This window comes from Balaenoptera musculus, chromosome 7 (assembly GCF_009873245.2).
Source record: "Balaenoptera musculus isolate JJ_BM4_2016_0621 chromosome 7, mBalMus1.pri.v3, whole genome shotgun sequence".
NCBI lineage: Eukaryota > Metazoa > Chordata > Mammalia > Artiodactyla > Balaenopteridae > Balaenoptera > Balaenoptera musculus.
The window spans coordinates 98762182-98823129 of NC_045791.1; the positions used below are offsets into that span (position 1 = coordinate 98762182).

The window sequence follows — 60948 nt, forward strand, 5'->3', positions numbered from 1 at the left end:
AATTAAGCCCATGCACCACAACTACTGAGCCTGCGCTCTAGAGCCGGCGAGCCACAGCTACTGAAGCCTTTGTGCCTAGGGCCCGTGCTCCACAACAAGAGAAGCCACCGCAGTGAGAAGACCGCACACCACAAAGAAGAGTAGCCACTGCTCGCCACAACTAGAGAAAGCCCGCGTGCAGCAATGAAGACCCAACGCAGCCAAAAATAAATAAAATAAATAAATTTATTAAAAAAAAAGAAAGAAAGAAAAGAAAAGTAACAATGATATTACAGATTTCTTTACAATAGATTGCAGGGACTATCTAGCAGTTAGCACATATTCATTTCAATTTTCTATACCTTCTACATTTATAGGATTGTTCCATAAAAAAAGATTACTTTGAAATAAAGCTCTGAATCATCAAAGAAAGATTTACTTTGAATCATTATGCTATATTAAAACTAAAGCAGAGGCGTGGGCTCATACTTTTATCCGCATGTACTTGAGAAAGATTTTAGTAACAAATTAAAGTTGAGTAAACAGGATACTACATGCTCTGGGTATTCTAGTTAACAAAAGTTTAAAAAAAAACACTGTATTTTGGAACCAGGGAATCACCGCTTCCAGGACCATATTGATGAGAGTTTTGAATCCAACATATTTTCTTCTGCAAAAACTCCTCAAATCAGAGAAAAGAAAAATAAGGTCAGTCCTGCTGGAGGGAGGATTCATTACTCTTAGCCATGCTTTCTGAATCACCTTTATGAGGAAAAAAAAAAAACAACCCACAGTTAGAGGTGGGCAGGGGATACAAGACAGCAAAGAAGAGAGAAAGGCCAGTTTGCTGAGAGTATAAAGTGCAGATAAAACCAGTTCCCTCAAAATGAATAGCGAGCAGGTGCCAGACACAGCCCAGTTCAACATGTTACCTTCATCAACTGCGCTCCATGTAGAAACAGCCTCAGCTGAATGTTGAACATCACCCAGAGAGATCTGTGCTCTGCCTAGCACTCAGGTAGTATTTCCAAACCTGTTTAGATTTCTTGACTGAGTTTCTTCTATCCAACTCTGGCTTTTGTCATAAAGCCATAGTGGAAAAAGTCTCAGCTTTGTGATTAGGCAGCTCGGGAATGACTTTGGAACATTCACTTCACCTCCTTAAGCTCGATTTCCATACTAGGGTGTGAGAATCACATTAAAAAGAATAATCTTGCTCAGAACAAGGCACATGTTGGGCATTCATCATTTATGTTCATTACCTTTTCTAAGTTCTAAATAGGGAATCTCTGGTATTGAAAGCCAATGTATAATCTCCCCTTCAACTTTTTCACAGGGGAATTGCCTTACATTGTGTTCCTTAGGACCAGACATTAAGATGGAGAAATGTATGCAGAAGGTTTATTGAGAAGTGTTCTCAGAAGATAGACCTGTAATAACATGGGGAAGGCAGGTTTGGGCAGAGGGGGAAGCATGTCTGTAACCCGATTGCACCTCAGCCTATGGGGAGTACATGTGTCATACGGTAAGTTTGACCCATTTGGGAACAGCTTCTCAAAGATCGTGGGTGGTCTTGTTTCTTGGGGAACTTAAAAGAGTTAGGCAATTTATATTGCCAGGTGACTATAATAGACAATACTATATTGTACACATGAAAGTTGCTATGTGATTAAATCTTTAATATTCTCACCATAACAGCAACAACAACAATAAAATGGTAATTATGTAAGGTAAAGGATGTATTAACTAATCTTACTGTGGTAAACCTTCCTCTACATATACATGTATCAAATCATCACATTGTACAACTTAAACTTTTACAATGTTCTGTGTAAGTTACATCTCAATAAACATGGACGGGGAAATTATAGCTCTTGAGGCTACGATTCACTTTGAGATCATAACTGAAACTCTCATTCCCTCCTCCACCTCTCACTCTAGATTGCCCTCATCCTCAGCCAACACCTTTGTCAAGTGGCTCATGGTGGGGGGGAGGGGCAGGCGTGGGGGTGGGTGACCCAAACCTTCATATGTAAAGAATGAAGCAGCACAGTTTTCACTACAGGATTTCTGCTTTGCTTCCCGATGGAAACAACATTATTTTAATACTTTCCTGCCCTTCTCTGTCACCTGCCCACTTTCCCTTGCCCACTGTGAGGAGTAAATAATAGAACTGGAGTCTGGGGAGAACCTGACATTCACTGGACCATGGTAACCAGTGGGTTATCTGTGACTGCTGCATTGAACATCACTCAGTGCTGGGCCATCTCTTATCTCTTTGACTCTCCCACCATCTTGGACTTGTCCACAGTCCGAGAAAGGTAAGTGTTAGCATGTCTAGTCTTATATCCATTTCAATTATGATCAGCTTTGTTGCGCTATGGTAAAAGACAGCACCAAAATTTCAGTGGCTCAATGAAAGTTCATTGCTCGCTCACCCAAGTCTGCTGTGGGTCTGGGACACTCTCCAAGGGCACTGTTTTCCAAGCGGTGGCTCTGAATCCCAGGCTGCTTCAGTCTTGTGGCATCTCCACCCTGCACAAACTTCAGGGTTTATCACAACAGGGGCAGACAGCGCTAGAGAGCTGCCAGGCATCAAGGTGGTCAGTGAAGACAATGAGTCAAACTGAAAGTATCAAGCCTTTATTCACTTGCTGTGATACTATAAGCAAGAGGACTAACAGGAAAGGGGGAAAGGGCGTCAGCTTCCATGCCTATGATGGTCCTTTTTTCCCCAGCGCACAGCACCAGTCTAAGGACAAATGACATGCGTCACAGATTGGAGGGAAGGAGAAGATCCCAGAACAAAAGTCTCCTGCTATTTTTTGGACCCAGGGGCTGGGAGGAGGAAGAGAAGGAAGGGCTAGAAGAGGAAAAGTATTGAGTCAGAGTGGCTAAGATGTCCTGAAGCCCCGACTCTTTTTGGAGGCCTCCAAATGGAGGTGCCTAGGCTTGGAATGCAGATCTGCATAAAGAGCAGACCAGCTGGGGGTTGAGAACCTTAGTTCCTTCAGACAGTGCCGTGAACCAAGTCTGATGTGAGGAGGGCAGCTTCCCCGTATCCACCAGGCCTGCTGGGTAAAGCCTTTGCAGTTGTCTATATTTGTCCACCCTGCCCAAGGAAGTGCATTGTGACTAAGGAATAGCAGTTCAGATTTCTGAAAAGAAACTGAAACGACTTAATAGCAAACTATCATCTGTGTCCACTCATTGTGTCCCCATTATGCCTCCTGCTCAGGAAGAACAGAAGTGTCGACACAGAACTCATCCAAACAGCCTCCAGATGTATAATCTTTTTACAAATTTTCTGGAGAAATAATCCATCTTCCAGTCTAATTAGACATGAAGCAAGAAATCATGAAACACAGATACAGAGGGTATTGAGTTGATGAGAAGGCCACTTTGCTTAAAAAAATATCTTCATAAATCAATCGAATGGAAATGATCTTACACTTGTTACACTACATTGGGATCAACAGCATCTTCTGAGGTTCTTATTTTCTCTCTCTACCCTTCTCTAAATTCTTTTGCTTTTAATTCTTCATTTTCCCCCCTTTTTACAGCAGAAAATAGCCATATTTCTAAGGTTTAGGGGAGAAACAAAACATTTCCCATGTCAGAAGAAAGTGCTGCAGGTGGGGAAAAAAATGTTTACTGCAGTAACTCAGTTGTGTTGTTCAGCAACTTACGTTCCTTTTGCAGAAAATCTTAGCTTTCCATGACACAAAATATTAGGGGTGTAACTATGTTAAAAAAAGAACTACATGTAGAAAATCCCTAGAGGCTATTTTAGCAACATATTAACCAGCTTTGTCTTTGGATGATGAGATTTCAAGTGATTTTCTATGCTAATTGTGCCAGGTTCCTTAGAATGATTTACACTTTATTCTGTTGGGACCCATCTGGTAAGATGTCTGAGAAATGAGTTTCTCTTCAAGCTTTCCCTTTGACCTTGAATTCTCTCTACCTCTCTTTTTTTCTTTCAGCTTTATTGAGGTATAATGGACAAATAAAATTGTAATATATTTAAAGTGCACAATATAATGATTTGATATACATATAACTTGTGAAAGGATTCCCACTTTTGAGCTAATTAACACATCTGTCACTACACATATATACTCTTTTTTATTTAATTTATTTAAAGTAATAAAAAGCAGTTTACCCATTTCTCCCACCTCTGGCAACCACCAATCTATTCTCTGTATCTATAAACTTAGTTTCATTTTTTGTTAGATTCCACATATTAAAGAGATCATGCGGTATTTGTCTTACTCTGTCTGACTTAATTCACTTAGCATAGTGCCCCCGAGATCTGGCCATGTGCTGCACACAAATGGCAAGATTTCATTCTTTTTTGTGGCTGGGTAATATTCCATTATTATCCATTACTATTTCTTTATCTATTTGTCCATTGATGGACACTTAGGTTGTTTCCATATCTTAGCTATTTTAAATAATGCAGCAATGAACATGCACATGCAGATATCTTATCAAGTTAGTGTCTTCATTTTCTTCAGACAAATACCCAGAAGTGGAATTGCTGGATCATACGGTACTTCTGTTTTTTATTTTTTGAGGACTCTCAATACTGTCTTTCATACTGGCTGAACCCATTTACATTCCCACCTAGAGTGCACAGGTGTTCCCTTTTCTTCATGTCCTTGCCAACACTTGTCATTCTCAGAGGGAATTGCTCCATACATAGCTGTACATTTGGTACATCCACAGGAGGAAGAAAATTCAGGAGCCTCCTATGTCACATCTTGGTCTGAGGTCAACCAAATTCTCTCTTAATAGCTGAGGAGTCCTCATTTTTCAAACCAAAATAAATGTGTTTATTATAGTCGGGCCAGAATTTCAGTTATTGATGGAAAGAAGAGTTTCTCCAACTATTTAGCCCTCCTTGTTACTAAAATTGCAACTACAATATTTTTGTTATGAACTGAATGTGTCCCCCAAAAACTGCATATGTTAAAGCACTAACTTCCATGTGACTCTCTTTGGAGTTAGGGTCTTTAGGAGGTAATCCATTTTAAATGAGGTCATAAATGCAGGGCCCTAATTTGATAGGACTAATACCCTTATCAGAAGAAACCCAAGAGAACTGCCCCCCCTTTCTTCGCCTCACAGACACACTAAAGAAAGACCATGCGAGAGCACATCAAGAAGGTGGCCATCTGCAAGCCGCGAATAGAGCTCTAGAGCCAGATCAGGCTATATCTTGATCTCGGACTTCTCAGACTCCAGAATTGTGAGAAAATTAATTTCTGATATTTGAGCCACCCAGTCTATGGTATTTTGTTATTGCAGCCTGAGCAGACTAAAACAATTTGTTTTTACTTTTTTTTTTTTTTTTTGTCTTTTTAAATTTTTCTTCAAGGAGTATGCATTTCTTCTGTGGAGGTTATTAGTTCTGTTCATTGAATACTTCTGGCTGTCTGCTTTCTGAGCCATAGAGCATTGCACTCTTTTATCTCCTTTGACATTAAGCACAGCCATGAGAGTTTATCTGACCAACAAAAAGAGCCTGACCATGATATACTTCTTCATTCTCTTCCCCTAGCTGGGGTGATCCTGGAACCTGGAAGCACATGATGTTGACACAGTGTTTCTATCATCCAGGGTCTTTGAGTGACTATGATTAGCAGAGACTTTCTATACAATGGTCATTGATTGAGAAATAAATCTATGATTTCTGGTTATTTGTTTCTGCTGCATAGCATAGCCTATCCTGACTGATATAGCTTCTAAATGACAAAAAAAAAAATTAAACCTCTTATAATGTAAATAATATCTACTTTTGCATGGAATTAGACTTTACTTAGAATAAATTAAGCCATGTCAGTTGTCATCTACCTTGTGGGGTCAATGAACACTAACCTATCTCCCCAGCCCAAATACTTGATATATTGCTCTGTTGTCAATTATTAGTAATTTTATTCTTTTGAAGCCAGATATTTCTATCTCTTTATATCCCCTTGCTAAATGAGCATACCCATAAGAATGATAACTCATTAAGAAAATTTTTATCAGGAGTAGCTTAACATGAATACAATCTGGGATTATTTATTGTAGATAACTAAATTCTTCAAGGACAGGAGACAGGTGAGGACATTAGGTAAGTTGCACAGTGGACAGTTTTGGACAGTAAGGGCATGAATCTTCTGGAAATAAAAAGTGAAAGGTGATTTAAAAAGACAGCTAGAATGTCTTCACAATATTACTCAGAGAAGACTCCAAGACACTCCAAGAGTGTAGGGAGTGCTTTTATCTGTGGGAAATTATTTTCTTATAAATCAGAAAAGGCTGGAGGAAGAAATGGAGTGTGAAATGCACCAATTAAAAGAAGAAAGCTGGACAGTAGTGGGAAAATGGAAGTGCTTCTATATGTCACAAGGTATAGTTACAGGGCCCTCGTCAGAAACACAACTTCCCTCTGAATTCAGCATTCCTTGCTATACATACAGTATGAATAAAATATCGGGCACTATTTCCAGAAGAATAATCTGTTATAAAAATGGTAGCAGTCTAACACACTATTGTAAGGCAATTATACTTCAATAAAGATGTTTAAAAAAAAAAAAAAAAAAAAAAAAAAGGGAAAAAAAAAAAAAAAAAAAAAAAAAAAAAAAAAAAAAAATGGTAGCAGTGAAAGAACTGGGGACAGCAGGAGCAGTCAGGCAATTATACTATGAATGCCGTAACACATATTTTTCCATTAAAAGTAAATGCCCCACACAAATGCACTGCTTCACGGTAACTATTCTGTTTTGTAGCTTCTGTGAATCAAGCTTGGGCTATTAAGTGTGTAAGAGTGAACAATAGTGTGTCTTGCTAATTACCATCTTGTCCAATTGGCTTGGAGTCTGAGTGGAAAAATACAGTTTGTAGCTCCCTATTAAAAGCTCATCTCCCCACAAATGTTTTCTAAAATATACCATTTTCTTCTTTATTTCTAAAACATATGAAAGGTGACAAGATACTCTTGCTTCTCCCACTTCTGCTGACAGGATTCTATACTAATTCTTTTGTAGGGATACTCACAGTTACTAAAATAAAGAACCAAATGGATCTTCAAATATGACAATGTTAGGAAAATCCCAAAGTATTTGAATAAGTTCAGTTCTTCTCCTCTCTCCAGTTTCTCCATCTTTCTCACTCCACGACTCCTAAGGCATTATTTCTTTGACTTCTTTGTGACTTCCAGGCTAAGAGCCCTTACATTCTCTCAGCCCTCTCCTCTCATCATTTCCTTCCCTCTCCATCTTAGACTGCAGGGTCCATCACCTCAAGCAGGATCTAGCCAATATCCTCAATTTCTTTTGTGCCACTACCTTTCCAGTGTGCTCATCTAGTGTATCAGATTCAAATAGCAAAACTCCTATTCAGAACGACATAAGCAATAAGGTAATTATCTCACATAACAAGAAGGCCACTAGTTCAATTATGTTAACAAGGACCCAGTTCTATCTTTGAACCCTGCATCCTTATATGTCACCTTGCCTTCAGGCCACTTCACCAAGCAGCACCTGCAGGCAAGACAGCATTCCAAGGTAGAAAAGTGACCATCTCTTCCTTCTCTCTCTTTTTAGAAGTAAGAAAACATTTTCTTATCTGTGGAATCCACCTCATTGCTTAGAATTCATCACATGCTCATGCCTTTGCCCAAATCAGTCATTGATAAGGACCACCATGGTTGGTTGAGACTAATCAGGACCAGCCTCCCTTGAAGAATATGTCTAAAGTGAGGAGAGTGGTCACCTAAACAAAAACAGGGCTCTGTTAGGAAAGAGGAAGGGAGAATAGTGAGTATGATATAAGCAGTTAATCATGTTTGAATTTTAGTGCAGTCTCACCATTCGCCTCTCCTACAGCCTGACCACTAGGCTCTGCTGACAGAATCATGCAGCACATATGAGGAATGCTCATTCATGGCATTTTGACAGGTTGGGCACTAATACCTCCTGACAGTTCATTCAGTCATGTCTTCCCAGAGGGGACAGTCTAATCTTCCATGTCATTCCATACCCTAACACTCACACCTCCCTCTCACTCTCTGAAAATTACAGGGAAAATTGGTACCATCAGACAAGAGCTCCATGAATTTTCTAAACCGATTCTGCAAACGTACTTACATCTGCCCCGAGCTGTTCTTCCTTCAAGTGATGATGGAAAAGTTGTTCCTGATCCTAAATACCGTAAACCCTTTTACCTCTATTACCAATCCTGTCCTTTCTCTCTTTATCCTTCTGCCAGTACGCCCCCTCTCTACCCTATTTTCAATCTCTCCTTCACTCCCAACTTAATCCTAATAATATGTGATTCCATCAGCATGCTCACCTCTAGCCATTTTTTTAAAAAGAAAAATTCCCCCTTTACCCTGCATCCCTACCGGCTTCCATGCTATCTGTGTTCTCTCCGTCACAGGCAAACTTCCTGAAAGAGTAGTCTCCACTTCCTGTCTCTTCTTCCTTGTCTCCAATCACACCCCAAACCATTAAACCTGGCGTCTACTCTCATCATGCCTCTAAAGCAGCCTCACCGTGCTTACTAACAACCCCCTCATCACTTAACCCAAGTCACTCTGCAGGCCATTTCCCACTTGACCTCTTGGCAGCATTGGCCACACTATTGTTCACTCCACTGTCGCTTCCTTTCTGCTTCACAGGTGGTTCCTACATCCTCTGTCCATCCCTGTGGTACTGGGGGATCTCAGGCTTCTTGCAGAGCTCTCTTGTTATATTATAGATAAACTTCCTGGGAGATACTACTTATTCTAATGCTCTCAGTGATCATCTGGGTGGTATGTAGCTGAGTGTATTATGGAATAGACTATTTGGGCTTAATTCTAGATTTTACCACTAACCATTATTTATGTAACTTAGGCAAGTTACTTAACCTCTGTAAGCCTCAATTTCCATATTTGTTTGAAAGGGATAATAGTATTTACCTTGTAGAGCTGTTATGAAAAAAGAGATAATGAATATAAAGCACTTAACAATGCCTGTATGTAGTAAGCCCTCCAATGGTAATTTTTATTATTAATTTAATTATGCTGATGACTTTCAAACTGCTTGTTTGATCCAAATGTCTTCTAAAATTCAGGACCATTTATTCAATCGCATATTCAGTAACTTGACGGTGTCTCATGGGCCACTCTAACTCAAGATATCAGAAACTAAAACGATCGTAATTTTCTTTAATAGATTTTTATTGGACTATAATTGCTTCACAACACTGTGTTAGTTTCTGTTGTACACCAAAGTGAATCAGCCATATGCATACACATGTCCCCATATCCCCTCCCTCTTGAGCCTCCCTCCCATCCTCCCTATCCCATCCCTCTAGGTCACTGCAAAGCACCGAGTTGATCTCCCTGTGCTATGCTTCTGCTTCCCACTATCTAACTAGTTTACATTTGGTAGTGTATATATGTCGATGCTACTCTCATTTCACCGCAGCTTCCCCCTTCCACCCCGTCTCCTCAAGTCCATTTTCTATGTCTGTCTCTTTATTCCTGCCCTGCAACTAGGTTCATCAGTACCATTTTTTTTTTTTTTTTAGATTCCATATATATGCATTAGCATACGGTATTTGTTTTTCTCTTTCTGACTTACTTCACTCTGTATGACAACTCTAGGTCCATCCACCTCACTACAAATAACTCAATTTCATTTCTTTTTATGGCTGAGTAATATTCCATTGCATACATGTGCCACATCTTCTTTATCCATTCATCTGTCGATCGACACTTAGGTTGGTTCCATGTCCAGGCTACTGCAAATAGTGCTGTAATGAACATTGTGGTACATGACTCTTTTTGAATTATGGTTTTCTCATGGTATATGCCCAGTAGTGGAATTGCAATCATAAGTTTTTTTATTTTAAAAAATAAAAAATATATGAATAAAATAAAAATAATTTTTAAAAAACCTAAAATAAAATCATGTGGTTTAAAATAATCATCTTCCTTCCCATTGCCAAATATGTACCTCTTCACGTTCCTTGAGATTGTCAACCTCATCCTTGGGATTGTCCAAGTCAGAGGTGTGAGATGCATCCCTGAGTCCTCCTACTCTTTGACCTATTCCAAATCCTCTGCAATCCACCTCCTGAGTCCCTCTCCACCTTTCCCATCATCACTGCCACCACCCTGGCTCAAACCATTATCTCTCACTTGGGTGACTGCTGCAGAGCCTTGTAAAAATCCATTCCTCACTTTGAAGTCAGAATGTTCATCTTATAACATCACTCTGATGTGAGTGTCTCACATCGCCTTCCTCCTTAGCCTTTCCCTGTTCTGCCCTCACCTTCCAGTCTTCATGAGTTTTTTTTTGTTTCTCAAGTATACTGTGTTTGTTATGGCCTCCTCAACTCACATGACACTCTTTGTCTTCCTCAGCCCCTATCTTATGCCTACTCTTACTTCACATCTCCACTTAAGTCTCATTTCCTCTGGATGTCCTCCCTCACCACTACCCCCTGACTATACACACCCTGAGTCAGATGGTCCTGCCATTTGCCACAAAATTACCAAGTATTCTTCCTTTTCAAGGCATGGATCATTTAACTTCCTTACTAGGAAACATCAGTGAGAGCAAAGTCCTTGTTCACCATAACATCCCCACCATCTACCACTGGGTTGGGCAATTCAGAGAACTTGTTCAATGAGTGAGTGTATTTTCCTTCACCTTTTCTTTAATTTTCATCCTGCCTCATTTTCATTCCTCAAACCCAGAATACTCAGTTCTTTTATGTTATTCCTACCCACATACATCCTAGAAATGTTTCTTTCATCAAATTCTCTATCCTTTTAGTTCCCAAACCAGTCTAACACTAGAATCATCACAGAGCTGCTCACAAATAATCTTTCCTGGTCCTGCTCATAGACCTACCCAATCAGAACCTTCAGGATGTTAGAGTTTTAAAATATCCCAGGTGATTTCGATGACTGCCCGGTACTGAGAACCCCTTCTGTATATAATTTCAATAAGGCCTGGCTTACAGATGAATGTTTCTGGACATAGAATTGCTCAGTCAGACTAACTAATCCAAAGTGAGATACTAATGAATTAGTGTGATACCTTTCCCAGGGGATCTAAAACAACTTAGTGCTTTATTCTAATTAAAGCCACTGTTTCCAAAAGCCACTCAAAATCTAAATTTAATGGAGATGTTTTGGGGCAGGTTGGTGGGTATTATTACACTCAACAATATTTATCTGAACAACTCCGGTGTCTTCATTTCTGGGCCAGTCAGTCAGAAATAGAAATATACAAGATGTGGAGTTTACATTGTAGGGGGAGGACAGTGACATGTACATGGGCAGGCATACTATATGGTGAAAAGACCAGAAGAAGTATGAAACTGCCGTGGAACATAGAAGTGCTATTTGGGCTGAGCCTTGAAAGGTAGGTAGTACTTAATATGTGGATTTGGGATAAAGAGTATTCAAGGCAATAATAAGGACATGAACAAAGGTCAGGGCAGTAGAAGAGCATGTTCAGGAAATAGGGAACTTCTAGATCCAATTGGAACATGGAGGAAGGAGTGGGAGTGAGGTGGAATAGAGTCTATGACAAATGGGAAATGAGACGAGATAGTTAGATTGGAGTTAGATTAGGGTGGGCCTTGAAAGCTGAACCAAGGACTTAATTCTGTAAATGCAATGGGGAAACATTAAAATTTGGTGTTTTGAGAGGTAGGGGTAAATATGGGGCTATTGTAATCAGATATTTTTTTACTCAGCAAAACATGTTGAGTGCCAGCTATGCACAGCATTATTCTAGCTGTTGGACCAGTGGTGATGAACAAGACAAAATGCCTGTTACATTACAGAGTATATCAGGAACTCTAGCTTGGAGGAGGTAAACACTAGGATTACTGAGCAGATCATTGCAATGGTTTACCTGCTAGACAGTCAAGATCTGAACTAAGGATGAGAAAACAGATAAGAAAATGAAATAATGGATTGGTGTTTTAAAAATTCTTAGAGAAGTTTGCAATCAGTCAAAACCAGACTGTTCAGTGTTTCCCTAAAGAGGACATTGGAAATGATTACTATAGACCTTAACTGTTGATGCTCTGAGCCAGAGACTATTATTCCAGTGGTAACAGATATAATTACCGAAGTTATGAGTCAAACATAACTTTTGTTTTCTCTGAACAAAGACAAAAATTAATAACACTTCAGCTTTCTTTTTGGAAGTTATGGAACTTATCCCTCTTTTAGGCTGCTCTAACGGATGTGCACTAAGACACCTAAGAATAAAAATGCTCACTATAGCCTAGTTTTTTACACTAGGTAGGTGATTTTTTTTTTTTTTTGCAATTAACAATGAAAGAATGTCTTTCATTACCATATACTCTAATCCTTAGAGTGAAAGTTCACACATGCTCACACACAAAATATGGAGTATGGGTCATTTTTAAAGATCTAACTTTAGGTAGAGATGCTGATTACTTCAAACTGAATCATCTCAGTAGATCTGATCACAACTCTGCTACTAGTGTCTATTTAATCTCAGTAGAAAATTCGTAATGAAGCTGAATAACTTGACCTGAGCATACTTTAAATTTCCACTTTATTATTTATTTATTTTTTTTTTTTTTTTTTTTACTGGCCGCGCCGTGTGGCTTGAGGGATCTTAGTTCCCCAACCAGGGATCAAACCCACGCCCCCTGCAGTGGACATGAGGAGCTCTACCCACAGGACCACCAGGGAATTCCCTTAAATTTCCACTTTAAAATATTTAAGCCAACTCATCAAAAAGACAAGAGACAACAAATGCTGGCAAATATGTGGAGAAAAGGGAATCCTTGTGCACCATTGGTGGGATTGTAAATTGGTGCAGTCACTATGGAAAATAGTATGGAGGATCCTCAAAAAATTAAAAACAGAACTATCGTATGATCCAGCAATTCCACTTCCAGGAACATAGCCAGAGGAAACAAAAACACTATGTTGAAGAGATATCCACACCTCCATGTTCATAGCAGCATTATTTACAATAGCCAACACATGGAAATAAACTAAGAGTCCATGGATGAATAAATAGGTAAAGAAGTTGTGGTATTTATACAATGGAATATTATTCAACCATTAAAAAAGGACGCCCTGCCATTTGCCACTTGGGACAACATGGTTGGATCTTGAGGACATTATGCTAAATGAAACAAGTCAGACAGAGAAAGACAAATACTGTATGATCTTAGTTACACATGAACTCTAAAAAACAAATAAGCAAACTCATAGAAAAAGAGAGCAGATTTGTGCTTACTGGAAGCAGGGGTGGGGTGGGGAAATTAAATGAAGGTGGTCAAAAGGTACAAACTTCCAATTATAGCATAAATAATTGCTAGGGGTGTAATGTACAATGTGATAACTATAGTTAACATCATTGGATGGTATATTTGAAAGTTGTTAAGAGGCTCAATCCTAAGAGTTCTCATCACAAGGAAAAAAATCTTTTTTCTGTTTTTTGGCACCTAAATGAGATGATGGATGTTCACTAAACATATTGTGATCATCATTTCATAATAAATGTTAGTCAAATCATTATACTGTACATCTTAAGCTTATACAGTGCTGTATGTCAATTATATCTCAATAAAACCAGAAAACTTAGATTGAGAAAAATAAAATAAAACGTTTGGGCCAAAATGTAAAAGGCATAAGTGTATACAATTTGCTATATATGAATGATAAAGGTGAGAGCTGTCTCAGAAACCCTATGTATGCTGATTTAATAACCAAATATATCAATATTCTGTAATAACTTAAAAGGGAAAAGAATTTGAAAAAGAATAGATACATGTATATGTATAACTGAATCACTTTGCTATACACCTGAAACACAACATTGTTAATCAACTATATTCCAATATAAAATAAAAATTTAAATATAAACAAATAACCAAATACAAATCCATCATATAATCAACCCTTGCTGAGTGGTTAGTAGGTACACAGCCCTGGGCTAGACTCTCATTCAGCAATGTCTCTGCAATGGGCAGAGAAACCAATGACTCCATGAAGTCTCCACTTCAGCTCAGCATTCATCTGTTGAGTGTCTCCTCTGCTCAAGTGTAAAAGCACACCTTCCTTTCCAACCATTTTAATAACAAAATCCATTCTGGCATTGATTAAAAGTTCCAGTCACTCTCTAGAAGAAGATTAGCATGACTCAACATTATTCCAAACATTTATCTAATTAACCTTTTTCCCAAGCAAGCTAGTTGAGAATATGGGGCACATTTGTTTGAACACAGGATTATCCAACATGTTCCAACAGCTCTTTGCAAAGCACTATAGCTTAATAAGATGATCTTACAAGACAAATTTCCTAATAGTTTCAGAACAGTGTGAGCAAATCTCAGAGAACAATCTGTATTTTTCAGATAGATATGGCCATTTTAAGCTGAATGAACATCTGAGTTAGGTACCACAATGCTATGAGATTAGAAATGAATTACAAGGAAAAAAACGTAAAAAACACAAACACATGGAGGCTAAACAACACATTACTAAATAACCAGGAGATCACTGAAGAAATCAAAGAGGAAATCAAAAAATACCTAGAGACAAATGACAATGAAAACACGATGATCAAAAACCTATGGGATGCAGCAAAAGCGGTTCTATGAGGGAAGTTTATAGCTATATAAGCCTACCTCAAGAAACAAGAAAAATCTCAAATAAACAATCTAACCTTACACCTAAAGGAACTAGACAAAGAAGAACAAACAAAACCCAAAGTTAGCAGAAGGAAAGAAATCATAAAGATCAGAGCAGAAATAAATGAAATAGAAACAAAGAAAACAATAGCAAAGATGAATAAAACTAAAAGCTGGTACTTTAAGAAGATAAACAAAATTGATAAACCATTAGCCAGACTCATCAAGAAAAGAGGAGAAGACTCAAATCAATAAAATTAGAAATGAAAAAGGAGAAGTTAAAACAGACACCACAGAAATACAAACCCATCTTAAGAGACTACTACAAGCAACTCTATGCCAGTAAAATGGACAACCTGGAAGAAATGGACAAATTCTTAGAAAGGTATAACCTTCCAAGACTGAACCAGGAAGAAATAGAAAATATGAACAGACCAATCACAAGTAATGAAATTGAAACTGATGAAAAATCTTCCAACAAACAAAAGTCCAGACCAGATGGCTTCACAGGTGAATTCTATCAAACATTTAGAGATGAGATAACACCCATCCTTCTCAAACTCTTCCAAAAAATTGCAGAGGAAGGAAGACTCCCAAACTCATTCTATGAGGCCACTATCACCCTGATACCAAAACCAGACAAAGATACTACAAAAAAAGAAATTACAGACCAATATCACTGATGAATATAGATGCAAAAATCCTCAACAAAATACTAGCAAACAGAATCCAACAACACATTAAAAGGATCATACACCATGATCAAGTGGGATTTATCCCAGGGACACAAAGATTCTTCAATATATGCAAATCAATCAATGTGATACACCATATTAACAAATTGAAAAAGAAAAACCATATGATCATCTCAATAGACGCAGAAAAAGCTTTTGACAAAATTCAACACCCATTTATGATAAAAACTCTCCAGAAAGTGGGCGGAGAGGGAACCTGCCTCAATATAATAAAGGCCATATACGACAAACCCACAGCAAACATCATTCACAATGGTGAAAAACTGAAAGCATTTACACTACAATCAGGAAAAGGCAAGGATGTCCACTCTCAACACTCTTATTCAACATAGTTTTGGAAGTCCTAGACACAGCAATTAGAGAAGAAAAAGAAATAAAAGGAATACAAATTGCAAAAGAAGAAGTAAAACTGTCACTATTTGGCAATGACATGATACTATATATAGAAAATCCTAAAGATGCCACCAGAAAACTACTAGAACTAATCAGTGCATTTCGTAAGGTTGCAGGATGCAAAATTAATGCACAGAAATCCCTGGCATTCCTATACACCAACAATGAAAAATCAGAAAGAGAAATTAAGGAAACATTCCGATTTACCATTGCAACAAAACGAATAAAATACCCAGGAATAAACCTGCCTAAGGAGGTGAAAGACTTGTACTCAGAAAACTATAAAACACTGATGAAAGCAATCAAAGATGACATAAAGAGATGGAGAAATATACCACGTTCTTGGATTGGAAGAATCAATATTGTGAAAATGTCTATACTACCTACAGCAACCTACAGATTCAATGCAATCCCTATCAAACTACCAATGGCATTCTTCACAGAATTAGAACAGAAAATCTTACAATTCATATGGAAACACAAAAGACCCCAAAGAGTCAAAGCAATCTTGAGAAAGAAAAACAGAGTTGGAAGAATCAGGCTCCCTGACTTCAAAGTATGGCACAAAGCTACAGTAACCAAGACAGTATAGTACTGGCACAAAAACAGAAATATAGATCAGTGATACAGGATAGAATGCCCAGAGATAAACTCACGCACATATGGGCATGTAATTTATGACAAAGGAGGCAAGGATATACAATGGAGAAAAGACAGCCTGTTCAATAAGTGGTGCTGGGAAAACTGGACAGCTACGTGTAAAAGAATGAAATTAGAACACTCCCTAACACCATACACAAAAATAAACTCAAAATGGATTAGAGACCTAAATGTAAGACCAGACACTATAAAACTCTTAGAGGAAAACAGAGGCAGAACACTCTATGATATACATCACAGCAAGATCCTTTTTGACCCACCTCTTAGAGAAATGGAAATAAAAACAAAAATAAACAAATAGGACCTAACGAAACTTAAAAGCCTTTGCACAGCAAAGGAAACCATAAACAAGACAAAAAGACAACCTTCAGAATGGGAGAAAATATTTGCAAATGAAGCAACTGACAAAGAATTAATCTCCAATATTTACAAGCAGCTCATGCAGCTCAATATCAAAAAACAAAAAACCCAATCCAAAAATGGGCAGAAGACTTAAATAGACATTTCTCCAAAGAAGACATATAGATTGCCAACAAACACATGAAAGGATGCTCAACATCACTAATCATTAGAGAAATGCAAATCAAAACTACAATGAGGTATCGCCTCACACAAGTCAGAATGGCCATCATCAAAAAATCTACAAACAATAAATGTTGGAGAAGGTGTGGAGAAAAGGGAACCCTCTTGCACTGTTGGTGAGAATGTAAATTGATACAGCCACTATGGAGAACAGTATGAAGGTTCCCTAAAAAAATTAAAAATAGAACTACCATATGACCCAGCAATCCCACTACTGGGCATATACCCTGAGAAAACCATAATTCAAAAGGAGTCATGTACCACAATGTTCATTGCAGCTCTATTTACAATAGGCAGGACATGGAAGCAACCTAAGTGTCCATCGACAGATGAATGGATAAAGAAGATGTGGCACATATATACAATGGAATATTACTCAGCCATAAAAAGAAATGAAACTGAGTTATTTGTAGTGAGGTGGATGGACCTAGAGTCTGTCATACAGAGTGAAGTAAGTCAGAAAGAGAAAAATAAATAATGTATGCTAACACATATATATGGAATCAAAAAAAAAAAGAATGTTTCTGAAGAACCTAGGGGCAGGACAGGATTAAAGACACAGACATAGAGAATGGACTTGAGGACACGGAGAGGGGGAAGCGTAAGCTGGGACAAAGTGAGAGAGTGGCATGGACTTATATGTAGTACCAAATGTAAAATAGATAGCTAGTGGGAAGCAGCCACATAGCACAGGGAGATCAGTTTGGTGCTTTGTGACCATCTAGAAGGGTGGGATAGGGAGGGTGGGAGGGAGACAGAAGAGGGAGGAGATATGGGGATATATGTATATGTGTAGCTGATTCACTTTGTTATAAAGCAGAAACTAACACACCATTGTAAAGCATTTATACTCCAATAAAGATGTTAAAAAAAAGAATGAAATTAGGACACTACCTAACATCATACACAAAAATAAACTCCAAATGGATTGCAGACTTAAATGTAAGACCAGACACTATAAAACTTTGAGGAAAACATAGGAAAAGCACTCTTTGACATAAACCACAGCAAGATCTTTTTTGACCCACCTCCTAGAGTAACGGAAATAAAAACAAAAATAAACAAATGGGACTTAATTAAACTTAAAGTCTTTTGCACAGCAAAGGAAACCATAAACAAGACAAAAAGACAGCCCTCAGAATCAGAGAAAATATTTGCAAATGAAACAACAGACAATGGACTAATCTCCAAAATATACAAACAGCTCATGTAGCTCAATATCAAAAAAAGAATCCAGTTAAAATATGGGCGGTAGACCTAAATAGACATTTCACCAAGGAAGACATACAGATGGCCAAGAGACACATGAAAAGATGCTCAACATCACTAATTATTAGAGAAATGCAAATCAAAACTACAGTGAGGTATCACCTCACGCCAGTTAGAATGGCCATTATCAAAAAAGCTAGAAACAATAAATGCTGGAAAGGGTGTGGTGAAAAGGGAACCCTGCTACGCTATTGGTGGGAATGTTAATTTATACAAGCACTATGGAAAACAGTATGGCATTTCCTTAAAAAGCTAAAAATAGAACTACCATATGACCCAGCAATACCACTACTGGGCATATACCCTGAGAAAACCATAATTCAAAAAGAGTCATGTACCACAATGTTCAGTGCAGCTCTATTTACAATAGCCAGGACATGGAGCCTGCCTAAATGTCCATCGACTGATGAATGCATAAAGAAGATGTGACACATATATACAATGGAATATTACTCAGCCATAAAAAGAAACAAAATTGAGTTATTTGTAGTGAGGTGGATGGACATAGAGTCTGTCATACAGAGTGAAGTAAGTCAGAAAGAGAAAAAAAACACCGTGTGCTAATGCATATATATGGAATCTAAAAAAAAAAAAAAATGGTACTGATGAACCTAGTTGCAGGGCAGCAATAAAGAGGTAGACATAGAGAATGGACTTGATGACATGGAGTGGGAGGGCAAAGCTGGGGAGAAGTGAGAGTAGCATCGACATATATACACTACCGAATGTAAAATAGTTGGCTGGTGGGAAGCAGCAGCATAGCACAGGGAGATCGGCTCGGTGCTTTGCGATGACCTAGAGGGGTAGGATAGGGAGGATGGGAGGGAGACTCAAGAGGGAGGGGATATGGGGACATGTGTAGGCATATGGCTGATTTGCTTTGTTGTGCAACAGAAACTAACATGGCATTGTAAAGCAATTATACTCCAATAAAGAACTATTTTTTAAAAATGACCCAGATTATAGATTAAAATACAGATTCCTGGAGTCCACCAGGGAATCTACATATTTTAAAAGTGCCCCAGCTTTTAAAAATTAATGGAAAGTCAATTTGGAAACACTGACTTAGGAAGTAAAAATGTCACAAATCAACTTTTGGTAAACTAATCTGTAACTATTTAATGACTTTTCAGCAAAAAATAATCGAAGTATGTAATCTTTACTTTTAAGCAATCTTGCCACAGTGCTGAAATGGTCATATTTGAAATAGGAAAGATTTAAATAATCCATGAGATATTTTTGTCTTTGAATCACCAGTTCAACATTTTTTTCAGTCGCTTGTCCTACCTGAGTTGTTTTGAGTTATACACACACCACTTCCATCTCAATTTCAAATGACATAAAATTGAGAGACAGAAGTAAACTGGACTGTAGACTCCATAATGATATATAAGGGTTAACGCTCTTCATTACGAACTAATTAGGCTAATTGCCTTCTCAGAAATCTAGATTTGAATATACTATAAACAGTGACAGTTTATTCCCACATGACTAATGCTACGGTTGGAGTTTAATCAGCAGTTCCATTATGCTCTCAAATTCAACCTTCAAGTTCAGGCAATCTTTCTGGGCAAAAGCATTAGCAAAGTTGCAGATTGTAATCATGTCCTGCCCAAGAGTTTCTCAACTTTCAGTGACAACATGACCTAGTGCCAATAGTACTGGGAGAATTGAAGACCTAGGTCAGTGATTTCCACTGTGCCCTTCTTTTTCTCCAGAATGGGAATCACCCAGGACCACCAGGGACAGCTTTGAAATCTGCATTTCCACAAACTACACAAGGTAATTCTGATGTGAGAACACTGCTCAAGATTCTATTTTCAACTTTGTCACTAAATGTATTGGCCAGCATAGATAAAGTACATAATCTCTCATGTCTTGATTTGCCAGTCTATATATCAGCATAATGACATTTGAACCTTTCTGCTAGGAATACTGGAGAGATAACATTAGTGAATTACATTTAGAAATTGAAACTGAGGATTATGTTTAAAAGAGTAGCATAACCGGTTTAGCATTAGAAGAATCTGGATCCAAAACTCAGTCTACTGCTTACTCACTGAACTTGCATCTAAATTTCATATCTGCAAAAAGGAGATAATAATGCCAACCTCATAGAATTATATGAGATTAAAGAAGATATTATATGCAAAGTGCTAGTCTTATGATTGTCACATTGTGGATACTAAAAAAAAAGTAGATGTTACTAAGGAGGAGAAGAGCTACAAATCTTGTGGGTTTTTATCAAGTAAGAGTGAGAAATAAAATTATGTTGTCATAGCCACTAATATTTTGGGAATGTTTGTTACCCACTGCATATAACTAGCCCCTCCTGATTGATACAAAAGTCAATTGATGGTAGAGTGTTTTGCTTTTAAACAAAGGAACTACTAGGTAGGTACAGCTTTCTTTATGAACTTTGGTCACTCTGGATATAAAACTCTTTAAGCAATGAACCATCTGCAAGGAAGTTACACGCTGATCCTCTGCTTATAAATATCACTTGCAGAGGCAAACATGAAGAGCCCCTGGCAGAAATACATCTCTTGCCAGATGTTAAGTTTCATATTTAACCAGACGCCCTGTTGTTTTTATTTTCCAGCTGCAATTCGTTTCTCACACTCATGAGGATGAGATCTTGAGACACCACAGAAACAAGCCTCTCTCAGTGGAGAGTTTGCCTCTACCCCGGGATCCCAGACTCTCTAGAAAGCATTCTATTTGCCCAGATCCATCAATGCTTCTATTGTGTGAGACACCAGCAGCCCAGTCTCCACTTGTTTACCGCCCTGGCAGCTCTCAACCATTCCTCCTTGAGGCGGGGAGGACCCCTTGAGTCTTGTCAACGTTTGTCATGGATGAGGAGTTTGCATGGGAAGACGCTGCCTGACGTGTGTCAGGAGAGAAAAGTAATGATAAGAAACCACCAGGAGTGTAGCATAAAGCCTATTATTGTTACAGATGAACACCAGTTAGGAAAACAGAGCAGAGGGGTTGAAAGAACACAGAATTTGGAGTCAAAAAACAGGGGTTTGAAACCCAGCTCCTCCAGTCCTACCAGTAATATACCTAACATTTGTTGAGCACTCTCTAAGCACATTACATGCATCATCTCACTTAACCTTCACAATTACACATGAGATGGATTCTACTGTATCATTACCCTGGTTTTCTAGACTGGGGAACTGAGGAAAAATGAGGTGTACTGCAGACAAAAGTGTTGCTTTCAGTTCATCAAACAATTCCTTTTTTTAAACTCCTATAATTGTCAATTCTTCTGTACATCTGCCAACTATATTCAGGGAGACAGGATTCTGAAATGTCTGTGTAATTAATCTCTGGTACAATCAAGGGACAGTGGGTCGGTTAGGAAATATCTCCTGCCAAGCAGAGCAGTGACATTTACTAAAGGTGAGATGTAAGACAGCAGTGTGTGAGTATTAGATAGAATTCGGCAGAACTGGACAGAAATAAGGCTACATCATTTACAGGCTAAAGTGAGTTGGTCAGTTTCTTCACACTGGGTTGAATGAGCATTTCCTCAGATATTTTCCTCCAAAAATGTTCCATGTAAATTAAAAATAATTTAAATAGCTCTAGACATCTTACCCTACCCATTTGAAACCTTCAACAGCTCAGTACCCAAAGGAAAATGTCCATAACCCTAAACAAGGAACCCACAGGTCTTCACAATCTTCCCCAAACATACCCTTCAGCCACCCTTTATCTTCCCCCCAAGCACATACACTGACCCTAGGTCACAGGACCTCCTACCTCTGTTACCAGAACATGCCTTTCCCTCCATGTCTTTGTTCATGCTGTTCCCTCCACCAATTATACCTTTTCCCTAACCATTGTCTGTCAAAACAATATCCATGTGTATTAGGGTGCTAGGACTGCTGTAACAAAGTGTCACAAACTGGGTGGCTGAAAGACCAGAAATTTATTGTCTCACGATTCTGGAAGCTAGAAGTCTAAGATCAAAGTGTTGGCAGGGTTTGTTCCTCCTGATGACTGTGAGGGAGAATCTGGTCCATGCCTCTCCCCAGCTTCTGGTGGTGTTCTGGTCATTTCTGGCACACCTTGCCTTGTAGATGAATCATCCCGATCCCTGCCTTCATGTTCCCATTACATTCTCCGGGTGTGTCAGTGTCCAAATCTCCCCTTTTTATCAGGACACCAATCAAAGTGGTTTCGAGACCCACCCCACTCTAGTTTGACTTCATCTTAACTAATTACATCTGCAACCACCCTATTTCCAAATAAGTTTACATTTTGAGGGTACCCAAGGCTAAGGGCTTTAACATAGGAATTTGGGGGAATACAATTCAACCCATAACACAATGGCTCAATTCTTACATCAAAAACTACCACTTCATTTAAAAATGCTCCCCCCTCAAAAAAGAAAAAAATCCCCAAATTCCAAGGCAAGTTGTAAGTTCCTCTCATCTGAATTTACAAGGTTGATTCACATTGAATGACTTTCAAATGTCTTATGGTACATCATACACTTCTGTGTTTCATAGTTGTTCACCATGTATGTTTTTCTCCTGAAGGTAAGATTGATGTCTTGTTGATCTTCATATTCTCTTCATGAATAATACCTCAGCCGTGTTTGCAGTATAGAATTTTAATCTCCTCTTCATTCTCGTGTAGTCACTTTTTCATTCCTGTTTTTCTACCAAGAAGCCACACCCCAGAAGGTGTTTATTCCCTGGCAACATACATCACCACAGAGCTGAGCTGGTGACATACATGAAGTAGCCACATTCCTTAACATTTTAGCTGATGTTTTAGAAGCTTTATCATAGCAGCACAGACATTTCTCACAAATAAATCCACTTGGCCCAGAACACCAGGCTAGTGTCTTACACAGGTAATTATACACGTGTTTAAATTCTCGCTCTACTAGCAGAATGCCACTAGACTTACCATAAAGAATTGACGTATTTAACCTGCTAAACCTGCAGCTGAAGACAAGAGCCTCTTCAGATTCCAAGGAGCCTGTGTTGTGTGGCTTTTTCTAATTGACACTAGTAGCATCTCAGACAACTAGGGGGTTTATAGGTAAGGATTGCAGAGGATTCCAGAGACTACTACTTCTAATGTTATTTCCTTTCCCTGAAAAAAATACACATTTAATCACAGCATCTACATAAATATTAATAAGTTTATGTTCATGCACATGATGTAATACCTTAAAAGCAGCATTTAAATGCCTGCACCTAAAGCTAGTATTTAAAAGACAAGAAAGACTGATCTATTTGAGATTCCTTACCTTTTACTCTTTATTTCTTGCATATCTGTTGTTATTTAGCTTATCTAAGGTTGCCAGCCTGTTTTACTCTCTCCGCTTTACCCATTCCTTTCACAGATTTCCAAGAGCCAGCATGGAGAGGATGGGATGTCTTCCTGCTACCCCATCTGTCCCTGGCTTCACTCTTTGTACAAGAAGCTTGTTAATCAGGAGAATCTTAAATATAAGTCAGTGATTCTTATCCCTGACTGCATATTAGAATCACCTTGGGAGATGTAAGTGATTCTGATCTCTCAACCCCAAATTTTCTGATTTAATTAGTTGTGAAAAGGGTCCATGCACAAGCATTGCTTTGATATTTTTGAAGAGCTTCCCAGTGATTCTAACATTCAGCCAGTTTAAGAACCGCTGAATTAACTTTAGCCTGTATCTCAAAACCATTGTTTCTGAATGTGTGATCCACAGACTTCCTGCATCAGAGTCGTCTGGGAATATTATTAAAAAGGTAAATTTCCAGGTCTTACCCCAAACCTACTGAATCAGAATCCGTGAGACTGAGACCCAGAAATCTGCTTTCAACAAGTTTTAAATGATTCGGAAAACTCGAAAGTGACTGTTCTAAAACAGTAGTTTCCCAATTTCTTTTGCTGGGGCTTATTTTTGGTCAATTTTTGTCACTCAAAGGCAAGACCTAGGACATGCCATGATACCCACTGTTGGCTGGCGACCCAGTAGCCAATCTAGCCTGTTTCTCCCATTGCCTTCCAATGTAGATGCCAGAAAAGCTGAATATTCACTTTTCTAGGATCTCTCTCAGCTACTAGAAATATGATGTCACTATGACCCAGTTTGGCAAATAACTCACAAGGGGAGACCTGCTAGTGTGACTGGGAAACTCTGCTTCTTTATAAGAAGGACTTGTGCAAGCTACATACTTCCTGGCTTCACCTCTTCCCTGTTCTTTCTGCACCTTTGAAACTGGATGTGATGCCATCTTGTGACCACGGAGCAAGGAGCAAGAGAAAAGACAAAAGACCAGCACACTATGGCTGAAGAAGTAGTAAACCAATGGAACGACGCTGGATGGTTGATATCATTAAGAAGTCTACAAATGATTTTCAGCATTCCTAACTGATAAAGGACTTTCTCCATTAATCCATTCCACAGAAGAATCACATTCAAAGAAGCATGATGCATTAGAAGTCTCAATTTTTATTCCTTTTCAAGCATTTAATATTGTCCAAGAATTAGTCTACAAAGCCTAATATATAAACTCTTGTACCCCAGTCTCCACCTCTACTTCCACCCTGTCTAATCTTGGAGGTCTTTCATTCTACTGCCCCTGACCTCAAAAACAGAACTATCTTACCCAAGTCATCTTGCTTCACCTTGAGGTCCCTTGAGTCTTTCATTCCTCCTCACAATGCTCTGTCCTCTCTCGGAGGACAGAGTACATTCACCGGTTATTTCCTTACTCGCCTAAGAGAATGGGAGGAGCAAGAAGAATTCAAGAAGGGTACAGAGAGTGGAGAAGCTGTGGACACTTCATTTTAATGATTTTTAACCCCTCACACAAAGAAACCTAAAATGTAAAAACGGCACAGGCTTAGAAGTTTTATGACTGAAGACACACACCACTCAGAATGGCAATCATCAAAAACTCTACAAACAATAAAGACCCAGCTCCACTCAATGACTAGCAAGCTACAGTGCTGGACACCCTATGCCAAACAACTACCAAGACAGGAACGCAACCCCACCCATTAGCAGACAGGCTGCCTAAAATCATAATAAGGTCACAGACACCCCAAAACACACCACCAGATGTGGTCCTGTCCACCAGAAAGACAAGATCCAGCCTCAACCACCAGAACACAGGCACCAGTCCCCTCCACCAGGAAGCCTACACAACCCACTGAACCAACCTTACCGACCAGGAGCATACACCAAAAACAACACGAAACACAAACCTGCAGCCTGCAAAACGCACACCCAAATGCAGTAAGTTAAGCAAAATGAGAAGACAAATACACAGCAGATGAAGGAGCAAGGTAAAAACGCACCAGACCAAACAAATGAAGAGGAAATAGGCAGTCTACCTGAAAAAGAATTCAGAATAATGATAGTGAAGATGATCCAAAATCTTGGAAATAGAATAGAGAAAATACAAGAAACGTTTAACAAGGACCTAGAAGAACTAAAGAACAAACAAATAAAGATGAACAACACAATAAATGAAATTAAAAATTCTCTAGAAGGAATCAATAGCAGAATCACTGAGGCAGAAGAATAGATAAGTGACCTGGAAGATAAAATAGTGGAAATAACTATCACAGAGCACAATAAAGAAAAAAGAATGAAAAGAATTGAGGACAATCTCAGAAACCTCTGGGGCAACATTAAACACACCAAATTTTGAATCATAGGGGTCCCAGAAGAAGAAGAGAAAAAAAAAAAACGGACTGAGAAGATATTTGAAGAGATTATAGTTGAAAACTTATGTAATATGGGTAAGGAAATAGTCAATCAAGTCCATGAAGCACAGAAAGTCCCATAGAGGATAAATCCAAGGAGAAACACACCAAGACACATATTAATCAAACTATCAAAAATTAAATATGAAGAAAAAAATATTAAAAGCAGCAAGGTAAAAACAACAAATAACATACAGGGAATCCCCATAAAGTTAACAGCTGATCTTTAAGCAGAAATTCTGCAAGACAGAAGAGAGTGGCAGGACATATTTAAAGTGAAAAAAGGGAAAAAACTAAAACTAAGATTACTCTACCCAACAAGGATCTCATTCAGATTCGACCGAGAAATTAAAAGCTTTACAGACAAGCAAAAGCTAAGAGAATTCAGCACCACCAAACCAGCTTTACAACAAATGCTAAAGGACCTTCTCTAGGCAGGAAACACAAGAGAAGGAAAAGAATTACAATAACAAACCCAAAACAATTCAGAAAATGGTAATAGGAGCATACATATTGATAATTACCTTAAATGTGAATGGATTCAATGCTCCAACCAAAAGACATAGACTGGCTGAATGGATACAAAAAACAAGACCTGTATATATGCTGTCTACAAGAGGCCCACTTCAGACCTAGGGACACATACAGACTGAAAGTGAGGGGATGGAAGAAGATATTCCATGCAAATGGAAGTCAAAGGAAGAAGCTGTAGTAGCAATCTCATATCAGACAAATAGACTTTAAAATAAAGACTATTATAAGAGACAAAGAAGGACACTTCATAATGAGCAAGGGCTCAATCTGAGAAGAAGATATAACACTTGTCAATATTTATGCACCCAACAATAGGAGCACCTCAATATATAAGGCAAATGCTAACAGCCATAAAAGGGGAAACTGACAGTAACACAATCATAGTAGGGACTTTAACACCCCACTTTCACCAATGGGCAGATCATCCAAAATGAAAATAAATAAGAAAAAACAACCTTTGAATGATACATTAAACAAGATGGACTTAATTGATACTTATAGGACATTCCATCCAAAAACAACAGAATACTCTTTCTTCTCAAGTGCTCATGGAACATTCTCCAGGATAGATCATATCTTGGGTCACAAATCAAGCCTTGGTAAATTTAAGAAAATTGAAATCATATCGAGTATCTTTTCCGACTACAGCGCTATGAGACTAGATATCAATTACAGGAAAAAACCTGTAAAAAATACAAAAAAAATGGAGGCTAAAAAATACATTACTAAATAACCAAGAGATCACTGAAGAAATCAAAGAGGAAATTAAAAAATTCCTAGAAACAAATAACAATGAAAACACGACAACCCAAAAGCTATGGGATGCAGCAAAAGCAGTTCTAAGAGGGAAGTTTATAGCAATACAATCCTACCTCAAGAAACAAGAAACATCTCAAGTAAACAACCTAACTTTACACCTAAAGCAATTAGAGAAAGAAGAACAAAAAACCCCAAAGTTGGCAGAAGGAAAGAAATCATAAAGATAGGATCAGAAATGAATGAAAAATAAATGAAGGAAACGATAGCAAAAAACAGGAAAACAAAAGCTGGTTCTTTGAGAAGTTAAACAAAATTGATAAACCATTAGCCAGACTCATCAAGAAAAAAAGAGAGAAGACTCAAATCAATAGAATTAGAAATGAAAAAGAAGAAGTAGTAACAACTGACACTGCAGAAATACAAAGGATCATGAGAGATACAAACAAGAAACTATATGCCAATAAAATGCACAACCTGGAAGAAATGGACAAATTTTTAGAAAAGCACAACCTTCCGAGACTGAACCAGGAAGAAATAGAAAATATAAACAGACCAATCACAAGCACTAAAATTGAAACTGTGATTAAAACTCTTCCAACAAACAAAAATTCAGGACCAGATGGCTTCAAAGGAGAATTCTATCAAACATTTAGAGAAGAGCTAACACCTATACTTCTCAAACTCTTCCAAAATACAGCTGATGGAGGAACACTCCAAAACACATTCTACGAGGCTACCATCACCCTGATACCAAGACCAGACAAAGATGTCACAAAAAAAGAAAACTACAGACCAATATCACTGATGAACATAGATACAAATATCCTCAACAAAACACTAGCAAACAGAATCCAACAGTCCATTCAAAGGATCATACACCATGAAGAAGTGGGGTTTATCCCAGGAATGCAAGGATTCTTCAATATACACAAAAGAATCAATGTGATAAATCATTAAAAAACTGAAAGACAAAAACCATATGATCATCTCAATAGATGTAGAAAAAGCTTTTGACAAAATTCAACACCCATTTATAATAAAAACCTTCCAGAAAGTAGGCATAGATGGAACTTACCTCAACATAGTAAAGGTCATATATGACAAACCCACAGCCAACATTGTTCTCAATGGTGAAAAACTGAAACCATTTTCACTAAGATCAGGAACAAGACAAGGTTGCCCACTCTCACCACTATTATTCAACATAGTGTTGGGAGTTGTAGTCACAGCAAACAGAGAAGAAAAGGAAATAAAAGGAATCCAAATCGGAAAAGAAGAAGTAAAGCTGTCACTGTTTGCAGATGACATGATACTATACATAGAGAATCCTAAAGATGCTACCAGAAAACTACTAGAGCTAATCAATGAATTTGGTAAAGTAGCAGGATACAAAATTAATGTACAGAAATCTCTTGCATTCTTATACACTAATGATGAAAAATCTGAAAGAGATATTAAGGAAACACTCTCATTTACCATTGCAACAAAAATAACAAAATACCTAGGAATATACCTACCTAAGGAGACAAAAGACCAGTATGCAGAAAACTATAAGACACTGATGAAAGAAATTAAAGATGATACAAACAGATGGAGAGATATACCATGTTCTTGGATTGGAAGAATCAACATTGTGAAAATGACTATACTACCCAAAGCAATCTACAGATTCAATGCAATCCCTATCAAACTACCACTGGCATTTTTCACAGAACAAGAACAAAAAATTTCACAATTTGTATGGAAACACAAAAGACCCTGAATAGCCAAAGCAATCCTGAGAAAGAAAAACGGAGCTGGAGGAATCAGGCTCCCTGACTTCAGACTATACTACAAAGCTACAGTGATCAAGACAGTATGGTACTGGCACAAAAAAGAAATATAGATCAATGGAACAGGATAGAGAGCCCAGAGATAAACCCACGCACATATGGTCACCTTATTTTTTGGTAAAGGAAGCAAGAATATACAGTGGAGAAAAGACAGCCTCTTCAATAAGTGGTGCTGGGAAAATTAGACAGCTACATGTCAAAGAATGAAATTAGAATACTCCCTAACACCATACACAAAAATAAACTCAAAATGGATTAAAGACCTAAATGTAAGGCCAGACAGTATAAAAGTCTTAGAGGAAAACGTAGGCAGAACCTTCTATGACATAAATCACAGCAAGATCCTTTTTGACCCACTTACTAGAGAAATGGAAATAAAAACAAAAATAAACAAATGGGACCCAATGAAACTTAAAATATTTTGCACAGCAAAGGAAACCATAAACAAGATGAAAAGACAACCCTCAGAATGGGAGAAAATATTTGCAAACAAAGCAACTGACAAAGGATTAATCTCCAAAATTTACAAGCAGCTCATGCAGCTTAACATCAAAAAAACAAACAACCCAATCCAAAAATAGGCAGAAGACCTAAATAGATATTTCTCCAAAGAAGATAGACTGATTTCCAAGAAACACATGAAAGGATGCTCAACATCACTAATCATTAGAGAAATGCAAATCAAAACTACAATGAGGTATCGCCTCACACAAGTCAGAATGGCCATCATCAAAAAATCTACAAACAATAAATGCTGGAGAGGGTGTGGAGAAAAGGGAACCCTCTTGCACTGTTGGTGGGAATGTAAATTGATACAGCCACTATGGAGAACAGTATGGAGGTTCCTTAAAAACTAAAACAGAACTACCATACAACCCAGCAATTCCACTACTGGGCATATACCCTGAGGAAAACCATAATTCAAAAGGACTCACGAACCACAATGTTCATTGCAGCTCTATATATAATAGCCAGGACATGGAAGCAACCTAAGTGTCCATCAACAGATGAATGGATAAAGTAGATGTGGCACATATATACAATGGAATATTACTCAGCCATGAAGAGAAATGAAATTGAGTTATTTGTAGTGAGGTGAGGGACCTAGAGACTGTCATACAGAGTGAAGTAAGTCGAAAGAGAAAACAAATACCGTATATGCTAACACATATATATGGAATGTAAAAAAAAAAATTGGTTCTGAAGAACCTAGGGGTAGGACAGGAATAAAGACACGACGTAGAGAATGGACTTGAGGACATGGGAGGGAGAAGGGTAAACTGGGACGAAAGTGAGAGAATGGCATGGACATGTATACACTACCAAATGTAAAATAGATAGCTAGTGGGAAGCAGCCACATAGCACAGGGAGATCAGCTCGGTGCTTTGTGACCACCTAGAGGGGTGGGATAGGGAGGGTGGAGGCAGACGCAAGAGGGAGGAGACATGGGGATATATGTATATGTATAGCTGATTCACTGGTTATACAGCAGAAAGAAACTAACACACCATTTTAAAGCAATTATACTCCAATAAAGATGTTAAAATAAATAAGTAAATATTTTTAAAAAGGTACTAAATGCAGAGTATAATTTCCATAGCTAAAAAATGTCATTAGTACCAGTTATTAGTTCATCTATTTTAGTAAAATGATTCTCCTTAGAAATGATTTTTCCTTCGTTAAACATGCTGAACCCAAATAAAATTGAGGGCTTGTAATTACCAGGAGAAAGGAAAGTTCAACTGCATTGATACTGTTCCATAGGCTGTCCTTTTCATTTCTTCCTGTGATCATTATGAACTTTAGTGATGATCTCACACTCATGTTTTTCATTAAGGAACAGGTAATGCATTTAGCTTTCTTTTTATGACTCAGTCTAGAGAACACTATGATCTGGCCCCTGGGGTTTTGAAATAAACAAACTACTTTCTCATCAATATTGAGATAACCTCAGAGAAGCTGAGAGATAGGTTTTACTCAGCGTAGGAAAAACCAGTACATTTTACAAATACATATATATATATATATATATATATATATATATATATATATATATATATATAAATATATACATACATATACAGCATGGTGATAGAAGTTGTCTGCCTAGGTGTGTGACACAACACCCACCTGGGCTTGCAGGTCAGGAGGGTAATTCTCTCTGACACAGCAGCTTCCAGGGTCAACTCTGAGAGGGAGGCTAAGGCCTGATTTATCACCTGCATTGGGAGTACTGATTCCCACTGCTCTCCCGATTCAGGCAGTAAATCACCTATACGTTTTGTACCCACATTATCATCTGAGGCACAATTTGATTCTAACTACAGGGGGTCCGGAATCTGTCTCCTTCATTGGTGGGGCAACATATGTATAGCCCCCCATCCCCATAACCATCTATATACCCTCCCTTTATTTCACAGTCTTGCTTTTCCTAAAATATTCTCAACATAGCCTTCCCTGTTGAGTTAACACATTACTCTTTTTTTAAATAGCTTTATTGAGGTACAATTGATATACAAAAAACTGTATATATTTAATGTATACAACTTGATGAGTTTAGACATATGCATATACCTGTGAGACCATCACTACGATTAACATAATAAACATATCCCTCACCTTCAAAAGACTCCTGCCCCTGTGTGGTTTTTTTCTTTGTTGTTATTGTGTGTGTGTGTGGTAAATACACTTAACATGAGATCTACTCTCTTAACAAAAGTTTTAAGTGCACAATACAGTGTTGTTAACTTTAAGCAACATATTATTATAAAAATATTGTTGAAAAGGAGCTACATTTGCAGAGTGTGCTCAAGGAGAAAGACTTTATCCTGCTCTTCCCCTAGCAGTGCTTCTTCTTGTCATTAACAGATTTTAAATGGTCACTAAATCATGTCATCACTGTCCTAAAGAAAGAGAAACTATAGGATGTATTCTTTAAAATGACTTTGTATCGACTCTTGGAACAAACTGAGATCTAAGCTATATGGACCCAAAGTCTTATCCTTTCCCAGAGGTTATTTCTTACCTCTAAATGACATTCATTCAGATGAAGAAGGCAGGGTTTTTTGTTCATTACAAACAAGTACAAATACTGTTAGAAAATATGTCCCAATCTATTCTTAGCACCTTTTGAAGTCTCTCAATTTCATAAAATCTAGCACACATTGTTTCTACTCTTTCCTTGTCATTCAACCAAATTTTCTCTAAGGTCTCCTTCTCTCCAACACAGGAAATGGAGATTGACTCAGTCTGCACACACATACCAAACTAATATCTTTATCATCCTGACTACAATACAAGAACGAATTCAAGTCATCTACGTCTCAGACTCCTGCCTCTGTGTTTTGAATCCAGCCACCTTGTCCTCTTAGGAATGGCTTTATTATCCCATCTCAACAACTAGCCCTTCTCGCTGGTAGAGGGGCATTAAGATGTGACAGGGGAGGAAATTATTGTTTTGGTGCAGAAGCTAAATCCAGGAAAGAGAGGGATAATTGTCAGGTAACTTGAGGTAGGTAACAATTGAAAGGGAATGGATTTTTGACTCAGTTGTAAAACTTGACCTCAATTATGGGAAAATTTCACATCAGTTCCAAGCACAAAGTTAGTTTACTTGGATTGTGTTAGAGGCAGAAAAGGGGATGTGAAAGTTAGAGAAAGTTTAAAGGAGGACAAGTATGTAAGAAAGGAAAATGAGGAGAAAGAGCCTGAACCATTCAGTTAATGTTTAATGATAACTCATGGTGCTGCCCATGAGTCACTTAATATATTGTTGAAAGAAAATGAAGATGCATTTAGATACCTCCCTACCTAGTTAAAAAGAACATAAGGTACTTTGGAGTTCATCATGAGACATCTTGCGTGGATATGATGAACAAAGATGAGTTATGACTCAGTGACTAACTGGAGGAAATGAGTCATAAGATGGAGTATGTAGCTGTTTGAGCTTCTGCACCAAAATCAGCCAATATGACATTCAGTTTGTAAACTTACTGAACACTATGACTATTGTTAATATATTCATTTATCAACATAACATGCATTTCTTGATCCTGTAACTTGAGATCCAACTTTATAATGAAGTTTTCTCTCAAGAGCCAAGAGATTTTTATTTTCTTTTGTTTTTTTTTCCAAGTAAACATCTGCATTGATCATGGAATTTATTCAAATTACAGGAAACTCATAAATACAATGAAATAATCTATGCTCTCTTCCTGTGGGGCATAAAAATTCATATGTATTAAAAAGAAGCCAATCATGGCAGCTATGTCACAGCTGCATCATAAAATATACAACCTCAGGGTCCAGAAAATGATTCATAATTTATCCAATGAAATACAAAATACCAAATTTTTCATGTTAAAGGAAAAGATGGTCTTAAATTTCTGTTGCATTTGGTTCTCTTATATTCATCCAAACACTTGGATTCATATTCATAATGAATAAACATCTCTTTTTAAAGCAAAGTGAGACCCTGAAGATAGAACATATTTTCTTTTTTCCAGCTTTATTGAAGTATAATTGACAAATAGGATTGTACATAAAGTGTACAACTTGAGGAATTGATAAATATGTATTATGTATCGATAGCCATAATCAAGTTAACACAAACACCCCCACACAAATCTATGCTGTGTGTGTGTGTGTGTGTGTGTGTGTGTATGGTGAGAATGTTTAAGATCTACTCTCTTAGCAAATTTCAAGTATACAGTACAATATTATTAACAATAGTAACCATGCTGTACATTAGATCTCCAGAACTTATTCATAACTGGAAGTCTGCACCCTTTGACCAACATCTCCCCACTTCCCCTCCCTCACCTCTGACAACCACTGTTCTACTCTGCTTTATGAGCTTGACCTTTTTTTAAGATTCCATATATGAATGTGATCATATAGTATTTGTCTTTCTCTGTCTGGTTTATTTCACTTATAATGTCCTCCAGGTTTATACGTGTTGTCACAAATGGCAGATTTGTGTTTTTTCTGGCTAAATAATATTTCATTGTATATATTATACCACATTTTCTTTATCCATTCATCTGTCAAGACAATGAGGTTATTTCCACATCTTGGTTATGTATAATGCTGCAACAAACACAGAAGTGCGTGTTTTCTTCAGATATAAACTCAGAAGTGAGTTTGCTGGATCTTATGGTTGTTATATTTTTTATCTTTTGAGGAACCTCTGTACTGTTTTCCATTATTGTTGCACCAGTTTACATTCCCACCAACAGTACACAAGGGTTCCCTTTTCTCCACGTCCTCAACAACACTTGCTTATTTCTTGGTTTTTTGATAACAGCCATCCTAACGTGTGAGGTGATATCTCACTGTGGTTTTGATTTGTATTTCCCTAACGATTAGTGATGTTGAGCACATTGTTATGTATGTGTTGGCCATTTTTATGTCTTCTTTTGAGAAATGTCTATTCAGGTTATTTGCCAATTTGGATTACTTGGGGTTTTTGTTTGTTTGTTTGTTTTGCTATTGAGTTTGAGCACCTTATACATTTTAGATATTAACCCCTTAACAGATGTATGGTTTGCAAATATTCTCTCCTATTCTATAAGTTGTCTTTAAATTTTGTTGGTTGTTTCCTTTGCTGTGCAGAAGCTTTTAAGTTTGATATAGTCTCACTTTATTTTTGCTTTTGCTGCCTATGTCAAGGATATTTATCCCTATGTTTTCTTCTGGGATTTTTATGGTTTCAGTCTTACATTTAAGTCTTTAATTCATTATGAGTTAATTTTTGTGAGTGGTATAAGATAGGGGCCAAGTTTCATTCTTCAGCATATGGCTGTCCAGTTTTCCTAACACCAGTTATTGCAGAGACTGTCCTTTTCCCATTGTGTGTTCTTGGAGCTCTTGTCAAAGATTAGTTGACCATGTATGGGATTTTATTTCCGGGCTCTCTATTCTGTTCCATTGACCTATATGTCTGTTTTTAACCCTGGTACCATACTGTTTTAATTACTATAGCTTTGTAATATAGTTTGAAATCAGGAAGTGTGATGCCTCCAGCTTTGTTCCTCTTTCTCAAGATTGCTTTGGCTATCCAGGGTCTTTGTGGTTCCATATGAGTTTTAGAACTATTTTTTCTATTTCTATGAAAAATGCCATTGGGATTTTGATAGGGATTTCATGAAATCTCTAGATTGCTTTGTGTAGTATGGATATTTTAACAATATTAATTCTTCCAACCATGAATGCAGGAAATCTTTCCACTTATTTTTGTCTTTTCCAATTTCTTTTATCCATGTTATACTTTCCAGTGTAAGGTTTTTCACTTCCTTTGTTAAATTTATTCCTAAGTATTTCATTCTTTTTGATGATATTAATGAGGTTGTTTTCTTAATTTCTCTTTCAGATAACTCATTGTTAGTATATAGAAACACAACTGGTTTTATATATTTACTTTGTATCCTGCAACTTTACTGAATTTGTTTATTAGTCCTAACAGTTTTTTGGTGGAATCTTTGGGGTTTTCTATATATAAGATCATGTCATCTGCAAACAGAGACAATTTCACTTCTTCCTTTCCTATTTGGATGCTTCTTATTTCTTTGTCTTGCCTAATTGCTCTAGCTAGGACTTACAGCACTGTGTGAGTAAATGTGGTGAGAGTGGGCATCTTTGTCTTGTTCCTGATCTTAGAGGAAATGTTTTCAACTTTTCACTGTTGAGTGAGTTTTTCATATGTGGACTTTATTATGTTGAGGTACATTCCTTCTATACCTAATTTGTTGAATTTCTATCATGAAAGGATGTTGAATTTTGTTAAATGCTTTTTCTGCATCTATTGAAATGATCATATGATTTTTGCCTTTTATACTGTTAATGTGGTATATTATCAAATTTATTGATCTGCTTATATAGAATCCATCCCTGTATCCAAGCACAAATCCCAGTTGATTATGTGTTTAATCCTTTCAACATGCTATTGAATCTGTTTTCTATATTTTGTTAAAGTGTTTTGAATTTATGTTCATCAAAGATATTGCCTGTAATTTTCTTTGCCTGTGATGTCCTTATCTGGCTTTGGTATGATGTTAATGCAGCCTCATAAAATGAGTTAGGAAGTTTTCCTTTCCCTTCAATTTGGGAAGTTCAAGAAGGATTTGGTGTTACTTCTTCTTTAAATTTTTAGTAAAATTCACCCAGGAAGCCATCTGATCCTGGGCTTTTCTTTGTTTGGAGACCTTTAATTACCGATTCGATCTTACTAGTAATTGGTCTTTTCAGATTTTCTATTTCTTCATGGTTCACTCTTGGTAGGTTGTATGTTTCTAGGAATTTTTCCATTTCTTCTAGGTTATCCAATTTGTTGGTGTGTAATTGTTCATAGCAGTCTCTTATGATCCTTTGTATTTCTGTGATATCAGTTGTAATATCTCCTCTTTCACTTCTAATTTTATTTATTTGAGTCATCTCTCCTTTTTTCTTAGTTTAGCTACAGGTTTGTCAACTTTGTTTATTTTTTTAAAAAACAGCACTTAGTTTTGCTGATCTTTCCTGCTGTTTTTCTAGTCTGTATTTCATTCTCTGCTCTGATCTTTATTATTTCCTTCTGTCTGCTAATTTTGGGCTTAGTGTATTCTTCTTTTTCTAGTTCCTCAAGATGTAAATGTAGGTTGTTTATCTGAGATCTTTATTTTCTCTTAATGTAAGCATTTTTCACTATAAACTTCCCTCTTATAACTTCTTTTGCTGTGTTTCATAAGTTTTGGTATGTTGTGTTTCCATTTTTCTTTTTTTAAGATACTTTTTGATTTTCCCTTTGATTTCTTCTTTGAATCTTTGCTCAGAAGGGTGCTATTTAACTCCACATATCTGTGAATTTTCCAGTTTTCCTCCTGATTTCTAGTTTTATGCAATTGTGATCAGAAAACATACTTGATATTTCCATCTTCTTAAATTCGTTAAGTCTTGTTTTGTGACCTAAAATATGGTCTATCCTGGAGAACGTTCTCTGTGTGTTCAAGAAGAATGTATATTAATGTTACTGTTGAATGGAATGTTCTGTAATGTCTGCTAGGTCCATTTGGTCTAAGTGTAGTTCAAGACCAGTGTTTCCATACTGAGTTTCTGTCTAGATGATCTATCCATTGTTGACAGTAAGGTATTTAAGTCCCTTGCTATTATTGCATCACTGTCTATTTTTATCTTCAGATTTGTTAGCATTTGCTTAATATATTTGGGTACTCTGATGTTTAGTGCATATGTATTTACAATTTCTGTATCCTGTTGTGGAATTGATGCCTCTGTCATTATGTAATAACCTGTTTTGTCTTTTGTTACAACTTTTTATTTAAAGGCTATTTTTCCAATATAAGTATAGTTACCCCTACTCTCTTTTAGTTTCCATTTATGTGGAATATATTTTTCCATCCCTTCACTTTCACCCAATGTCTGTTCTTAAAGTGAAGTGAGTCTTGTAGGCAACATATAGTTGGGTCCTTTTTAAATCCATTCAGCCATTCTCTGTGTTTTGACTGGATAAATAATTTTATTTACATTTAAAGTAATTATTGATACATAAGGACTTACTATAGTCATCTTGTTATTATCCTTGTCTTGTTATTTGTCTTCTTGGCTTCAATATGCAACATCATATCTTGAATATATATAATTTATTTAAAATATTTGATCAATCTTCATTACCTAAAGGTGTTGGCAGGATGTACGAATTACTTTTGATAGGTAGAAAATCAAATAGCTGCTCAAGATTTTTATTTTCCTTTCCTGATCTCCATGGCTTGACATCTCCTGAGAAATGTAACCTCATCTGGTGTAGGAAAAAAAAAATGATAATGACCCAAAGATTCACTAATTTAAATCAGGAATTGGCAAATTGGCATTTTCTATAAGCGATCAGATAGTAAATATCTTAAGTTTAGTGGGTTTTACAGCCTCTGTCACAGCCTCTGTCACAACTTTCTCTGCTGTTGTAACACATAAGCAGCCATAGACTGTATTTAAAAGAATGGACCTTGCTGTGTTCCAATAAAACTTTATCTACAAAAACATGTGGTAAGTCAAATATGGCCCATAGACATAGTTTTTCTGACCCCTTATCTAAATTATCACAGGTGATTTTACATGTCCTACTCTTCATTAATCAGGTAGTAATGAGAAAATGAAAAATATAAAACAGTAAAATTTAGTCATGAAAATAATCCATAGGACTTTAGTTCTCAGAGAATAACATGACAAACATCTTTTCCTCCGTATTTAACTGATAGTAATGTCTTGAACTAGTAGATGGGTTCAAAGTATACTTTGGCAAGAGAAGCAACAGCAAATAAGACTCACTAATGTGAAAGAGGAATCAGTGATGACTCCAAACTTTTCAGCATAAGTAAATGGTGATGCCATTTATTAAAATAAGAAAGACTAGGTAGGAATATACTAGTGGCTGGGGTTAGAATTAAAATTCTAGATTGGAATGTTGATTTTGAAATGTCTATGAAACATCAAAGTAGAACTGCCAGGTAGGCTGTTGAATGTACTCAGAGAAGAGGTTTTTGACTAAAATAAATTTGGGAGTCATCAACTCATTGATGGCATTTAAAGACATAGAAATGGATGAAATGAGGCAGAGGATGTAAAAAGAGAAAGCAAGACAAGGAAAGATCTTGATGTACTTTCTGAATCATCCAAGAAAGAACTAATCACGTTCAGCATAGTTAACCAGTGCTAAGAGGATTTTATTGTACTCTCAATCTTGGTGAATCTATAATATGTGAGTGGCAATAAACCCACTTTTTTATTCCCCAAATCATTTTTTTCAAATTTATTGAATCACATAACCTTTTTCCAAGAACTGTCTTGGTGTACATGTTCATCTAAACAAAATTTGGGAAATGCTTATAATTGTGATTAGTGTAATATATTTAATATAGCTTTTTTTTTTTTTTTTTAGTCACGTGGTGCAGTATGCAGGAGCTTAGTTCCCCAACCAGGGATTGAACCCATGCCCCCTGCAGTGTAAGTGCAGAGCCCTAACCACTGGACCACCAGGAAATTTCCATAGTATAACATTTTTTAATAAATTCATTTTCTTATACATATCACCTATTTTTTTCTAGTCAAAGGGATAATACTAGCCTTCCCAGCATGAAGAAAAGCTGCTGATTTCAAATAATCTCTGCAATTCAGACTTGCACTGCATTTTTATTTCTATCTATATAGCATACTCAATGCACTCCCTCTTTTGGTGTTACCTGCCCAGAGATATAGGTAAATTCCTTGCAGTTTAATAATGTGAAGAGGACAAAAAAGAGTGGATACTTTCTGTCATCTGCTCAAACATTCTACCCTTCACATGTACAAGACCACTCCCTATTTTTAGGAAGGGATTAGGAAAAGGAAAAGTGAATAATAGGTGAGAGAAGAACAAAAATGCTCAAGACAATGAATTTTTTGCAAACAGCCATTCCATTTTCTGGAGAATGGGGAAAGAGGTGGTGTAGTTCTACTTTCAGTATGGTTGAGTGGCTCCTATCAGACCAACCCTCCAGGAAATAACAACTACAAACTCTGGACAAGGTATAAAACAATTAACTGAAGGTACTGAAGGGTGAACAGAAGCAGGCAGAAAATGGAGTGGAGTCAATACTTGTAAAAAGAGAATGGCACTGGTTAAAATTTAGTTTATAACTTTCTGATGGATGGGAGTCTTAAGGATAAAAGGACTGAATTGAAATTTGAGCTGCCACCTATTGCAGGAGAGACAAAAATTTTCAATTTCAGTTCAGCCAAGTTACCAGCCTGATTCTTTTTTAAAAAAATCAATATTCTTCAAAGGAACATAATAGAATCAAGAGTTTCTATAACACATTCTTCACAATGACCAGGATACAATACAAAATTTCTCAACATATAAATAAATAGAAAAACATGGTCTATTCTCAAGAGAAAAGACAATATAATATAGACCAGTCCTGAGATGACTCTGATGTTGACATTAGCAGACTAGGATTTTAAAGCAGCTACTATAATTATGCACAAGGATGTAAAGGAAAATACTCTCATAGTGTGTGAAAATTAGGACATCTCAGCAGAAAAATAAAAACTATAAAGGGATCAAATATAATTTCTTCACCTAGAACGTGTTATATCTGAAATTAAAGTGTTACCAGATGGGCTTAGCATCAGAGTGGAGATGATAGAGGAAAGATCAGCCAACTTGAAACTAGATCAGTGGATGTGATCCCATCTAAAGACGAGTAGAGGAACTTCCCTGGTGGTCCAGTGGTAAGAAATCTGCCTTCCAATGCAGGGGACACGGGTTCAATCCCTGGTCGGGGAACTAAGATCCCACATGCTGTGGGGCAACTACTGAGCTCACACACCTCAATGAGAGAGCCTGCTTTCCACAAACTACAGAGCCCACTCACACTGTAGCCTGCGTGCCACAACAAAGAGACCGTGTGCCACAGCTAAGACCCGACGCAGCCAAAAAATTAATTAAATAAGTAAATAAATAAATAAATATTTTTTTAAAAATAAAGACAAGTAGAAAAGAAGATTGAAAATATGAAAGGAACAGAGCCTCAGGACTTGTGGGACAATATCAAAAGGCCTACTATATGTGTAATTGGAGTCCCAGAATGAGTGAAGAGAAAGTATGGGGTAGAAAAAAATTTTGAAAAAATTTTCAATTTCAATAGTTGAATTGTTTTCAAATTTGGTCAAAGTAATAAATTTACAGTGAACACCAAGCAGAATTAATGCAAAAAGAACTATTCCTAGACCCATCATAGTCAATCTGGTGAAAACCAAAGAGAAAATCTTAACAGTAGACAAAAAAAAATAACACATTGTACACAAAGGAAAAAGAATCACTGACTTCTCATCAGAAACAATGATTTTTAAAGTGCTGAAATGATTTTTTTAAATAGTGAATGCAAAATTTTATCTCCAGCAAAATTATCCCTCAAAAATCAAGATCAAATAAGGACATTTTCAAATAAGAGAAAACTAAGATTTCATGGCCTGCAGACCTGCACTGCCAAAAATGCTAAAGTTCTTCAGGCTGAAGGGAATGGAAACCTAAATCTTCAGGAAGAAATAGAGTATGAAAATTGAAAAATATATGAAAATATGTAAGAGATTATTTTTCTCTTAATTTAAAAATACATATGACTATTTTAAAGAATCACATTGATCCAAATATTTGAAGATAGATAGACAGAATTTTTTCACTTTTCATCTAAATGTTATCAAGTTTAGATCTTACAAGGTCATCAAATGTGTCCTGGCATGAAACTGACATTTGAATATAATGTAGTTATTATTTTCTGAAATTAAATATATGTTTTCTATCAACATTTACTTGTCACATTCATTCTATTTACATTTTTTTCTCCCCTTTGTAGAGAAATGTGTCTAGAGTTAACAAGCTTAGCAAGCTTCTAGCCTAATAGGATTATCTCAGAACATCTCTTTTGAAAGGGAGACATTCCTAATAGACTTTCTTTTAAAGAGACTTCTGAGTTGTGAATCAATGAAGCAATAAATAATGAACACACTCCTGTGTAGTTAGAAACTCCTAGGTCCCAGAACATGTACTTTGTTATTGACTCTGCTGACATTAAGTTAAAATAAAGATCGAAACATTTCAGATAAGGGTAAAATTCTTAGAGGAAAACAATAAAATTTATACCCCCTGGAAAAGAATTATAATGTAAAATTCCTCCAAAAAATAGTGTAATTTAAAAATTAAGTTAAAAATGCATTTCAAATGCTGGTGGACAGAAGAAGGAAATTATATACTATTTAAAATCTGAGCAAACTATCCAAAATAAAGTCATCAAAATCATATTATATCAGAATCTTTTCCTAGTTTCTAGAGGTAAACAAAAAAAAATATTTTCCCCAGTCCTGCGTTTGCCTGCTGGACATTTGCTCTGGGTGCTCTAACAATGCCTCAGTATCTATATATCAGCAGTTTAAAGTCACCTTCTGTCTTGAACGTTTTCTCTCCTAACTTCTCACTCCCTAGTTTTCACCATTGTCGTTGCCTCTGAAGTCCCAAACTTAAAAATGAGCTTTGGTTTCCTCTTACCTCTCATAAAAGGATTGACCATGTCCTATTTTTTAATTGCAAAGTTTCTCTAAACTAAACTTTTCTTTCCATTGCCCCTGCCTCCAATCTAATTCAAGCTACAGAACATGTCACTTTGGGCCAGAAACCTGGATTTGGGTTAAGAATACAGAGGGAAAAAAGATATCGTCCAGGCCTTAAATTAACTGGTATGTATTGAGCATTTAAATTAATTCATCTGGGCTTCCCTGGTGGCGCAGTGGTTGAGAGTCTGCCTGCCGATGCAGGGGACGCGGGTTCGAGCCCTGGTCTGGGAAGATCCCACATGCCGCGGAGCAACTCGGCCCGTGAGCCGCAACTACTGAGCCTGCGCATCTGGAGCCTGTGCGTGGCAACGAGAGGCCGCGATAGTGAGAGGCCCGCGCACCGCGATGAAGAGTGGCCCCCGCTTGCCACAACTAGAGAAAGCCCTCGCACAGAAACGAAGACCCAACACAGCCATACATACATACATACATACATACATAAAAAGAATGTAAGCAGACAAGAATAGCATTAAAAAATAAAAAAAAATTAAAATTAAAAAAAAAAAAAAAAAAAAAGGCCTTGAACGCCATGCTGGGCACCAAGGACTTTTAAAAAAATAAATAAATAAATAAATTAATTCATCTAATCTTACTACAACTCTATGAGGGAAACATTATTATTACCCTAACTTTAGAGAAGAGAAGACTAATATAGAGAGAAATTAAGTAACTTGTCCAGGTAATGCATATATGTACAGTAGGCCTAGACTGAAGTCAAGTCAAAACATAAGTCTTAACCAATACAAGTGTTGCCTTCCAGGGTCAGGGACTCAGGTCATAAGGTAACCTGACGGCATCACCATGCTTTTACTCCAGGACAAGTCCTCTCCAATCAATTAAGTTCTATGTGCCAAAACACGGTAGTCATAGAAATTTGTTCCATGGATCAATACTTGTTTTTTTCTGTTATCCTCTCCTTCACCTTCAGCTTTAGAAGAAAGATAAAGATGGAATCTATCTAGCTAATTGGCAATATTTTCTTGTGTAAGGGGACCAATCTATCCTATATCCCAGTGGGTTCAGCTTCTGCTGGGTTGGCCCTAATTATTTATCGCTTCCCTGCTCTCAGTTGCTAAGGTCCCTGCTATCCAGAGGAAGAAGCATAAGATGCAAACAAATTTTTTTAACTTTTTATGTTATATTGGAGTATAGTTGATTAACAACGTTGTGATAGTTTCAGGTGTACAGCAAAATGATTCAGTTATACATATACATGTATCTATTCTTTTTCAAATTCTTTTTCCATTTAGGTTGTTACATAATATTCAGCAGGGTACAGTATAGGTCCTTGTTGGTTATCCATTTTAAATAAGATGCAAAAATTTTAAAGCAGCTGGAGTTTAAAAGTGTCCCTGCCAGACCTGGAAGAAGATAAAAGAACCGTTGCTACTGAAAACGCCAGTACCACCAATAGAAAGCTATTCTTCCATGATCCTGAAGATACAGAAAGAGAAGAGCTGGAGAGGGAGAGGAGAATTTATGGGGCTGCCAAGGCTGCCTCCATAACTGGAAATTTTTCCATTGCCTTTTGGGATGAACTTTCTTAGTATGAAATCCATCTTCAATTGTGCATGAGGCCTGTGGTGGAGGAACTCTCTTCCCCTCTAAATCTGATTATCCTATTAGCACAGATTAGGAAGAGGGTCCCAGAGACTGGGCTAGGATAGCCTGGAGGTCAAGGAGGATTTGCTCCATATGGGAGCCCAGGAGCAGAACATTTCGTCCAGCCATCTATGCATCATCTCCGCAACCAGTGTCTGCAAGCAGCTTTCAGCCAGAGCCACGGCTTAAGGGGCCATACTCCTGGGTGAAATTGGCAGGATCTGAGCTTTTAGCCTGTCAAAATCCATACTGGCTGGCCAAGAACAGAGATTCCTTTTAAAATTGAACATGTCAGCCAAATTAATCCTATTAAACTCTAAATGACCCTCCATTGAGGAAAGCGCATTAAGAAGATTGTTGCTATATTACAATTCCTTCTCTACCGCAGAAATCTTCTTAGGAAAAGAGAATTTTTTGAAATGTCATAGAATGTCAGAGGTAGAGGTAATCTTGAAAGACTATAGACTGCCTTAGTAATCATCCCACCCAACCATTTTATTTTACAAATGCTTGGCATAAGGAGAAAGAAAATTCATCAAAGTATGTGAATCACCTAAGGTATTTGCCTTAATTGAAACATAAAATACATATAATATATCTATAATTTGGTTTATGAAATAAAATAATAAATTCTGATGAGTTTTAGTCCCTTAAAATAAATCTCAGTATAATCTAATCCAAAGCCTCTTCTAAGGATAACTTGAAATACCACTCCTGTGTTGATGCAAATGTCTCCTCTGGCCAGACTGATCTTCTCTCCACCATTAGAATAAGCCTTACAAAGCATTTCTTTCTGAGCTCTAACCCACTCTTGATCTATTTTCATAGGTTGAGTGCACTGTCTTCTCCCCTGTATCACTATACATATCTTGACTTCCTTCTTCCCTGTGGACTTAATTCTAGGTTGAACTTTTAACATGGCAGAAAGTTCTCAAACTACAGGTTTTGGGCTTCCAGTGTCAATCAGACTTTAGGAAAAACAAGCAAAGTCCAGCATGAGATACACTATTGCCAACTATCACTAATAGTAACATTACGGCTAATATGTAGAGAGTGCTTAGAAAGTGTGAGACAACTTAGTAAGTGAATTACCTCATTATCACGGCACCTGAGTTTATCTGGAGGTTGGTGATATTAAACTCTCCATATTTCCCACAAAGAAAGAGGCTCAGGGACTTCCCTGGTGGCACAGTGGTTAAGAATCTGCCTGCCAATGCAGGGGACGTGGGTTTGATCCCTGGTCCGGGAAGATCCCACATGCCGCGGAGCAACTCAGTGCGTGTGGCACAACTACTGAGCCTGTGCTCTAGAGCCCGTGAGCCACAACTACTGAGCCCACATGCCACAACTACTGAAGCCCATGCACCTAGAGCCTGTGCTCCGCAATAAGAGAAGTCACCACAATGAGAAGCCTGGGCGCCACAACGAAGAGTAGCCCCTACTTGTCGCAACTACAGAAAGCCTATGTGCAGCAACAAGGACCCAATGCAGTCAAAAATTAATAATTAATTAATAGTTAATTTTTAAAACAGAAAGAGGCTCAGAATTAGGAAATTCTCCCAAGGTCACATAATTAGAAATAGTAGAACCAGAATTTTAATCCTAGCAGTCTGATATCAGAGTCCTCTCTCTTAACCACTATGCAAACCTGCCTATAAGCCTATGATGGACCATAGTGAGAGACAAAGCTGGAAAATAATTTGTGATTAGATTTATTGGGAGGCTTCAAATTTTGTGCTACAGGGCTGAATATAAGAGGGGCACCTAGCCCAGCCTGGGGGGAGTTCCGGGAAAATTTCATAAATGAGTTTCCTTCAGAGCTGAGTATTGAACAAAAAGTAGGAGTCACACACTATGGCAGAGGTGTTCTCTAATCAGTGGGAAGACCACTGAGGAAAGAATGGAGGTATAAAAGGGTGTGGGGAACTTTTTTTTAACAACTTATTATGATTTGTGTGTCATTTTAAAAATATCAGTCCATTAAACTATGTAGAAATAAGTATGCAAAAAGTTGACAAGACAAAGTATAATTTAGATATGTTTAAGTAGATAGATTATCTGAAATTCTGGATTTTTCAGTCACTTTATTATTATGCTAGGGCAGCTAAGTAATCCTTAACTTCAGCTGGAGTAAGACTTGTAAACCTGGCTTCACTGAAGATTCCAACTTCTGTGTAATCTTCTGTCCTTTGCCCTTCCAAACTTTCCTTTAGCATTAATTTGGCTATATGAGTGGCATCTTCAAGTTCCAGATCTTGGTTATGTCTTTTCTCAAGGAAAGGTTTCCCATTCACATAGTTCTTTCCCATTGATGTGACTTTCCAGGCAAAGTAAGGTCCAGATGGATCTGACTGAAATAAATATGGCCATCCCTCATTCCAACCACAAGTAATGAAAAAAAAAAAACCTCCAAGTGGAGACACTGACTGGGTGTGTTCTTGCATCACAGAAGTTAAGCTCTGTACTAGCAGAGTTGTGAGAATGCGTTCTTGGTAAACAAGATAGATTGCTGAACTAGTTTTCCAGCTCTGCGCACCCATGCTCTGAGATCTGGACTTATGCCACCGTACACCAAACCTCTATGCTCGGTCATCACTTCCACTTGGTGCACGTTTCACTCATCTTACACAATGGATTTCTGTTTCTTCTCAGTTGCTGATACCACACCATTTGCAGCTATAATTCCCACTGAAGGGGCTCCTCCAGCTACAGCAGACAAAGCATATTCAATCTGGACAAGTTTTAGATACAGGCTGAATTCGGTCAGTGAAAAGCTATAAATGTGTCCCACCATCTTTACCTGGAGATCCCTTTTTTGTCGTTTATAGTAGCTTTATTCATAATTGCCAAAAACTAGAAACAACTCACATGCCCACTCATCAGTGAGGAAAGCAGAGTGAGTTCACTGATTGTTGAGTAGGCAGTTGGTGGGTATCAAAGGATAACATTAAAAACTCCCAAACCAGATAGTGAAGATTAAATAATAAAACAGAGGAACGGAGGCCTTTCAAAAAGATAACAGTGCAAAAGTAACTACTAGAAAAGTAAAACCTTCCTAAATATCAAAAGGAAAAAAAAATTAAGGAAAAAAAAACACATCACATAAAGAAACACAGAAAACAGTATAGTACCTAGAAAATAATTTGAAAAAGTTAAGACCAAACACAAAAACCCTATCAATAAATGTGAATGGACTTAACTCACCTATTAAAAGAAATAAATCTCAATTATATTCACAGAGCAAGACCTAACTTTATGCTGTATTCAAGGGACACATGTAAAACAAAGCGATTCAGAGGTTTAAATGAAATGGGAAAAAATATACTAGGAAAATGTAAATAATAAGAAAGCAAGTTTTCAGATTCTGATGTCTCAAATAAATAGAATTCAAGCCAAAATTCATTAAAAATAACCAAGGTCCATATAAATACTGTCTTAAAATTCACAAAAAAGATCAAACATCTCTGAGCATCAAAGCACTAAATAAGGTAGAAGCTAGTTTTATTAAGCAAAACCGTAGGAGATGCAAAGAGAAATAGAAACATACTAATAATAGGAGATTTCCACTCTCAGTACAAGATAAATCAATAGACAATAAATAAATATATAGAAGACCTAAATAATATATTTAATAAGATAGCTCTTACAGACGTATACTGAACTTTAACCCTGATAATAGAAAACACATTTTCTTCTCAGGAACACATAGTCTATTTACAAAAGTGATCAAATATTAGGTCACAAGGAAAACAATAGTAAGTTGCATAAGATAGAAAAATAACTCTCTGATGACAATGCAATAAAATCAGTAATTATTAATAAAGTATTTTTTAAAAAGCTGAAAGACCCTTCCTCCTGGAACTTTGAAAGCTGCTATTTAACTGGCACAGGCCAGAGGACACTAAGGAGATATGACAACTAAATGTAATGTGATCCCCTGGATTGGATCTTGGAACAGAAAGAACATTAATGGAAAACTGAAAAATCCAAATACAGTCTGGAGCATAGTTCACAGTATAGTGTACCAATATTGGTTCTCAGTTTTGACAGATGTACCATGATAACCTAAGATATTAACAACAGGGGAAATTGGTTGAAGACTATATGGGAACTCTGTATTATCTTTGTAACAGTTCTGTAAATATGAAATCATTCCAAAATAAAAAGTTTGTTTTAAAATTTTTCAGTTGAAAAACACTGCTATCAAATAGCTATTAAGTACAAAGAGCTTTATAACCAAAATAACAGAACTTCTAAAAATTATTATATTATTTTTGACTCAGATATTTATTACTCTCTAAGACATGACCAAATGGGCCTACTTATCATTCATAAAACCTCCAAAAATCGACTAAACTTTCTTATGTCTGTACACTGAAATCAGTATTACAAGCCATATTATTAAAGAATTATGATAGCAAAACTGAGTGCTTGAGAGATTTTGATATAGAACCTAATATATAGGTAAAAGAAGCCAAAAGAAGACTCATCGTTCCTCATTAATCTTTATAATTGGTTGAAACACTACAATTCAGAATCTGTGTGATAAATTTAAATCTGTTAATAGAGGAAAATTCGAAGTCTTAAATACTTTATCAATATAAAAAAAATTTTTTTAAAGCTGAACTCCCAACTCATAAAAGCCAAAAAGAAAAAAAAAACCCACCACCACTACAACAATAAATAAACCATGGGCTTCCCTGGTGGTGCAGTGGTTAAGAATCCGTCTGCCAATGCAGGGGATACGGGTTCTAGCCCTGCTCTGGGAAGATCTCACATGCCACGGAGTGACTAAGCCCATGCACCACAACTACTGAGCCCGTGAGCCACAACTACTGAAGCCTGCACATCTAGAGCCTGTGCTCTGCAACAAGAGAAGCCACCGCAATGAGAAGCCTGCGCATCGCAACAAAGAGTAGCCCTTGCTCGCCGCAACTAGAGAAAACCTACGCACAGCAACAAAGATCCAACACAGCCAAAAATAAATAAAATAAAATAAATAATTTTTTAAAAAAGCTTTAAAAAAATAAATAAATAAACCAAAATATAAAATAAGGAAAGAAATAATAACTATAAAAACAGAAATTAATGAGGGAGATGACAGAAAAGCAGCATATCTAATTAGTAAGACAAAATATTATTTTTTAAACATTAACAAAATGAATAAAACACTAACTTAATTGTAGGAGAAAGCACACTTATACAAAATTAATGCATTGGGGGAAATAATCATTGAAATAGAATACTTTTAAAATAAGATTAATTTGCAGACCTCTATACAAATACATTTGAAAAATTAGATGAAATGGATAATTATGTAGGAAAATACAGTTTTCCAAAACTGACTCATTAGATAGAGAGTTCAAAGAGATATATTGCTGTAGAAGAAATATAGAAAGTTTATAAATTGCTTGTATAAATTAAAATAAATAAAAAGAACAAAAAAAAACTTTTAAAAAACTAAAAAGGTGAATTCTAGACTCCCCATCTATTCTGAAGTTCTTCACTTTGATTCATTTTATTTTTTTCCTGGTACTATCTTCTGCCATTTCCCTCCATATTTTTCAGCTTGAACACTGGTTCAGAAAGAATTTTCTCATGTAAATTTCTCTTTTTTGGCTTCAATGCATATTAGGAGATCTCCCAGTAACTTTATCAATAATGTAATTTCAGTTTATTGTTCTTACATCTAATCCCAAATGTCAAATATAACTTTCATATGCCCTTCTGAAAATCTTATTGCTGCTTAAAATACTAATTTGTTAAAGGCTAGGAAAAATTCAAATTCCAAACAAGAGATTTGGCTTTACATTTGAAATAGGTCTCTTCACAATTGGACTTGATCAATGTCTTACAAACTGTCTTTGAATTCAAACCTGTCATGTTTCCTTCTGAACTCCTCTTAGAGGTACAATCTGATCTCTCCCCTCAGAAGCATTTCTCCTTCTCATAAACCATCACTTGAGTGAGTAAACAAGTTTCTTTTTGTCATTTCCTCACTTTTGCCATCATTGTGATATTGGGTGTTTTTCTCTGAATTCCATCAGCCCTAGTGGAAATCACTGGCATGAACGATCAAAGCCATTTATGTGATTCACAATGAATTAAAGTAATTCTTATTTTAATGGGAATAATAAAGTACTGAATGACCTTTGTTATCAAATGATAAAAAATATTGCTATTGATTATTCTTTGATTATTTGATTATTCTTTGATTATTCTTTCTTTTGAGTTTGATTATTTTTTTGTTGAGCCAGACTCTTGAGAAATAATGTTAATTGGACCAGTGCTATTTTTTCATTTATATGTTTCATGCTGTCAGCAGAACTTCAAATTTTAAAGAAAATCAAGCTTTTCTTCTAGAGGAGTTATAATGAATGTACAGATAACTCTGTATAAGATTCAGTTGAGACTGTGTCTTTTTAGTTGCAAAGAGGAAAATACAATTATTTATCATTTTTTCTTAAATATTCTCAATAGAATAAAAATTTTAAGATGCTAGAAAGTGTCCTGGTTTTATCTTTCACTTCCCTCTGCTCTCTCTCTTCAATTTCCTTCTTTCTGTGACTTCTCTTTTCTTTTAGAGCTTAAGACAAATTTTGTTTTTCATCATTATCTTGGGTTAAATTCAGTTGGGAAAGAAATGAGAAGCATAGGAGTTGATAAGCACAAAAATTCAATTCAAATAAAACTGGCTTTTGCATTTTTCAGTCTTCAAAGAAGAGTCACAGTTAGGTTTGGGAGGGACGTTCATTCTGCTGCAGTATTGATACCCACTTCTTATTCAGTAAGTATATCCTGCGTGCCAACCACTGGGAAGGGGTGTTGCTGGACTCTGGGGATAAAATGGTGAGAAAAACAAGACAGAAACCTGACCTCACAAAGTATAGAATCAAGTCAGAAGATTAATTAAATAATCATGTAAATTAATGTAAGTTTGGAGCATGCAAGAAAGGAAAGGTAGGTGGCCTGATGAGCACATATTACAGGGAGATTTGGAGCATTCCATCAGGGTCAGATGAGGCTTCCCTAAGGGAATGGCATTGTGGTTGAGAGTTGAAGATGGGTGGTAACTAGGCATGGGGTAGAGGATGAGCAGAGTAGTCGGGTAGGGGAACGGACTGTACGAACCTTCTGTTTTCTGCAGAAGGTTGGTGTAATAGGAGCCATAATAAGTGCTTCATAATATAACGTCACAGTAATGCATCAGTCATTTTGAGGGAAAAAATAGAAAAATGGGTCACAGTACTTAGCACAGAATAAGTACTAAATAAACTTGGGCTTCTATTATTATCATTTTCCATTTCAACATGCCAACTCCCACCTCTCTCCACAGCTGCAGCTCTCCCAGCCAGCTTCCAAACAGCTTCTGAGGATGACAGAACTGTACTCTCAGCCCCCAGGCGAGAACCCCTTGCGATGTGTATTCTAAATTCTGTGACATAGCAGAAGTCTTCCTTGAACACATAAAGTTAATGTATTGTTCATTTAGCAAATACGTGTTAAGCAAGTATGTGATTAACAATAAAGACAGCTAACATTTGCTGAGGATGTACTCTTGTGCCAGGGATATCTTATGAGTAGTGAGCTCTTCAGAACAATTTTATGAGGCAGGAACTTTCATGGCCATCATTTAGCAATGGAGGACAGAGAGGTTAAACAATTTCTCCAGGGCCACATACCTAGAGAGTGGCAAGGCTCGACTTGGAATGCAAGAAATCTGTCTCCAGGATGTGAGAGCTCCATACTGCCTCTTTGAAGACAGACAAGGCATTTGCTCACCTAGAGCTTACAACCTACTTGGAAAGAGGCAGGGAGGTGGTGGAAATTCAATAAACAAGTAAATGAATAAGCTGGATAATTGCCATTTGTGATTAGTCTTACAAAGCAATTAAACTGAGTGATATGATGAATAGGGATTAAGGGTGGGCAGGGGAACACTAATTTAGAAAGAGTATTCAGAGATGACTTCTTGAGGAAGGGGCCTTAGAACTGATACTTAAAACATGGAAAAGAGACAGCTCTGTGAGAATGGGAAAGATTTCCAGCAGAGGAAATAGCAGGTGCAAAGATCTTGAGGTAGGGCAAGATTGGTGCATGGGAGGACTAAAGGAAACCAGAGCAAGAAGATGAAAGAGGAGGGAGATAAACCAGATCATGTAAGACCCTGCTGCCATGATGGGAGGTTTGAATGTCACCTGAAAAACAATGGGAAGCCAGTGGACATTTTAAAACAAGAACCAGGGTAAAAAGATCTGGTTAATATTTTTAGAGTTTCACATTAACTTTCACAGTGGAGAATAGATTATAGGAGTCAAGAATGAAAGAAGAGGGCTTCCCTGGTGGTGCAGTCGTTAAGAATCTGCCTGCCAATGCAGGGGACATGGGTTTGAGCCCTGGTCCGGGAAGATCCCACATGCCGCGGAGCAACTAAGCCCGTGCACCACAACTACTAAGCCTGAGCTCTAGAGCCCGCAAGCCACAACTACTGAGCCCACGTGCCACAACTACTGAAGCCCGCGTGCCTAGAGCCCATGCTCTGCAACAAGAGAAGACACCGCAATGAAAAGCTCGCGCACCGCAATGAAGAGTAGCCCCCGCTCACGGCAAGTAGAGAAGCCTGCGCGCAGCAATGAAGACCCAATGCAGCCAAAAATAAATAATAAATAAATTAAATAAATTTAAAAAAAAAAAGAATGAAAGAAGAGAGACCAGTTCAGAGCTACTGTTGTCAACCCAGTGAGAAGTGGCGATGGTTTACGTTAGAGTATTGACATTGGACATGGAGAGATGGAAATAAAGATATAAATTTAAAGTCTTACTCATGAATTGGATGTAGAGAATGAGGCCAGGAAAACCAAAGATGACTCTTAGACATTTTGGCTTAAATAACTACAAATGGTGGTCCCTCCTAAGGGAGACAAGGAAAGAGCAATTTGGGGGCAAAAGTCATGAGTTCCACTTTGAATATGAAGACTTAAATACCAATCAGATCTTCAAGTAAAGGTGTAAAGCACAAAGTTGTATATGCAGTTGCACCCTAGGGCTAGAGAAAGAAATGTAAGAGTCATCGACATGTATGGTCTACAAAGCCATAGAGATCCCCCAAGAGGGTAAAGAAGAGAAGAAGGCTTAGACCATAGTTCCTCGGTATCACTGGCTAGTTCACCATCCCTTTCTGGGTCTCAGATTCCCTACCAGTTCAATGGAAGCAAAGCAATAATGATACATTCTGTCTCAGGCTGGAGGAATTCCTTTTATTCATTCTTGATCATTCCTCTACATTGCTGGCGAGTAAGGAGATATTTTTATTCTTTTCCCTAACAGGTTCTCAAATAGGTTGAAAGATTGATGAGGGCTTTGGAGCAAAACAAAGAATTATTCTTAGAACACAGTTCAATTTTCCTTCCACTGAATGTGGCCTGCAGGTAAAGCTCCAGAAAAGTCCTTATTCATTTTGCTTTCAGAATGTTTATGATAATGGAGCCAGGGATGTTATTAACTTCTTTATGTAAATCTGATGAACCTGAGTGACATTCCACGGCTCTAAGGAGTAAATAAGCACAAACCTCTGTATTCCAACCACATAATCATACCTGAAAACTCAGTTTCAGCACCAAGATTTACAAGGACCCAGATGCTTTTGTCAGTCAATCAACAAGTATTTACTGTGTGCCCTTAGGGTGCCTGGTAGTGGATGAGACTGTATTTGTGAGCAAGCAAGTGGGTTCTCTGCTTTGAAAACAGAAATTTAATCTCTTTTTCATCCAAGCATTTCCCTTCAGCTTTTCCAATATGCCCTTTTTTGTGAATGACTAACAGAATAGCTCCTGCAAAGGCAGCCTGCAAATCCCAGGCAGAGGCCCCGAGAGGAAAGATGACTCATCTGCACCTGACATCAAAGCCTCTGTTCCTTTCAGAGGAGTAGGAAGAGAATGGTAATGGCCTGGGTAAAATGACCCAGATGCCCTCATGAGTCTGTGTGGGTCATGACGGCTTACTCCTCCCCCGCCTGATGATGATTTCAACCCAAAGAAAGTTTAAGCTGTGAAAACTCCAACTTCATTGTCAAGTTGACTGGAAAACTAAAAACAGGAGTTTTTCTTCCTGTCAAGTAATAGCCAATCTTTGTTGTGAGTTTTCTTCTCTTTGGAAAATGCTGAAGGAATGCAGTCCCTTTCATGGTGTGTTTTGTATTGATTTGTGTCTTAGTTCAGGCTACTGTATCAAATACCACCAACTGGATGGCTTAAACAACAGACGTTTATTTCTGGGAGATCCAAGATCAAAGTGCCAGCAGATTCGGTGTCTGACCAAGACCACCTTTCTGGTTTGCAGATGGCTGCCTTCTTGCTATATCCTCATGTGATGGAAAGAGAGAGAGAGAGAGAGAGAGCTCTGGTCTCTTCCTCATTTTTTAAGGACACTAATCCCACCTGGGGGTTCACCATCATGACTTCATCTAAGCTTAATGAACTTCCAAAGGCCCCACCTCCAAACACCATCACACTGGCGGTTAGGGCATCAACGTATGAATTTGGGAGGGACACAAACATGCAGTAAATAATAATTTACTTACAACATATTAAAAGTGATCATTTCCAATTTGCCTTTTACTTCCTGATTTCCAAGGACTTTACCAGGTTATGCACAGAGCCATTCCACTATTTAATCATACTTATTCAAACAGAGGTTCAAGTACACCAAGTAACCCCTGGGTCACAGTTCAACGAAGCTCTGACAATAGTCAAAAAAGTCAAACAAATGTGCCCCTGGAAACTTTCTGGCCATGTCACAGTTCAGCCCCCTTTGATATTGGTCCTGGGGGCTCCCACCCAGGCTGTCTCACTGTTTAGTCCCCTGGGTCATCTGATCTATTCTAAATCCTTCTCTTCTTTCCAGGGAAACTAGATATCTAATTAACAGATCAAGCCTAAATTGATGATTGCTAATGGGTTACTTGGTCTTCCTCTGAAATCTCCATTCAAGTAACCGTCCACTCCAACACCCACAGATCACTTGATTCTCTGAATTTCTATTTCATAAAGGTCTTTGCCATGCCTTTCAGCATTTTTTGATATACTATTAAGTTTTCATTGTACCTTATAGTTTGTTTTGTGGCTCCTGAGAGAGGTAAACTTACTTTATCGTCATCCTAATTTTTCTTTTGTTCTTTTCCTCAGAGCACCCATCACAATGCTTTGCACTAAAAGTTCACCCAATAAGAGTTTTTGAGGTTAAATATAATTTACATGATGGTGACTTCTGGAACTATAGTCTAATGGCATAAATCTAATAGTAACATTTCAGATATTATAGTAAGTGGGTAAGAAAGATAATTCGGGGTAAGAAGGACTTTTGGAGCCTCTTAATATATCCACCTATACACTATTGATGTGGGAAACTAATTAATTTGATGCTAGTCCTGCCCCAGCTTAGGTCTCAGTGTAACATCATCACCCAAATTCACACAGGACTGATTAGTAACAGAAAACCAGTTGTTAACATCATGAGAGAAGGACCTAGCCTATGCACGACAACACTAGCAGAGGGCACTTCCTAGAGTACAAGTTTGCTAAGGAAAGCAAATTACAACAAAAAGTAGATGCCTGATGAATATCGGATAAGAGTTAAACAGAGATATTCTCAACAAGCTTTGGAAAGCTGATGAATTGCCCTGTCGTTCTCTAGACGGATAAAATTTTGGTCTCTTGAAATTGGAACCCCAATCTTTGGGAAATGCCTAGAGTCACCAAGACCAATTCTTGTTCTCTGACTCCTTTTTCTAAAGTTTATGTAAATCTGTATCTTCTGAATTCTATATCTTCATTTTATTTCGAAACTCTCTTCCTTTCCCCCTGTCTTTAGGGGGGGTCATTGCTGTGCTGGTTGTTACTATTATCACTCGCATTGAGACTCTCACTAATAGACCCCTGAGGAACATCTGCCTGGTAGCCTCTAATCCTTTGTATTCAGTATTCAATCTGGAATGTCCCAAGTTTGGGTGTGTGTCTAGAAAGTGAATCAGTTACAGGAGTTCATCCTAAAGAGATCCAAACTCTCGGCATCTACTGGGGAAAAAAGGGAGAATCATAAATAATTACTAGAGTACATATATAACTGATTCACTTTGCTGTACAGTAGAAACTAACAACACTGTAAAGCAACTACACTCTAATAAAAATTTTTAAAAATCATAATAATAAAACCATGAATCATAAGATAATATCATTAAAAATACTGCAGTTTTTCAGTTCACATTCAAGAAAACAATAGTATTCTAGCTATATTCATATATCATCCACGTAAGTATCTTCATCATAAAAAATTATTATTAGAGATCAGAAAAAGACAGGTGGTTCATGGTTATTATACGGGAGACCTTTAGGGAAAGAGCAGGCCCAGAATGAAGCATGTGGTAAGTGCAGGAGGAATAATGGCACTTCAATTTTAACTCTATAAAATCAATGTGTGATGGTGTAATAATAATCTCAAGCTTTAATCATGTGAGTAATGTCACAGCTTGTGATAAAGCTGAGATTTGAACTAAGTTCTTGTCTGGCTCAGATGCTTCTCTATATTTCCCACCATGTGCTGGGCCCGTGGGTTGCTGCCTCTCACCTCCAGGAACCAGTCACTGTATTTCTATTGACTTTCTACTTGTTTTCTGTAGGCATTTCATCTCTGCCAACATCGATGTTAAAGTGGAATAAAAATGAGCTATATCTGCATGAAATATATCCTACATTTTCTTGAATATTACCTCATTTTATATATTTACCTCTTCATCCCATTCCTGAAATACATCAAGTCGAATAAATTTCCCAGTATGGTCTAAGTATAAACTGATGTTCCAACAGCCTTGAATGAACCTTCATTTTCTGTCCAACAACAGTTCCTACTGTTATTTCTCTCGTTCTTCCATTGGTGGAAGGTCTGAATGTCAGTAACTCTGCAGGGTCACCGCTTCCCCAACCCCCAAGTCCTGAAACTCGTCAGAGGCCCAGGCCCAGCTCTGGAATATTCCTCCTCCAAGATTCTAGGTTCCAATAACTCCAACGTCTTTCCTCTTTTCCATAAGACTGTGAACTACCTCTGTGACACATGATGATTCCCTTTTAACCTTTTCAACCTTCCATCCTGTCCAACAAATTCTTTATATTAAATTCTTTCTGCTAAAATGATGGATATCTATTTTCATGACTGAACCCTAACTGATACAGTTATTGATACCAGAAATTGAAGTTCTTTCCCACTCACTGACTCACATTTGCTTTAGTAAGGTACCTAAAGTAACTGGTATTTCCTGTTCACCTAAGTCCAATAGGCACAATGTCATTGATGTTATAGACTAGTGTATTATTTTTTGGAATAGCAAGATGATCAACATCTCTGCATACTACATTGTGGCAGACAGTAAGGGAGTGAACACAACCCTCAGCCTATACTAAGAAGATATACTTTTGGCCCTGTCAGGTAAAAGCAAACTACGTCTAGTAGTCCTTGCAAATTGGCACAGGGACAAAAGCAGTCGTGAGGTCAATCACTGCATACCAAGCGCCAGGGGCTTTCTGATTTGCTTCAGTAAAGATACTACATCTGGAACAGAGGCTACAATAGGAGTCACCATCTGATTAAGTTTATAATAATCCACAGGCATTCTCTCACATCTCTCTTCCTTCTGCATAAGCCCAATAGGCAAGAAAAATGTGGATATATTAGATTTTACCACCCCTGCACTTTACAAGTCTTTGAGGTCATTTTGTGAAAGGCTTAGGGAAAGACTTAGAGTATATACCTGTGATTCTGTGTGTGTGTGTGTGTGTGTGTGTGTGTGTGTGTGTGTGCGCGCGCGCGCACGTGTGTGTGTTTAAATCAATCAGTAATAATATTTTCTCAGCACTACTATGTATCAGGCACTGAGCAAAGGATGAAAAGATGATGAAACAAGAGGGCTGCCCTCAAGGAGTGTTTTTTTCTGGAAAAGGCCGTCCAGTAGAAGTACATGTACACAGATAAACTGTAATACAATCATTAAGAGGGTATGATGATGTACAAAATTAAGTGAAGTGGGACTACTTTATATAAGAAGAAAGCTACCATTTATAGAAAAGATCCTTGAGAAGGCTGTAAATACATTATTTTGGAACTGGCTTGAAGCCAGTATTAGTAGTATAATCCAGGTCTTCCTGTTAGAGTAGGATAGGGAGAAGAATTCATTTTCTTTTTTTAAATTAAAATTTTTTAATTTTCTAAACTCTCTCTAATAAACTTACACTTGTTTTATAATTTGAATAAATCTTGTTTAAAAATCCTCTCAGGGAATTCCCTGGTGGTCCAGTGGTTAGGACTCCACACTTCCATTGCAGGGGGCATGGGTTTTGATCCCAGGTCAGGTAGCTAAGATCCCACAAACCGCGCAGCATGGCCAAAAAAAATAAATAAATAAGATCCTCTCAAAAGAAAGCCCTATCCTATTTAATAGCTACACAATAATCCTCCTTCATATATAGTCCCCAAAGCCAGATATAAGTAATGGTGGTAATAATGATGCCTGTGACGATGATAATCCAGTTTCACTACTTACTTACCAGCTGTGTGATCTCGTACCCTCTGATTGTTCCTTCAAATGTTAAATGGAAATGATAAGAATATCTACTTAATAAGATTGTTGTAAGAATTAAATGCACAAAGAAATACAAAGCCCCTAGAAAAGTGTGTCCCACATAGTAAGAACTCAGTAAATAGTAGCAATAATAACAACAACAACAAAATAATTGCAACTAGCATCTATTGATCACTCATTGTATACCAGGCACTGTGTTAACCATCTCAGTGGATACTGTCATTTGCTCTCCCAGCCAGATGTAACTAATGAAGATGAGATTTTTTTTTTTTTTTTTTTTAAAGATTTTATAGCTACTTTATTTATTTATTTTATTTTATTTTTGGCTGTGTTGGGTCTTCGGTTCATGCGAGGGCTTTCTCTAGTTGAGGCAAGTGGGGGCCACTCTTCATCGCGGTGCGGGGACCGCTCTTCATCGCGGTGCGCGGGCCTTTCACTATCGCGGCCCCTCCCGTTGCGGGGCACAGGCTCCAGACGCGCAGGCTCAGTAGTTGTGGCTCACGGGCCCAGCTGCTCCGTGGCATGTGGGATCTTCCCAGACCAGGGCTCGAACCCGTGTCCCCTGCATTAGCAGGCAGATTCTCAACCACTGCGCCACCAGGGAAGCCCTGAAGATGAGATTTTAATTTCAACTGCCTTAGTTACCCACATTCACAGTCTTGCATTAGAAAATTGTGCACAGGTATGAATAATTCATTACTCCATTAGCTACTCATTTCTATAATTCTTTTCAGTCTTTCTACTTAGAAGACAATAGGACAGATCACATCGTCACACCATGACCTTGGACTTTTTCCCAAAACTGAACAAAAGCTTTGGACTCTTCCAAGGGAACACAGACTTGCTTTTACGACTTGCCCTTTGGAATAGGGACTGACCTCAGCGTGGACCTTGGTTAGCAATCTCACTGTCAAGTGATCTAATTACTGTCGTGGTTGTATTTCCACTCATTTAATGAGGCTTTAGTGGCCCAAGAAGGAGGAGGAGGAGGGGGAGAAGGAGGAGAATGGGGAAAGGGGGGAAAGGGAGAAAAGAGAGAAAAGAGAGGAAGGAAGGAAGGAAGGAAAAGAAGGGAGGGAGGGAGGGAGGAAAGAAAAAAAGAAGGAAGGAGGGAAGAAGGAAGGGAGAAAGGAAGAATGAAAGAAAGAAAGAGAAAGAAGAGAGAGAAAGAAGGAAGGGAGAAAGGAAGAAAGGGAGGGAGAAAAATGACAAAAACAAACAAACGAAATCAGCTTTGAATATGTTCTGTACTGCAAGTCACAGGTGTAGGTATTTTTTAACCTTAAATAAGGATATCTTTAATAAAATGCTTCTTGCTCCTACTTTATCCAGATAAAACCAGATTAAAAGGGACAGGCTCGAATGGGAGCTAGATGGAAACCCTGAGATAAACTTTTGGCAATCGCTCTTATAAATTGCCTGGGGCTTTTGAAGCTATATTTAGTCTTCTGAATTCAAGTGCACATCATAAATACAGTAACTAAGAGGAGCCTGATGTAACTGATATGCAGGCTGCTGAGTGTTTTGGAGGGGTATAATTCACACATCAACACCAGTTATTCTTATTTTTCTGCGTCATTCCTTCTTCAGGGACAATTTTAAATCATCTGTGGGTAGACGGTTCAGCCAACTAAAAGTAACTTTTTCAATTTTTATAAAATAGATCCTTACAATAAAACAAATGAACATAAGGGCACCTTATTCTCCTTTTTTGGGGTATTTTTCTCTCTATTTGTATCCTCCTTAGCACAATAGACAAACTCATTCATCCTGGAAAAGACTGTGGGCTGAGTATATACTCATACCTTCAGAAAATATTTAGCATCCATTGCCATATACAAAGCCTTGGTGCTAAACTCTAGGGATAAAAGGACAACCAACACAGAGCCCCTGGTCTCCAGGAACTCATTGTCTAGAGATGAATACAGATAAATAGACAAGCAGCATAAAGTGCTAAGCCAGGGAAGTACTAGAGAGTAAAGAAGTACCAAGCCTGAGTATATGAGTACATTACTACTGAGTAGGGGGAATCAGAGGAGGCCTCCTGAGGGTAACATACAGGCTGAGGTAGAAGGAATTTAATATCAGTCCTTTATTCAACAAATATTTATTGAGCCGCTTATCTGCACAACCTTGGGGATACAGTAATGAATAAGACAGAACCCCTGCCCTCAGGTAGTTTATTGAGAGAGACTGACAATAAATAAGTCGATAATAAATATATACTATCACTTTAGGTACTGATAACTGCTAAAAGAAACTAAAGTGAGGTAAGGAATAGAAAGAACTTCTGAAGAAATATAAATAAGGTAATAATATAAACAAATAAATTTATTTTATTAAAAAATAATAATAAAAAAATAAAGAAATAGAAAATGATGGAACAGTCAGGAACAACCACTTTGAGTA

The 60948-nt window shown here is 37.4% G+C and overlaps 1 pseudogene; it reads right to left on the reverse strand.

Annotated features, from left to right (window-relative positions):
• Window positions 1-46003: 46003 nt before the first annotated feature.
• On the reverse strand, window positions 46004-46707 carry LOC118897988 (annotated as a pseudogene).
• Between the last annotated feature and the right edge of the window lie 14241 nt (window positions 46708-60948).